The sequence below is a fragment of the Natrix helvetica genome (assembly GCF_964273705.1).
Source record: "Natrix helvetica genome assembly, chromosome: 6".
NCBI classification, from domain to species: domain Eukaryota; kingdom Metazoa; phylum Chordata; class Lepidosauria; order Squamata; family Natricidae; genus Natrix; species Natrix helvetica.
The window spans coordinates 27,119,135-27,191,223 of record NC_138553.1 but is presented as its reverse complement, the minus strand read 5'-3'; the positions used below and the strand labels follow the sequence as shown (position 1 = coordinate 27,191,223).

The 72,089-nt window shown below is 40.2% G+C and overlaps 2 protein-coding genes across 2 annotated transcripts; both read right to left on the bottom strand.

Annotated features, from left to right (window-relative positions):
* Positions 1 to 35,609: 35,609 nt before the first annotated feature.
* On the bottom strand, positions 35,610 to 57,003 carry MCM5 (minichromosome maintenance complex component 5). The gene is made up of 17 exons (XM_081957655.1): positions 56,827 to 57,003; positions 55,367 to 55,542; positions 54,252 to 54,378; positions 53,686 to 53,814; positions 52,099 to 52,271; positions 50,962 to 51,117; positions 50,421 to 50,587; positions 49,276 to 49,447; positions 48,074 to 48,185; positions 46,528 to 46,671; positions 44,908 to 44,973; positions 43,839 to 44,015; positions 42,030 to 42,142; positions 41,279 to 41,407; positions 39,524 to 39,666; positions 38,751 to 38,878; positions 35,610 to 37,283 (listed from the first exon to the last, which is right to left on the bottom strand). Exons 2-17 carry the CDS (start codon positions 55,531 to 55,533, stop codon positions 37,182 to 37,184), a joined length of 2,205 nt encoding a protein of 734 aa, XP_081813781.1. The 5' UTR covers positions 55,534 to 55,542; positions 56,827 to 57,003; the 3' UTR covers positions 35,610 to 37,181.
* Positions 57,004 to 61,087: 4,084 nt separating this feature from the next.
* On the bottom strand, positions 61,088 to 69,558 carry HMOX1 (heme oxygenase 1). Its single transcript, XM_081956656.1, has 5 exons — positions 69,400 to 69,558; positions 68,877 to 68,997; positions 64,113 to 64,604; positions 62,568 to 62,676; positions 61,088 to 61,750 (listed from the first exon to the last, which is right to left on the bottom strand). The coding sequence occupies exons 1-5, from the start codon at positions 69,417 to 69,419 to the stop codon at positions 61,623 to 61,625; spliced, it is 870 nt and encodes a 289-aa protein (XP_081812782.1). The 5' UTR covers positions 69,420 to 69,558; the 3' UTR covers positions 61,088 to 61,622.
* Between the last annotated feature and the right edge of the window lie 2,531 nt (positions 69,559 to 72,089).

Below are 72,089 nucleotides of genomic sequence, written 5' to 3'. Positions count from 1 at the left end.
ATTTATCTGAAATAGTATAGGTTCTCCTGCTTGAGCAGGGGGCTGGACTAGAAGGCCTCCAAGGTTCTTCTCTTCTCTGAATGTAAATCTTTCCATTCCACACCATGCAGTCAGAGCTGAAGAAGCTTCTTGGATGAGAAGCAAAATGTATTCAAAGAAAACCAAGGAAGTCCAGTTGCCTCTTTAAAAAACACCTTTGGGATAATAGAAAGACAGTTTTCAAATCAAGGAAGTATTTTTCTGCTCTATCCTGCCTTGGTTAGATCACATCCTGAGTGCTGTGCCAAGTTCTGAACACATTTTTTAAAAAGGATTCAGAGAATTACAACAAGTTCAAGGAAGAACAACAAAGTTAACAAGAATCTAGAAATCAAGCAGTATGGTGACAGATTGGAGAATATAGATATATTTAGCCTCAAGAAAAGAGAAAGGATGTAATGATTCTTCAAAAACCCAAAACAATATCCCATGGATGAAGATGCAGACTTGTTATCTCTTGTTCCAGAGTACAGAACACAGAATAAAAGATTAAAAGTAAAGGAAGGAAGGAAGATTTCAAAGAAATGTTAGAAAAATAGAACATTTCAGATTGAGACAGGAAGATGATAGGTTCCCGTTTATTCAATGTGTTCAAGTGGAGACTAGGATGCCATTTGTCTGGTCAGTTTTCATTTGGATTTTTGCACTGAGGGTCAGATTTAACAACCCGAGTTGGATTTGACAACTCAAACAGCCCCTATCAACTCTATGATTCTATAGCATCGGCATAAAAAGCCACACTGTAATTTTTGTAACCTCTCATGTCTTTTCAATCACTGCAAACTAGGGCATACAAAACCTTTGCCAGACCAGTTCTCAAATACAGCTCATCTGCCTTGAATCTACACTGTATATCGGACATTAATACAATTGAGCATGTCCAGAGGTATTTCACCAGAAAAGTACTCTACTCCTCTGCTCACAATAGAATCCCTTACACCAGCAGACTCAAAATTTTGGGCTTGGACAACCTGGAACTACGCTACCTACAGTCTGACCTAAGCATAGTACACAAAATTGTCTGCTAAAGTGTCCTACCTGTCAATGACTACTTCAGTTTCAACCTCAACAATACATGGGCAAACAAAGATGCAAACTCAAAGTAAACTACTTCAAACTTGATTGCACAAAATATGACTTCAGCAACAGAATGGTCAAAGCCTGGAATGCTCTACCTGACTCCCTTTTTACTTCCTCAAACCCCTACAGCTTCAACCTTAAACTGTCTACCGTAGACCTCACCCCATTCCTAAGAGGTCCGTAAAGGGAGCGTGCATAAGCGCACCAGCATGCCTATCATCCCTGTCCTACTGTCCCCATTTATTTGTACTCATTTCCTTTGTTCATGCCCATGTTTATACTTATACCTGTTATCTTGTACATGTTTGACAAACTAAATAAATAAATAAAAATAAATAAATTCTGCTAAACACTTTCCAAGACATGTTTAATCACATGCAGTTTTGCTACATTTCCTTTTGTATGAGGCAAAAAAGCTTTCTAATTTTCTAGCATGAGGGTAATCTTTTATTTTATTTAAATAATTTATGTAACTCTCACAATAGTGACTTTGGATGCCAACAAAGATTAAAGCTCAACTGTCAAAACAATAAGGCATGTCAACCCAGGTTAATGATACCCTCCTGTCATTGCTGAGGATTTAGTCTGATTCTGATGAAGTCGCTCCAGCTGAACTTTTGAAATGCCAGCCTCTGGAAGCACCATGACAAGAGTCACCTGAGGTTAATCAAACATAGGTACCACCTAAACAGCTGGAGTAGTCAGATGATGAGGTGAGGCCACCAAGCCCTCAAACTCAGAATGGACGCAGGGCAATGATGTTCAACAAGGTTTCTCGTCAAACAGAAGAGAGACCTCCAGAACTGAGGGCAGCTGGCTGCAGCCAGAATGAAAAGGCAGCTTTGAGTCAGTTTCCTTGATGCAAACAACTGTGTGATCTCTGGCTCTTTCATGACGTTCTTGTTGATTGTGTTCATGAAACTCTAATCTTTGGACTGTCTGACTAACGGCTCTCTGAACTCAGACTGGATTTGGGACTTTTTCCGGGCTGAAAGCAAAACCAGTAAAGCAAGTTTTCTTCCTCAGAGACTTTGTGTTGATTTATGATCCTCCCTGGTGTGTTATCTGTGCAACTTTGAAGTAAATTATTAATTTCATAGCAACTGTGCTTGAGTGTTTAATTGAAACCTAAAGCAGGCATTTTCAGAGAACAACAGGTCTAGCCTGCCCTCTTGGCCCAAATGCTTGGGGAAACAGGCAGGGCTTGTCTGCATTCTATTTATTTGTGAAATGTCAAATCTGCCTGAATCCATGATTCTGGGTAGCTTAGGGATAAAAAGAAACACATAGAAAAAGAGATTATGATTGACTGGAAGAATAAAACATACAGCTATAAAGCAAGCACTATTAATGTGGGCTCCACAACTACATGTCCCATGACCTTAGAGAACAACCAGCTTTGTTGTAGTTTCTTGTATATCAGGAGGGTGGCAGCTGTGCAAATCTCGTGTGAGTGGGGAGTACTATTCCAGATAGCAAGTGTTGCAACAGAATAGATGCACTTTCTGGATCCTATAAGATGGCACTGTTTGATTGACAGGATCTGGAGCATATCTATCTGGTTTGATCAAGTTAAATAAGTTGCATTCCATAAGCAAACTACATCCATATGTTCACATTTTTCCAATTATCCAATTAACATTGCAGCCTTATCATTTTTCAACATCCTCACAATACTTAAGATTTCCTTTCTGTACTATTTATCTTGGATGTTAAATGTATGGAGCATTTATTTCATCTCAACTGTTTGATGTTTCATTATCATTCCCATATAGCTTTCCAAAATAATTCTTCCAGCACTTCATTAGAATTTAATCTCATTTCACATCATTTTTATTCAACTCAGTTCCCTCTGCTGTAAAATCCTTGTTTAATTATTTTCATTTATAGTAGAACCTCAGTTAATGTAGCATTTGTGTGGAGGGGATATTCCTTAGCCTAATTATCCATGAAATCAGAGAGGACATAAACTGCAGTGAAGTCATTATGCAAACAGCATTAAATGAAATAAATACGATTAAAATTTCATCCAGTACATCAAGGCCCACAAAATTAAGGTTTCACTGAACTTGCAAAGCCATGTTTTATTTTCATCAAAATCATTGTAAATTTTCTTTGCTATATTAATTTTAACTGCTCCTAACTGTTTAGAATCTTCCTCAGATCATGTTAATATGCTTTCCTCCAGTCTTTTGAATGACCAACAAAGTATATTGACTTAAATTTATCCTTCTTTACAAACTGTTTCTTCCCTAATATTCACTCTTGACACAATCAGAAATGGGTTAGGGTTAGGGTTAAGTTCATGTCATCTGAACTCAACCAAATCTGGATTCAAAACTCAGCCTAGAGGGTTGCCCTTGCATGGGCCCATGTGAGTCTGACAACCAATCAGAATACATTTTTTATGCAGGAACAGGAAACAGATAGGTGGGGCTGAACAGATTATAAAAAGCCCTGCAAGCCTCTTCTTCAGCCCTTCTTCCCTTTTCTTCTCCATCACCCAACACCTGGAAGCATGTGATCACCTTTTTCCCCAGGACCTCCAGCCATGCGGTCCTGTCCTCCATTAAAACATTAAACTATCTCTGTAAGCAGCCTCCATGCCTCCAGTGTCTTTTTCCCCACTTGGAGGCGAACCCAGAAGTACATTTTTTCCAACACTTCCTTCCTTCCTTTCCTTCCTTCCTTCTCTTAAATTGTCTCCTTTACTCTTTTCCCTCTTACAATCCAAGTCTCATTATTCTATTATTGAATAATCAATAAATCATTAGATGGCCTCCTATAGATACTAACTTTTACCATTAATCACGGCATTCATCAATGAATGCTTTCACATAATGCTTTTTAGTAGCGTTCCATATCGATAATAAGGACAGCACAATCATTTTGGTCAGCCTTCCAGCCTTCTGAGGTCGGTAAAATGAGGACCCATATTGTTGGGGGCAATATGCTGACTCTGCAAACTTCTTAGGGAGGGCTGTAAAGCACTACGAAGCAGTCTATAAGTCTAAGTACTATTGCTATTGCCATTTAACCAGCATGGGCAGCTAAAATCCAGTTTTATCCCTTAAATGCTCAAACCATTCTATGCAAGTTAGGATTTTGGGCAGATGCTATAATGTGTTTTCTCATAACTAAGACACAGTAGGAATTCTAGAAAATGTTTAATGTGGAGGCTCGTTTTCCCAGGATAAGTTTTCACAGTGGTGCCACAGAATTTTAGATCCTGAGAATGAGGAATCTGATCTAAGCAGACCAATTAAACCTAAAAAGAACAAAAGCCCTGATTATTACATGGATCCAGTAACAGCATTACCATCCAAGGAGAACAACAGCAGCTGCTATCCCCTATATAAACAGGAAGCAATACTTATTCTCTAAGGAGCAAGGGGGTTAGGAGTCAGTTATTTAGACTCCCCCATGCAATGTGAGCTTTCTCATCAGTCATGGATCTAAACTAAAGAGAGATGTGTACATTCCTATAACTCCCAAAGAAAAATAGACCTCTTTTTTAAGCAGGAGGAACTATTCCTCATAGAGATATATGGTGCAATCCATGAGAACAAGTTAACTTCTGCGTCATCTGGAGACAACCAGCCCAAGCAAAGGATTTTGGTAGCTGCCTCTTCAAAATATTTAATTCATGAGCTTGGGCTCTATTTCTAAATTTGAGGATGATGTCAGACCTTTAAATACTTAGGATGACCTTTAATTCTACCCCATTAACACTTGCAAATGATTTACCTCTGCTTTTAAAAAAAATTAAAACCTATGATCTTTCTTACATGTATGATTGTATTGTGATCACATGTTTTAAAATGTAAAAAAATCAATGTGTAAATACATTGTTTTGGGTATCTTTAGTACATAAAGTTCTCTAATCCTGACTATTTAATGTTTAATTCTGTTAAGTTAAAGGGAAAGAGTGTTTCCTTCTTATCTTCTCCTGAAGTTCTAGTTTTCATTTAGACTTGAACTTTTTTTCTGTTTGAATTTATAAGGGGAAAGAAATCACATTATACTGTCTAAATCAAATGCTACATTGATTTTCAGTGAGAGTAAATCTTAGAGAGAGAAAAACATTACAAGCAAAATACCTGCTTGGAGAGAATACTCTTTGATATTTTCTGGTGCTGTTTTATTTTGTCTTGGGGATTCCTACAATTGTATTTTGTATATAAGGATAAGGATGAACACGTTTTATATTGCTAAATTATGCCTTTATGAAAAGTACGTCCTGAAGAAAAGCTATAGACATTTGTTACAATATCAGGTTCAGAGCTTGGAAATATTAAGGGCAGGAATGGATTCACTGGAAATTAATAACATGCCCAGTCTACATTAGGAAATATGATGGTTTAAGGTAGTGTTCTAAATTATTTTGCAAAAAGTTTTTTAAACAAATGTGTAGATATATCCATTCAAAAGCAGAAATACCTCCTAAAAATGGAGGACCTTAACTTGCCATTCAGAAAGATGTGAGGAATTTGAGGACATGACCAATACTTGGTTTTCTTTGGATTCCTTAATAGCATAGCACTTAGACTTATATACCGCTTCATAGTGCTTTACAGCCCTCTCTAAGCAGTTTACAGAGTCAGCATATTTTCCCCATCAATCTGGGTCCTCATTTTACCCACCTCGGAAGGATGGAAGGCTGAGTCAATCTTGAACTGGTGAGATTTGAACTGCCGAACTTGCAACTAGCAGTCAGCTGAAGTAGCCTGCAGTACCGCACTCTTACCATTGCGCTACCTTGGTTCTAATGTAAACTTAGGCAATAAGGAAGCAGGTACGTCAATTATTGAATGCAGTTTATCATCAACATGTATAACTCCTTGAACATGAGCTACTATCATAGACCACTGTTTCTCAACCTTGGCAACTTAAAGTTGCTAAGGTTGAGAAATACTATTATAGACTGCAAATGACTGTTGAGATAGAGCTCTTGCTTTCGAAAATCCCGTGAAAATCTAGAATCCGATAGTTATATTGGCTGTTATGGGTGCTCACGAATCTTACTATACGGCCTAGGAAGCTTGCATGAAATTTCAACTATTAATGCGAAAGGGAAAGCTTTTTATTAGAGGACGATGTGAATGGAAACAGAAGGATGCTTTTGATGGAGGATGGTCCTAGAAGGCACTGACTGGACCAAGGTAATTTGCTTCCTACAGAGAATTATCTTTAATGCACAAGAGATGCTCTCAGCTTCTTGACCCACTCAGCCCATTTGGTGCTTTTAATTTTCCTCCCTTAAAGTCTCAAATGCAGATTACTTGATATTGAGATTGAGTATATGCCGTTTACTGTACAAGTATTTTCCTTGTAGAACATTAGGTTACCAGAGGATACCAATCATTGATGTTAATGTTGCTGTGGAAACCTTGAAGTTGGAAGTGGTTGAATTCAGAAATCGCATGCAGGAGAACTCAAGCAAAATTGCCTTTATGGTTTCACAGCAATCTTAACTTTATAACAAATATATGTAGGCTGGGTAAGCTTGCTCTCTAGACCTTGCTTGCAGTTTCAGGGCCAACTTCTGGCAATTTCATCTTTTCCAAGTGTCTTTGTTTTCTCTGTTTTCTTTCCAGCACCTTTGCTGGCTTAAGACCACTCTGGCAACAAAACACAAGACAAAGGAGTCTTACTGCTTTCCCCAGCATGGTGTATTTTAAAATGTCCATTTCTTTTCTCTTCTCTGCTGAAAGTATGTAACTTTGAGATTCAGTTCAGTCTTCATTTGTACATTGCAGGAGGGGCTTTTATGTGCAGTTTCAGAATAAGCTATAATCAAGGCTGCAACCTGAAGCAGAAAAACAATGTGTGGTAAGCAAAGATGAGTTTTAAACTTTTTCCTTTTGGCTGAAAATGAAGCTTTTCAAGCTTTTCTTTCTTCCAAGAAGGACAGAAAATATTTGCTTATTTTTCACCATAAAGGGAAAATGTGAGAATGTACCGTATTTTTTGGAGTATAAGACGCACCAAGATATTGAAGAGGTGATTTTTTTAAGAAAAGGTTTTGCACTCTGCAGACCTCCCAAACCTGCTGCATGCCTCATTTTTTTTTTTTTTGTAAAAAATGGGGCATGCAGGGAGTTTGGGAGGCCTGCGAAGTGCTCCTGGTGGCTGGGAGGCAAAAATGAGCAAAAAACAGCCAATTTGTTTGCAAAAAACGGGCCCGTTTTTGCAAAAAAAAAAAAAAAAAAAGGGCATGCGTAGCCTTTAGGAAGCTTGTAAAGTGCTCCTGAGGGCTGGGGGGGGGGCAGAAATAAGCAAAAATTAGCCCATTTTCTACTCGGTTTTGCCCTCCCCAGCCCCCAGGAGCCCTTTGCAGGCCTCCCAAACCCTCTGGAAGTCCATTTTTGTAAAGGGGCAGGGTTTGGGTAGGCCAAAAATGCTGTATTCAGCTTATAAGACGCACCCAGATTTTCACCCTCTTTTTTTGGGGGGGGGAAAGGTGCGTCTTATATTCTGAAAAATATGGTAATTTTGAAAAGTGAAGTGACTTAAGGAGCTCTCCTCCTTAGCCACAAATCAATGTGGTAGAGTGGTTAGAGTTTCAGGTGAGAGGTACTTTGCCAATATAACACAGGGGAGAAAATGTACGCCATCTTAAGCTTTATGGAAGGAAGATTGAATGGAAATGTAGTATGATCTGCTTCAAGCTACAGTATAAGAGGGAGGGAGGTATTTATGGGATGGAAACTGAAAGTCAAGGTAAGATGGAATGAAATAATATGGGATAATAGGAATCTTAAATATATGTAACTGTCTTTATAATGGAGCATGTTAAGAGTTCTGTAAGAGGAAAACTTTAGTTTGAAGATTAAAGGTTTGCAAGAGGAAGCTTAAATCACACCTAGCCAAACCGCAGGCTTGAAGACAGGAAGCCTAGGCAGGAAACGTAGTCATAAGATGTCAAAAGTATGTATAAAAATACATGTTTTAGAATCCTTCGAAGTTCAGTCTGTGCTTCCTTGTGTTGCAACTGAATCTATTGCGCAATAAACCTTTTCTGTTTGATCCCGGAATTCTGTGTCAGTTCCAATATTCCATAATAAAGGTGTGATTATCCAGGTTGTGGCATGAAAGCAACACAGCCAGAGAACAGGTCTAACTCCCCTTTATTGCTTCAACTTTGCCCCCAAACATCCCCACATTTACTATAAGTCCTGGAACAAAGCTCTCAGACGCACCTTCAGCATCCTCTGGCTGTGAGTAGTCCAGTAAGCCAGGTTAGCCAAACAGTAACCAGAGCAAAAAGTTCAATGAAGCAGGTAGTTCAAGCAAGCCCCGCAAGACAGAGCACAGTAGTCTCCAGGAATCAGCAAGTGCACACAAGCCTCCACAGATTCAACTCTTGTTCCCGACAAATGCCCCTCCCACTGGCACCTCCTTACATCTCAATCCCCAGGTGTGCCTTGTGAAGAGGGGCGGGGCACTCTTCTCCCTCATGGCGAGCTCAGTCTGCGTTGTTCTCACCTTCTATCTTCTCTCTGTGCTCTAGGATCAGGAGGGGATGGTCCTTGCTCTTTGTCTGAGCTCTATCTCTCCTGCCCCTCCCTGTCTGCAAGCCTTTCTAATCCTAAAAAGCCTTGCCCAGACTGACTCTGCCCTTCCCCAGTTTCCTCCAAGGCCAATGGAGCCACCTTCTCGATCTCTCTCAGCTCTTGTTTCAGCTCATCTTCCCCCGCAGATTCAGAAGACTCCAACGGGGGCATGACACAAGGTAGTGGTTGTGATCACATGATTAAAGTCCTGTGTGTGTGTGTGTGTATGTATGTGTTTGTGTGTGTGTGTGTGAGAGAGAGAGAGAGAGAGACAGACAGACAGACAGAGGCTCTTGTGTTGCATCTAAACCACTTTCTATAAGCTGTTATGGACTATTGGGAGCATGAAACTGCTCCAACCTGATGATATCCTCCTGGGTATTGGAAAATTATTTTGGCCAATTTCAAGATTGGTTTTTACCCAGCACGTACCCAGCCAATATCTATATCCACATCAAAGCAAGTATAAATGCCATTCAGTTCAGCTGACAAAAATATAATCGAATGTTTATTTATTAAACATCAGCAACATCAAAAACAGTGAAGTGCCAAAATGGGACAAGAGACAGACAAGGAGACATGAACAACAGACAGATTAAAAGGGCAGAGGTCATGTATCAACAATCTGCATGTTTCAGAAGAGCCCAGAAACTTCTAGGATCACTGGAAAACGATATTGTGGGTAATTAGCATGGAATGGTTTGTGGTTATTCCATTATTTTAATCTTTAACCTTTTAAACATAACAACAGCAAAACAGAGGTGGAAAGTTAGATGTCAGATGCTCTCTCCTCCATTCTGCACCATGAAAGAAACAAGTGGATGTATGGGAATGATGTATCCAGCACAAGGCACCTGAGATCAGTAGCCCACCATTGGCAGAGTAGGAAGAATTTGCAGTATATAATTGTGTCCTCATCCTGTTTTTCAGCTATTGTTGGCTGAAGCAGTCTGGGAGTGTGACCTGGGTTATCCCTTATCTTTTTTTAAAATTAACACTTTTTTGTAATCTGTGGAATTTTTCTTTTCTTTTACTTCTTCCTCCTCTTGACTCCATCACTCTCCCCATCCTCAACAATCAGCAAGAAGCTGGTTGCCACCTAGAAAGGATATGTCTCTCTTACCCGATGTCTGGATTTATTGTTTAAAAAGAACTTTAAACACCACCCACCTCTGAACTAACTCTGTGTAGCCCACAATTTAAAATAAGGCAACAGTTATACAAAATATACAAGATTAGAGTCCATCTTTACAATGCACCATGTACAGAAAAAAACTCACATCTAACAATTGGACTATATTCACCCTACTCCAAGGCTTTGGAGAACAGCCAGTTTTTCAAAGACTTCTAAAACCTCATTAAGGTGAGAATCATCTGACTTGGGGGTTGGTTGTATTCCAGAAGGTAGGGGCCATAACAGAGAAAGTACGCTTCTTGGATCCAGATAGCTGATGTTGTTTAATGAAAGGGATCCCGGTCCAGTGCTTCTAGGTCTCCAGAATGGGTAGAAGGCATAGGAGATTAAGATGAGGACTGCAGTTGGTTTGAAGGTTAGAGATGCTCCCCTCCCCTTCCCTAAAATTAGCAGTTTCTTTCAAGTCCAGGTCTCTTGAATAGGAATTCAAGAGACATGCGTTTAGCTGACTTTTGACAACTCTTTTCATTTAAAAACTAAGCTGATAAAGTAACCCCCATCTTATAGTTGAGCCATTCTGAATACTCAATATTAAGGTGGAAAAAAATTCCTTCCTTCCTTCCTTCCTTCCTTCCTTCCTTCCTGCCTGCCTGCCTGCCTGCCTGCCTGCCTGCCTGCCTTCCTTCCTTCCTTCCTTCCTTCCTTCCTTCCTTCCTTCCTTCCTTCCTTCCTTCCTTCCACTGGCCACAATCTGCTACCTTCATGGGATGGGTATATAAAAACTCTGTTAACTGGGAAACTCAGAATTGTAATTCCAACATATCTGGAAGACAGCTGGTTGAGAAAGCCTAATTTAAGTCATGTTCAGCTTCTGTCTACACTATGATCCAGACTGTGCTAAGTGCTGCTGATGGTATAACAGCAAACTATCTTCAATATTCTTGGTAATCTGAGATCTATAGTGTGAAAATAATGGATTTTCTAGTCCTTGTTTCTAAGACATTTCATTTTTTTTAAGGGTACTGTGCAAGAATTTCTTTGGATGCAGCTCAACTGCATGTTTTAGCTACCAAATAATTGCAAGCCTTGTACACACTTACATAATCTAATAGGTACTGTATAATCAATGTATCCCACAATGCTACAAGCCTGCCCTAATTATCGGGAACGTGTGCCAATATATAGTGGTGTGAAAAATTCTCAACTCTCTGGGGAAACTTTGAGTCTCTCTTCTTGTCACTGCAATGTGTGTCTGAAAAACAAAAGTTGTACTTGCTTCAAATTTTAATAAACTAGCATTATCTCTTCCAGGACAGAAGAAAAAGCCATTTATGGGTGAATGAGTGGCATACAATGAATTGCAAAAAGGGAAGTGTGGAAGGGGGGGTGAAATCATTTAAAAAAATCTCCCCTAAGGATTTGGGATGTTTTTGAAAAAAACAAAAGGTTAATCTAGTCTCAAATATTATATTTGAGAGAAATTAGTTCTTCTGGACACTTGAGAATTGGGAGTGAATCACACATCTTATGTAAGAACTTAAAAAGAAGCAACACTGAATGGGGAGATCTGTTCTACTGGTGTGGTTTCTGCTCCCACTCTTAAAATAATAGGCATGTGAGTGGGGGATGGAACTGAGCAGGATCAAAGTAGCAGCACATAGCAATGGAAGGATTAGTAATTTTACCTTTTTACAATGATCTCTTGCAGCACCATCTATTTTTGGATGCGGATTCTCACTTTCTATATTATCTTTAAAAAGCTCAAACACTTGGGAAAGACAAAGAGTTTCCTAATACTGTGTACTGGGGATAGGCTTGTAGGACACTGAGAAGAGGCGACTATTGTCTCATTGGGTTTGGGACCTTTGGCAATAGAAATGGGAATACTGGCCCTCCAGATGATAACAAGAACTTCTAACATTAGTAAGCATTGGCTGCGCTGGTTGTGGCTGATGGAGATTGAAGACCAGCAAAGTCTATAGAATCTAAGGTTATTCACCTTGATATCAGATTCAATCCATATACCTTACTCTGTTTCCCCCTCCCTCCCTAATCTCCCCCAAATTATGTACAGACAGCAAGGGGTGATCTTTATTTTAATAGCCTAGTCATTACCCAAGGAATGAAGTATGTTGCAATGTAAATCATAAGGGTCTCAAAGTTGGGTGATGCCTGCATTTGAATTTTGAATTCTCCGCATAGGGGAACCTAAAAGTCTGGCTCCTCGTTGCTTTGAATTATGGAGAAAAAAAGTGAAGGTGTTTTTGACATGCAAGAAATGTTTAAAGGAAACCAACCCAGGGAGCAAGATTAGCCCTTTAATTGAATTGCATACTTTTATCTTTTGGGATGAAATAGACGAATCAGAAGGCAATTCATGAATGGATCTCCCAAAATTTAGTTTGAAAGGGGAAATGTAGGCATGCTAGCACTGCCGTCAGGAAAAATAAGGTAGCGAAGAAAGCCTCCATAGGAAGCAGATGCTGAGAAGGCAGAGGGCAATTCATCATCAGCCCCTAGCTGTGAGAGATGGAGTTGGATTCAAAAGGGTCTGAACTTGCAAGATGGAAAGTTTTAATTAACGTTGCAGGGGAGCTTTGCTAAATGGGATGTACTTCTAAGTGAGCATTATGGATCAAATTAAGCATAGGGAAATGGATAGTAAAGCCCTATAATGCATGCCATGCAAAATCACCCGTGTATTTCCACTTTCAGTTAATTATGAGACAAGCAAATGCTTTAGAAGCACTGAAATCCCTAGTAGGGAAGCAACTGCTTTGCAGGGCTTTTTTTTCTTCCATGATTTATTTCTCAGTCGAACGTGAGTTCTCTCCCCCTTCCTTTTCCCCCTTTGGACAGTACTAACGTCACTAGGCATGCCATAAAGGGGATCAGGAGAGAATAGATGCTTGGCTACTTGAGGCAGGATACATTGCGGATCATCATTTAACTTGTTAAAGTAGCACGAAAGCAACACGAACCAGTGTTTCCATTTCTCCCTCCCTATTTTACCTTCACGAATCCCGAGAGCTTTTTCAAGACAGGTGATGCTGTTACTTTCCACAGACCTACGTCAGCATTCACACAGCACGTGGCACGCTCGTCTGCTTTTTCGTGTACTTCCTTTTGCTTCACCACCCTGGTAGCTGCCAGAATCAGCACATCAAAGAAGAAAAGGACATACATTTAACAAGCACATCTAGATTAAAAAGCTTGAGTAGTCATTCTCAGTCTGGTGCCCTCCAGCTGCCTTTGACTCCATTTGAGGCCAGGATGCTGCAACAATAGAAAGGCTAGGATTGGGCAATTTGACTTGAAATTGAGTGGAGAGTAGGGGAGAAAACTGTATTAACATAAATGGTCTGCTGTATGCATTTAATGTAATTGTTCTGTGGCTGAAAATTTGGGTGGGCAGAAAAAGGTTTAAGAAAATTCTTGGGAGACATTTATTCCTTGTTGGAGTCATCGGATGGGGTCAAAACCTTTGATTTCTGGCCATAATCTCTCTGTGTGTTTTCAGTTCCCAGCTAATTTAGAATTTGAAGGATGGATACCAAAGTAAGAGGATGCTAAAAAAGATTGCAGGACCTGAATAAATCAAGTTATGTTTATTAAAATTGTTTCCATTAATTTCTTGCATTGCCAGGGTTCCTTCTCCAAACTTTGGCAGTGAGCCCACAGTGTTGAGGATGGTGCTCCATGGAATTCAACTCACAAAAGGGTTGCTGTCATTAGCCCTTCAATGTCTCTCTCCCCTCCTCCTCCATTCCCCATGGAGTTCCTTTGTTTTAGGCATCAGCAAGGAAAGGTTACATATTCATGAGGATGAAGTGTCTAGCACTAGGATGGTGAACCTATGTGGCACATAGAGCCATTTGTTAGGGCATGCGAGGTGACTTCCGGTTTGTTCATAGGGTCATTTTTTGTCCTCCAGAGCCTTCAGGGAAGCCTCCGGAAGGCCTCTGAAGGCTCCGGAGAGCTTAAACCAGCCCTATGAGCAAACCTGAAGTCTGTTCCCAAACTTCCGGTTTGCCTGTAGGGCCGTTTTTTTGCACTCCGGAGGCTTCAGGGAAGCTCCTGAAGCCTCCGGAGGGCCTTTGGAGGGGGATGGGGGGGCTGTTTTCCCCTTTCTCAGGCTCCTATGAAGCCCCTGGAGCCCAGGGAGGGCGAAAAAAGCATGCAAAAATGGGGGGGGGGAGTGCCTGTTATGCGTGCATGCGCGCTGGAGGGTCGCACATTGCATTATGAATGTGGCACACCCACGCACGACTCCCCTGCACTTCCCCCCCTTATGGCATGCGAGCCAAAAAAGATTCGCCATCTCTAGCATAGATGAAATGCTTCCCATTTACATGTCAATTATATTTCATGTCCTTTTTGCTACATGTCATAATTTTAGAGTTTATTTTATCAACATTTAAAGATTTAAGTTGGTCTTCTCTTAAATTTGCCAATTTATTTCACAAAATGTTTCTGGTTATAGAATCAATAGCTGCACTGAAATCTATAACAATTGTAAACAGTTTCATGCCATTAGTTAGCTGTTTTGTTATGTGTAAAATAAAACAACTGTTTATTGTTGAATGTTCTTGTCTAAATCGAGCTTGTTACTCCATTAAGGGACTTATTTCCATTACCCAGTCTTCTATTTTGCTCAAAATATGTTTTCCATGCATTTTAGCCACAATTCAAATAGCAATAGTAATAGCACTTAGACTTATATGTTACTTCATAGTGCTTTTACAACCCTCTCTAAGTGGTTTACAGAATCAGCATATTACCCCCAACAATCTGGCTCTTCATTTTATCCACCTCACAAGGATGGAATCAGTGGTGGGCTGCAGGTGGTATGCCCCGGTATGGACGTACCGGAGCCAGCCCGGAGCACCGGATACCGTTCCGTTCCGGTGCTCCTGAGGGCCCACCCGCCCTCCCTCATTCCTTACCTGTGCTTTAAACTTTTGGCACTTCCGTGCATGCGCACGGCACGTACAGCACCTGTACAATGCTCCGCCGAGCAGCTGGAACATCGCAGAGGCTTGCGGAAGAGTCACAGGCAAGTACGACACACGTGTGCACAAACCGCCTCATGCATGTGGGTGATGCCGGAATCTGGAACCCACCATTGGATGGAAGGCTGAGTCAACCTTGAGCCGGTGAGATTTGAACTGCTGAACTGCAGCTAGTAGTCAGCTGAAGTAGCCTGCAGTACTGCACTCTAACCACTGTGCCACCTAGGCTTATTGGTCTATAATTTTGGGGGTCAGCTTTGTCTCCCCTTTTTATATATGGGAATCATAACAGCAACTTATTTATATAGACGGGAGAAAAACCCTGCTAACAATGGGGCCCACCAATCAATATGTCTTAAAGAATTTTGGTGGTAGAACTTCTTCTCCAGGTGTTTTATTAGACTTCAGCGATTGACTAATACATATGAGTTCTTTTAATGACACTGGAAGCCAGGTTTTCAAAGGTTAGAGTATCAGTAACTTGCATATATGGGAGGCCCGGGTTAGTAGTAAGCAGATTCATAAAATCTACCCAAACTGAAGCTGGAATAGGAATATTGAATGAGAGTTTATGTTTTTTTCAGTAAATCTGATGCAATATTCCAAAAGAAAATTATATTTGTTTGTTTCCCTGAAAATTCCAGATCTGGTTTTAACTATTCTGAGACAGTTTCCCAGCCACTCCCACAATTCTTTACTCCATCCCACACTCAGCAATACTAACCAGGGCCTCCCATATATGCAAGTTACTTGCCTGCCCAGAAGGGAAGGGAAGGGAAAAGGAAAGTATTTAAATCTCTCTGAATGTTTTCATTCTGGAACAGTTTACATTGGTTAGATTTTATAGTTTACCTTTGATCACCACATTTGTTCAAACTATAATTGATTATTCTAGTTCTCTATGACTGCTGAGAAATGATAGGGTTTTACCTCCATCCTAGGTTGCTATGTGTTTCTTGAGTTGTTGAGAAACAGTGTGTTACATAAATGCTCACTATGGTCTATCCAATATAATACTGTTCTCTGCACAAAGGACAACTGCTGCCATGGAAGCAGGACTGGACTTGTGAGTGAGTTAAATTCTGCACCAGCACCAGATGTTCATGTCAGTCTCAGCTGAATAGTAGCTGTGTATAGAAAGGATATTAAGACTACCTTATATTATTAAAGGCAGTTTGCTTCTGGATTTCTTGTTGTATAATATGGAGATTGGCAGCTGGTTAGTCAATTCTTTGGCACTCCTAAAACATTACGTTATTTTAGGCTATTTTTTTCAGCCCATCTGATAATTTTTGAATAGAGGAAGACCAGAAAGGGATTCTGGCTGGATCACACTTGTCTATGGGACCAGAAGTTTCAGTGTTTCCCCCTTCTGACCTTGAGGAGAGCTGTAGCATTTTATTTGTTTTTAAAATTGGGTTATTCTTGCTTGAAGGTAGTTTTGGAGTTTTTCCTACCTCTAAATTTGGAGGCACAATGTAGACCTGGAACTATTGTTTGTCTAGCTATGATACAAATACTCAAATACTCGTACGTAGGTCTGGAATATATGACCAGCTTGTGTCATTTTGATAGTATTTGTTAGCATTAGAATTATCCATTGACAATTGGCAAAATGTGATCCGAGCAATTCTATAAATAAATAGCTGCAACTTTTAGATAATTATATAAAACATAAAGCTGTTAAGAGTATTAAACTTTCCAGCGGGAGAAGATAGAATAATTAAAATCCTACCCACATACTACTATTCAATTCCAAATCTCCCACTCACCCCCAGTTACTACTTCATCTTTTGATAAAAATAATAAGATATGAAATTCATTCATAAATGTATTACCTCCATTGGGCTGGAGCAGGGGTGGGTTCCGGCAATTGCTCAGGGATGCGCTTGATGCGAGCTATGTGTGTACACTTGATGCATGCCATGCGTGCATGCACAGTATGGGGAAAAGCTTCTGCGCATGCACGGAAGCAAAAAACAAGATGGTGGCACCTATGGAGCTGCCAGGAGCACCGGTTTGGGGGCAGGGCAGGCCAAATTACTACCCACTTAGCCAAACGGGTCCGAACCAGTAGGAACCCACCTCTGGGCTGGAGAGATTTAATGACCTTCCCCTTGCTGTCTTCCAAGGGGTGGTGGAGGTTGTAACACCCCTTGGAATCTGAGTTTGAGGAGGGTTAGAATCAAATAACCCAAATCAGCATGGCTGTTGGCTTTTTCTGTTGGGAATTCTGGGAGTTATACTTCCAATGTATCTTAAAAACATCAGGATTGGGTTATTTATAACATTGTTGTCTGCTGTCTCATGATGATTGAGGGGAAATTTCACATGTTCAATACATTATAAGAAGATCTGGCTGTCTTGAGAATTCTCTGATGCTGGGAAAGAAAAGACGAGTTTTTTTTAAAAAAACCCAGCAGTGAGATGGATGAGCTTACCATAGTGATGGGTGTATTGTTGGAAGACCTAAAGCCGGGATGGCGAACCTATGGCACACGTGCCACAGGTGGCACGCGGAGCCATTTGTCAGGGCACCCAACGCGTTGCCCTGTCAGCTGGCCAGTGCATGCATGCGCTGGCCAGCTGAGTTCAGCCTTTTTTAAAGGCATTTTTTGCCCTCTCCAGGCTCCAGAGGCTTTATAGGAGCCTGGGGAGGGAAAAAACAGCCTCTCCCGCCCTCCCCGGAGGCCCTCCGGAGGCTTCAGGAGCTTCCCTGAAGCCTCCGGAGAGCAAAAAGATGGCCCTTCGGCAAACCGGAAGTTTGAGAACAGACTTCTAGTTTGCTCATAGGGAAGGTTTAAGCCTTCCAGAGCCTTCAGGGGCCTTCCGGAGGCTTTCCTGAAGGCTCCGGAGGATGAAAAATGACCCAACGGACAAACCGGAAGTGACTGAAGCCTCCGGAGGGCCTCCGGGGGAGTGAAGGCTGTTTACACCCTCCCCAGGCTCATATAAAGCCTCTGGAGCCTGGGGAGGGCAAAAAAAGCATGCAAAAAATGAGGGGTTGCACCTGTCATGCATCCATGTGCGCTGGGGGTGTGTCGAGCATTGCACTAGGGGTGCGGCATGCCCACGCACGATCCCCCTGCGCTCCCCCCGCTTATGGCACGTGAGCCAAAAAAGGGTTGCCATCACTGGTCTAGCAGGTATTGGGCACCTGCTGTGACAAAAGAGGGAAATAATTACCTAATTGGGGTTAGAGCAGAACGCTTGTCATCTCACAACTGTAAGAGTAAATAGGAAGAGCTAGCCTATTTAAGCCAGCGGTCACCAACTGGTGGTCCGTGAGAAAATTTTGGTGGTCCACAGAAAAATTATTTGCATTTTTTTAATATTGCACCAAATCAGGGGTCTTCAAACTACGCCCCCTATGTGCAATGAACATTTGTGCTGCTGCAGAGAGTCTCCCCGTCTCTCCTTGCAAAGTCAGAGGGGGGCAGAAATTCCGACTTGGGCTCTATTTCAGCCTCCTGGTGTGGGGCTTTGGCGAAGGCTGGAGGGAAGCACTGCTGGTGGCGAGGAGCCGGAGGACCTTGTTGCAGTGGGACTGCATCATGGCCTGGAACTGGCTGATCATCTGAGCCTGCTGAGCCTCCAGGCACCGATACTTGGCCTTCCCTCTGTTTGGAAAGCTTCTGCTCATAGTCCTCAGTGAGGTGCTTCTAATAAGCCTCCTTCTCGGTGAGATACAATTTGAACTGAGCTGTTTTGCCAACTCTTTCTCGTGGTGCTGCTTAGCTCCAACAACTGCTTCCTGTTGGGGCCCTAAGGAGCCTGGGCAGGGAGGCAAGGAGTGGCTGGAGGGGAGGGGGGAGTAGAGGCCATCGAGGCGTACCTCAATGTGAGTGTCATTGTTGGCCACACCCACCCAGTCACATGGCCATCTAGCCACCCCCACCCAGCTGGCCATTAGGCAGATCATATTAGTGGTCCGTGGGATTTAAAATTATGAATTAAGTGGTGCTTGAGGTCCGAAAGATTGGTGACCCTTGATTTAAGCAGCCTCTCTTCCAGATGTTGATGAAAAAAAAATACAGGTCTATCACAGGACACCCTGCAAACAAACTCTTGAGAAGTTGTTTATAAGGTGTCAAAAGTCAACAACCTTTTGGGGCTTTTGGGGGAAGGAAGGGTGGACTGAGGACATCTCTGCAAAAGTAGAGATGACAATTGCAATGAAGACTGAAGAGCTGGTGAGTAGACCAGCTCTTCATAATTCCTCTTTGGACAAGGAAAAGACTTGAGATCACCCAGCAACGAGGTCACCCTCTCGGGTTGCTTTGTGATAGAATCCAATGATGCTGTTCTGTGTAGAACAAAGGGCAGTTTGCCATTTTGTTATGATCTAATCTTTCCATCTCCTTGCTCTGATAAATACTGTATTCAAACTGCCAGTTTCCCTGGCATTGAAATAATGAGTAGAGCCACACATGAATCTTTGAAAAGAGCAAAAGTTTTGTGAATTCCCCGTGACGGAATAACTGGCTGAGGCAAAGGCTCAAATCAACAACTCTTTAATCGTAAATAACTAGAATGAACAGAACATAACTCTCCAGTTTGACAGCTATTTATACAGCTCCTGTCAAACCGGCAACCAATGAGAACATGAACTTTTCCTGCCTGAACACTTCCATTTCTCAGCCAATAGGAATCATCCACAGTCCTGATTGACACATCAGACACAACATTACTCCCCCCCCCCGATGGCGCACGCGTAGTCTGAGAGGCAGGCTGGCTCGCACAGGCTCCGTTCAGAGCGTCATAGCATTAGGCCTTGTGTCAGTGGAGAAGGCTCTGGGTCAGCCCTCGGAGCTGTCAGATGACGCCTGCCAGAACTTCTCGGAGACTCTGTCCCAGCCTGGGACCTTGGCTCTACAGGTGAGTTGGCCGTCGAGATGTCATTGGGCGGCAGCAGCAGATGAGCAGGAGGCGAAGATAAACTGGGCCGGCAGGCGGCACGCGGTGCTTCATTGGTGCCTTGGTGTTCAGTGGTGCTTGGGACCTCGGGTGCCTGTACGTCGTCGCAACCTCGAGGTTCCTCGGCCATAGACCCATAGGTGCCATGTGGCGATGCAGTTGATCGATGTGTCATCACCATATCCGACCATCAGTCAGTAGGACCCTGTAAGAGCAGGGTCCTGTTATTTCGGTTATTTCTCCTGGCACCCACTTTGGGGAGTCTGCAAAGTTCTGAGCAAAAACCTAGCCCCCTTAGCAAAACCCCTAGTGTTGTACTCCCTATCTGGATTCTGAGTGACAAAGTAATTGGGATGCAGGTGGCTCAGAGTCGTTCGAAGTCTTCTGCCCATCAGAAGCTCAGCTGGACTTTTGTTATTTACAGGACAGGGAGTTGTGTGTTGCAACAGCAGAGAGTGTGATATTTTATCCTGCAACTGACCACTTCCCATTCTGGCTAGTGCTTCTTTTGCAGAGCGGACTGCACATTCCACTTGGCCATTGCTTACGGGATGGAATGGGGAAATCAGTGTCTGTCGCACCCCAAGGGAGGCTAAAAATGTTTGGAACCTCTCTGCCGTCCACTGGGGCCCCGTTGTCTGAGACCACCACATAGGGTAACCCATTACTGGCGAACGGCCTCTGTAGCACCCTTACTGTCGCTTTGGCAGTGGTGGAGGCCATGGGTATGATTTTGACCCATTTGGAGAATGCGTCCACCACTACCAAAATCATCGTTCCTTGGATTGGGCCGGCAAAGTCCACATGTAGTTGTGACCACGGAACAGGCAGGGTTTCCCACTGCCAGGCCTCTGCTATGGGCGGTGCTGGATGGGACATCTGACAAATGCTACATTGGCCCACCCATGCCTGAATGGCATCATTCATCCGTGGCCACCAAATGGCACTGCGGGCCAGGGCCTTCATGTGGACAATGCCCGTGTGGCCCTCATGCAACCTCATTAAAATCTGGGATCGTAGTGCCTCAAGAATAACCACATGGTTGCCCCATAGCAGGCAATCCTTTAGTTCAGATACGTGCGTCTACGATAGAATGGCAGGACTCTTCCATCACCGGACCGGGAGGCCACCCCCTGCGCATCCAGTCTAGGACACGGAGAAACACCCTGTCTGTGCGAGAATGCGCCTCTATGCTGTAAGAGGCACATCCAGGTCCTCCAACGCAAGGACCTGACTTGCCGGAGCCAGGTCCTGACTGGTATGGGCAACCGACGACGACTTAAGGCGTCCGCTTGCCCTAGGTGCTTCCCAGGGCAATGTTCTAACCGGTAGGCTTATACAGCCATAAATTCTACCCAACGTAGCATCTGAGGCGAAATCAAGGGGGTCGGGGTCCTGCCAAAATACCCAGAAGGGGCTTATGGTCCGTAACTAGTAAGAAATGGCAGCCGTACAAGTAGGCGTGGAAACGCTTGATTCCAGCAACGGCTGCCAACGCTACCTTATCGACCTGACTGTAATTTCGTTCAGTCGACGATAAGGTGCACGAGAAATAGGCAATAGGAGCCTCCTGACCATTGGCTAGCCTGTGGGCAAGGACAGCGCCAATGCCATATGGCGAAGCGTCACATGTGAGAGTCAATGGCAGTCGCTCATTGTACTGTATGAGGACCGCTGATGACGTCAGCAGAGCCTTAACAGCCGCAAACGCTTTGGCTTCCTTAGTCCCCCAATGCCACACAGCCAATTTGTCCAAAAGCCTGTAGAGGGGCTCTGCCACAGACACCTTATGGGGAAGAAAAACTGCATAAAAGTTAAGGAGCCCTAAAAATGCCTGCAGTTCACTTTTGGAGGTAGGGGTAGGTGCGTTATGAATAGCCTCTACCTTGGCTGGTGTGGGGTGGATTCCCTTAGCATTTATTAAAAAAACCAGAAATTCTACCGAGAGTACCCCCAAATGACACTTACTCTTCTTAAGGCGCAACCCAGCTTCTCTGAAATGCAGCAAAAAGGCTCACAAGTTGAGGACAAGGTCTGCTTTATCTTTAGCAGCCAGCATTATGCCATCAAAATACGGAACCACCCCGTCAAGCCATTGGAGCAGACGCTCCATTAAACATTGAAATATACCTGGAGCCACGCAAACTCTGAACTGGAGTCTATGGCATCTGAAGGCTCCTTTGTGTGTTACAATTGTTTGGGCATTGGCAATAGACTCATCAACAGGTAACTGTTGATAAGCCTGTGCCATGTCCAATTTAGCAAAAATCCGTCCCTGTCCCAATGAATGCAGTACATGTTGCACTACAGGAACAGGGTAAGGATTAGATTGTAATGCCTTATTCAAAGTTGAGCAGTAATCCGCACAGATTCTGATGGACCCATTGGCCTTCACAGGGGTGACTATAGGAGTCTCCCACTGTGAATGATCAACGGGTTCCAGGATCCCTTGGCTGATCAATTTATTTAATTCTTCCTCCACTTTTTCCCTAAGCACGAAAGGAACTCTGTGAGCTTTCAAGCGAATAGGGGCAACAGTGGGGTCCAAATTCAGCGTAATAGGGGTGCTCTTATAATTACCCAGTGTCCCCTCAAACACATCTGCAAACTCTTTGGAGAGTTTGTCAAAGTCATCATCGACAGTTGCTGCATGAATGCCAGCAATAGTTAGGCCCAGAGGCTCAAATCAGTCAATGCCCAAAAGGCTAGCCAGTGGGTTGGCTACCATGATGAGCAGCAGGTCGCTTCGGAACTCATTCAGCTGCACTGATACCGAGATCTTGCCCAGTACCGGAATCATGTTGCCTTGGTAATTGCGGAGCCAGAGCTGCAAGGCAATAATGAGTCTTTAGTAATAGTCAGCATCAGTTTTTTTAGAGTAGACCAGGAGACGATGGTTTTCGTAGAACCAGTATCGATCTCCATCTTGCATGGAGATCCTTCAATCTGCACTGTAAGGAAATTTTTTATTTATTTCTGCGAGCGCTCTTCCGCGGACAGCATGTCCCACATTTCCTGTGGAATATCGTTATTCACCACGGCGCAGGATGCTCTCGGCCAGCCAGGTTGGCCCACACTCTTCCTTTCCGCATAGGCATCGCATTCTTGTCCTGGCCTCGTCAGGATGGCCTGGCATATATTCGCCAAATGGCCCTTTTTTCTGCAACGGCGGCAGATGGCTGTTTTAAAATGGCAATTCGATCTATTGTGATTGCCGCCGCAACTGAGGCACCCACCAGTAATTTGGTGGGCCATCCATTCCCAGTTGCTCTGGTTTTCAGGTGGGCAATCTCCTCATAGTCATCTAATAACTCCCCCTCAGGGCTTTCTTGCTGGTTGACCAAAGCTGATTGGGGCCCTGAGGTAGCGGCCGCCATGTAATGCTGGATCTGAGCCGTAGATCTCTCAGCCATTTCAGTGGCCCTTGCCTATCTATTGCAATTTGGAGGGTGAGTTCAGATTTAGCCAATAGCCTCCGTTGTAGTTTCAAGTCCCAAATACCACATACAAATTGTTCCACTAGTGCGTCATCTAATTCAGGGAACTGGCAATTGATCACTTCTTTGCGTAGCGAGGCCACATACTGGCTGATCGACTCCCCCTCTCTTTGGATACTGTTTAAAGGCATGCCTTCTCGTGATCTTCAAAGGGGTTGGGGCATAGCGATTCTTTAATTTGGTTAATAGCAGCTCCCAGGGCACTGTACTCACTGACATAGGAGCCGGGAGCGCCTAGCTGTGCCAAATATATCTGGGCCACAAGCACTAAGGAAAAATCACTATTCACTATTTACTTCAGTAAGATCACTAGCGATTATGAAGCATTCAAATCGCTCAATAAATGCGTCCCAGGATTCTCTCTCTGAGCTGAACGGCACAAAAACATGTTGAGGCTGAGACTGATGGAGCTGGTTACGGTGGCTGAGAGAATTAGTATCCCACCTTCGTCGCCAATTTTGTGAATTCCCCACGAAGGAATAACTGGCTGAGGCAAAGGCTCAAATCAACAACTCTTTAATTGTAATCAACTAGAATGAATAGAACAGAACTCTCCGGTTTGACAGCTATTTATTATACAGCTCCTGTCAAACCAGCAACCAATGAGAACACAAACTTTTCCCGCCTGAACACTCCCCATTTCTCAGCCAATAGGAATCATCCGCAGTCCTGATTGACACATCAGACACAACAAAAAGTGTCCTGGGATTCAAGAAAGGCGTCCTTACAGTGAGGGACCATTCTGGTCTCAGCTAGCATTCTCTCTTTTTCTTTCCTTCTTTATTTCACAGTATTTATTAAGTAATGGTTTGGTTTTTTTTAAATCTACACAAGGTTTAAATTACTGCCTATTATACCTTGTGACTTAGATTTTCATGCAGATCTATACATACATATCAGTGTTGAACTGAACATAGGGTATAGATCAGTTGTGAAATTCATTTTTTTTACTACTGGTTCTGTGGGCATGGCTTGGTGGGTGTGACAGGGGAATGATACTGCAAAATCTCCATTCCCACCCCACCCTGGGACCAGCCAGAGGTGGTATTTTCTGGTTCTCCGAACTATTCAAAATTTCCACTACCGGTTCTCCAGAACCTGCTGGATTTCACCCCCGGTACAGATGTAGTTTTCCTTTTTGAAGTGTCTACTTCATTTTAGCTTCATAACAATATGAATGTGCTCAAAATGTCTGAGGTATATTTCTGGACATTTTAATTACTTTTATAGTCCACTTTCTGATGGTATTTTAAGACTGCATGTCATTTTATCCTTTGAGGTACTTGGACTTTGAGGTACTAATTGGATGAATTGCAACCACTGAGGTAGGTGGGGACTTGGTCTCTTTGATCCCATTCCAGCCCCTTAAACCACTATAATCTTTGAGGCAGGTTTGGATTGTTGTGATTTTAACCTGATAAGATTAAGTAGGGATGGCATGCTCCAGGCCCCATCAATGCAACAATGTTATGGCACCCAGGAGGTACACTTTCCTTTTCAGTCATCAAGACTGCCCTGTGGAATTGCCTCCCTACTGAAATTTGGATGGCCCTGATCAGGGGTGGGTTCCTGCCAGTTCTAACCTCTTCTATAGAAGAGGTTCCACAAATCTACAGTGCCGTTTAGAACCGGTTCCAGCTCCCTCCCCCCGCCTGTGAAGAGCGAGAGGAGGAATTCTGGAGTTGAAGTCCACAAGTCTTAAAGCTGTCAAGTTTGAACACCCCTGGAGGTTTTTTTTTCTAAAGGGTTAGGGCTGCAAGGGTCTTGTAACTTGACAGCTTTAAGACTTGCATGCTTCAAATGCCAGTTTCTGAGCCAACATTTTGGTTGCTAAGCAAGAGCGTTGTTAAGTGAGTTTCACCACATTTTACAAGTTGGCCATGCCCACCCAGTCACAGGGCTGGCAAGCCACTCCTACCCAGTCACATGGCCAGCAAGCCACTCCCACAAAGCAGGCCACACCTACAGAAGAGGTTCTAAAAAAAATTGAAACCCACCACTGGTCCCAATATAGCCAGTCCTGAGGAAGGCCTTGAAAGTTTCATCCTTCCCCAAGTCCTAAAGAAACCTGCTTCAGCCCATGGGATATGAATTACTGCCTCTAGTGTATTTTTATTTTATTATTTTATTTTATTATGATTTCAATGGTTTAAGGCAGCATAGTGGCTCAGCAATTAAGATGCTGGTCTTATTGGCTGGGAAGCCAGCAGCCCAGGTTCGAGATCCACGCGGCATGTAATGGAGTGAGCTCCCGTCCTCGCCCCAACTCCTGCCAAGCTAGCAGTTCAAAAGCATGCTAATGCCAGTAGATAAATAAGTACCACTTCAGTGGGAAGGTAACAGCACTCTGTGATGTCATGCTGGCCAAACAATGTCTTCGGACAGCATTGGCTCAGTGACCTTGAAACAGAGCACCACCCCTTAGTTGGCAACAACTAGTGGAGTAAAATCTGCAAATCAATGGTTTTACAACCCACCTTTAATTGCTCAGAATGATTTGGCAAGTGTGTGGCAATACAAATGAATAAATGCATAAATATAAAAGGAGTAAGAGGAGGCCTAATGTACAAACTTGATAATATGCGAAGGAATCACTTATCAAGCCTGCAGTAATGGCAATCAAGGTTTTGTGGAACTGAAAGTTAGAACTGAGCTAAGAATCATAATCTCAGAAAGCCTCTCTTACTTCACTATACAGACATTAGCCATTGTAGGGAAAGAAAGTCAAGATGGTGACCATAACGGAACAATTAATACCCTGGCCTTCTTGTGTATACATTTATGTACATGTAAAAAAAGGGGGGATAGATTTCAAATACATGAAGGTTACGACTGCCTTCTTGTTGTTGTTTTTTAACCCTTCCTGTATTTAGAAACAGACTGGGCCAAATAATGATAGCTAACCAAGTTAACCATCTCAGCAGTGACTAGCTGATTCTAGAGTCATCCCTCATATTTGAAGAGAGTCATCTATTTGGTTGTGTAAGTATGGTTGAAGGATACAGAACTAGAAATATGGAGGATAAGGTTCTTGTTTATTGACATTTTGCATCTGTACAGTAGCTGGATAGCAAGAAAGACAGGAGCCTTGAAACTGAGAAGAACAAAGAAGTTACCAAGGCACAATGAAAGACAGGACATCAACTCATCTAATTCAAGTGCAAGAATGCAATATCATCAATGAGTATTCCTCTGAATTTCTCATGTGTGTTGAAATAAATTACAAGACCAGATTCTTTTTCCCAAATTGGTTGATTAAAAAAAAAGACTAATAACAGGTTTGTAAGAGAATATTCTCTGGAGAACTTTACAGTAACTACTTCTAAAAGTGAATCTTAAATACTAATTGCTATTTAAATATATTTAGCATGTAAAGTTGGCATGAGGATGGGTTCCAGCATGAGTCTGAAAACATGGAAGACTGAACTTCTGGTCCTACTGTTAGTGATCGACCCAGATTGGATACTACATCATTATTCTGGTACACATATATTTCATTCATTCATTTGTATGTACTATACATCTGGTCTCTATTTTGGACATTCAGAAGTGATCCATAGATTTGCTACATCCAGCAACTTCTAATCCATAATTGTGATACTCAATGTCTTTAATGTGACTCCTTCACATATGGATACAATTCACAAAAATATATATTCTCCATCTCTGCCATTCCACTGTATTTAAAAAGGTTAAGATCAGAAGGAGTAAGCTGCTTATTCCCCTTCTATGGATAATGGTCATAATAACTTTATTCATAAGGTATGCAATTTAAACACTTTTTAAACACAAAATCCTTGTTCCCACTGTGAGTGTATCCTTTTGTTAAAAAGACAACACCAGTTGGCTTTCTTAACATAAAAGAATGGTACAGAACAACTGCAGAATTATATACAAGCTGCTCAGAAGACTCAAGCAGTATCAGAATTTCGACAATCGAAAAAGAGAAAGGCAAAAATGAGAGTGCAAAAGGGCTTCTAGATCCCCATGACAACCATCAGCTTGGCAGAGAGCTCTATTGTACTCTCAAACACCCAACCCAGCTGGAAATTCTGCCATATTGGGCTCCCTGGAATGGGCAGTTCACATTCATATTCATGACTTATTCATCTTATCTGGACAAGGAGCAATGTTTATAGTCTGCCCTGCAATATTCATACCATTTGTTGATATTAGAAAGAAGACTGACTCTGAAAAACCCCTTTAAGTTTGGATGGGCAAAGTTTAGGCTGGCAAGAGCCATACTCAACATTTTAGTAACAGAAACCTACAAAGTAGGTATGTGGCCACTTCATACATGAGGAAAGAACTGGTTCTGGTCACTCATTTTTGCCCTGAATTGGGACATGGCGGGCCGGTTGCAGAATACAGATAAGAAATTATAAGGAGAACCTGAAATTGAATGGCAATCATTTTTTATTTCCTTCAACACATCCTTCTTAAACTGAATATGTTTACCTGTAATACTAATGAAGGCCAAAGCAGAGACTACTCCATCAATTCTTCTAAGAACGCAGCTGTATTAGACATTTAGTACTGCATAAATGCTGGCACCTAAAAACTACTTTTGATAAGAATGGTTTTGGAATGAATAGGAAAGGAAAAAAATCACAATGTGACATTTTTGTTCTCTCTCTTTCTGGCTTTTGGTCTTTTGGTTTATACACTTGAGGGAAGGAGCTGTCTTATTTATTACAGAAAACATATAAAGGAAGTAAGTATCAAATAAGTATCAAGTAATTAAAATATTCCACATGTCCAATACATGGCACAGGATACAGAAAGCCTCTTTAAAACAGAATTATCATGTTCTGGTGCAACATCAATTAGGGATTTGGTTGTTAAAGACAACTTGAAACACTTTTAGAGAGCCTGTTGTTTGGGTTCATTAGGCTCTGATCTGTATCTTAAGCTGTGAATCTCTTAAGAGACGAATAGGATGAATGAACGAAGAGAGGATCGTAGCCCATATTCGTCACTTGACCACAATGAACAACTTCTAAATAGTTAAATGGATGCATTTCTTGTACTATTAACAAGTCAGAGTCAGTCTATATGAAAAGACATTGTCCAGCTCCCCCAGGTTAATGCCACTTCAGAATCCATATAGCCAAGCATGTTTATTCCGGGGGGTCCCCAATCCCTCACTACCAAGCCATGGCCTATTCAGAATTGGGCCGCATGAGTGGCTGGCCGAAGTGCGCACCTGTAGAGCTTAACTTCCATGAGCAGCAGGCTGGCACTCTTGTCTGCATGCACACCAGTCCCCTGCTCACACAGCCCCGTTTCCCTCTCCTCTCCCCAGCCGGGCCACCAAGCTACAAAAGTTGAAATTATTATTCCATTCTTAAAAAGGTAAAGGTTCCTGTCACACATATGTGCTAGTCATTACCAACTCTAGGGGGCGGTGCTCATCTCCGTTTCAAAGCCGAAGAGCCAGCGCTGTCCGAAGACGTCTCCGCGGTCATGTGACTGGCATGACTCAATGCCGAAGAAGGTAACACTGTTACCTTCCCACCAAAGGTGGTCCCTATTTTTCTACTTGCATTTTTACATGCTTTCAAACTGCTAGGTTGGCAGAAGCTGGGACAAGTAACGGGAGCTCATTCCGTTACGCGGCACCAGGGATTCGAACCGTTGAACTGCTGACCTTTCTGATCTACAAACGTAGCCACTGAGTCACCACGTCCCTATTCCATTTTTACCATGTGGTTTAAAAAAAAACCAAAATCCTACACTTTTTACACAGAAAATAAGTTCACTAGAGGGAAACACGTCTTGCTATATATGCTATCCTTACAGGGTGGAAAATATGAGTATCCTTGCAATCTTTCCATTTTTAAAAATAAAATGAAAAGAGAGCCTGACCACAGTTCATGTGACTAATTTGAAGCATGCGGTTTGAAGTATGAAACCTATCAGGGTATCAAACCTCTTTCTTTGAGGACCTTCCTGATCGTCACATTCTTAACTCTCCGTGCCTCTGCGGTGCCTGCTCTTTCCTGCCACGTTCTTCAATAAGCATGTTTGAAGTAATCATTTCTCTTGGGAAGCAAGCTGCGTAAGCCAGGCTCAGACTTTGACTACACTTGACCTCCTGTCCCCATGCAGAACAAGAGAAAGGAAGCAATAAGCACTCTTTAATTGCATTAGTTACACACATGCTCCGTGAATGCCAGACCAATTAGTGATGTTACTTTCTCCTTCAAAGAGCCAAAAAGCATAGCCTGTCATTTAGGAAATGTCAGCAGGCTCAAGCGTGTTGGCCTGGATGAAACAGCATGCCTGCCACCACCTAGCCTACCAAGACGGGAGCAGGCAGGTGAATGGATGGAAATATTTGGTGTTCCAGCCGAATAAATATACCACAGTTTGTGCTTAAAGATGTAAGAGAAATCCACAATAAATTTAAGCAGACTGTCAGTTCTACCTCCCATGGATTCTTTTCATAGACGTGAATGACTTTGGATGCTGCTGGATCATCTTCAGTTTGGGAAAAGCATCGATTTGTCAGGGGGAAAAAAACCCTTATGGTTGCTTGGAACATATTTCAGAAAGGGTTGTGTAGGTTTGTGTTGTACATAACAAATAAAGATTTTTTAAAAGGTAGCATAATGCTTCATAATTCACTCACTTTACATATGCAAAGTTCAGGTTCATTTAGCATCATACCCACCCATCGTATGGGCAATGATATATTTTAGAATTAAAAATTGCATGGAGGAGGTGGTGGGGAGGACAGTGAGAAAATTATATTGGGTAGCTTTTTTTTCTCCCTAGGAAAGATCTCAAGATCACAAATTGGTCAGTAGAAGAGTAAAATAAAATGGTGGGTATGTATGTAAATCATCCAAGAAGCAGTTAGTTGTGTCCTCGCTGATCTTGTCTGGTCTAATGATTAATGCTTGGATAAGTCACAAAAAAAGGGCTGTAGGTAAGGCTGAGATTTAAAAAAAATCATGCCAGAAGAGAGAAATGACAAGCCACTTGGGCACTTGTGCCAAGAAAAGATCATGGCAACATCTATGTAATGACTAGATGAGCTTGAAAAATGAGACACATTTTTCAAAACATGCTTAAAGTTTTAATGAAGCATATTCCCAGGTTTGCAAATATGGATTGTCAGGTACCTCTTTTGGCAAGAGTCAGAAAGTACAAAAATTAATTCTGGCTGCATTAAAAGACCAGTAATCTGACAAAACGCAAACAATGCCAACAAAGACCCCCCCACAAGTCCTGCTGTGCTACCTCATTGTGACTGCGGATGGGGGAGATGAACAAATGCTGGAAGGATATGCAGAGAGCTGCCAGGATCTCAGCAGGATCACCCAACCTGCCTACCTGCTAAAGCAAGGTGGCATTAATATTAGGAAAAAGCACTAAGGGAAGATGCTAAAGTCATATTATTTTAAGTGACAACGGCAATTTCAAACCATAGGGGTAGAGAAATCTATGGGCTCACTTACTTGATGGTACATAATCAATCAACCAACCAACCAGCAGCAGAATAATGATCCAAACTTCTGTACCTATAATTGGGTAAGAAAGATCATTCCATGTTTATAGACAACAATTACATTATTTAACCCAGTGGTTCCCAAGCCCCACAGGGGGGCAATTTTATTTTTAATGGGGGCAATTTGAACCTTGTTTAAACCAAGTTAATGGCCTTTTATACTTCCTCTGCGTGAGTAGACTTCACTTTTGAGTAAAGTAAGAATTATATGTTATGGGGGGATCAGGATTTGAGAGATTTTAGGTGGGGCATGGCCAAAAAAAGGTTGGGAGCCACTGATTTAACCCCTTTCTTTCATCCATTTCACAACTGCAGAGCCGTAATGGTGCAGTGGTTAGAATGCAGTACTGCAGGCTACTTCTGCTGACTGCTGGCTGCCAGCAGTTCGAATCTCACCAGCTCAAGGTTGGTGACTCAGCCTTCCATCTCTCCGAGGTCGGTAAAATGAGGACCCATATTGTTGCGGGCAATATGCTTGACTCTGTAAACCACTTAGAGAGGGCTGTAAACCACTGTGAAGTGTTATATAAGTCTAAGGGCTATTGCTATCCACCTACATGCGTTGTTTTAATTGATATTCATAAGTTTTTCTTAACTACATCCAGTAAGAGTGGGGTTTTTCCCCGTTTGAAGTTGATATTGAGATTTACACAAGGCATTTTTTCCATTACCTCATGGATCCTCTTCTTGCCCTATGTGCTTACATATGAAGAAGAACATGCATAGATGAAAATATATCTAACAGAACAGCTCAAGGACAAAAGAATGCAGCAAGAATTCTTGCTGAGTGCTAGGAAAGGTTGAGCTATCTTCCGATTTGCATCTTGCATTTCTATTTAAGGAAAGGTTCGGTGTGGGGACATGGAGGTGTGAATGAAAATCCTGCTGAAACACACTGATGGTGGGCTTTGTATGCAAAGTCCCTGGTTCAGTATAGGAGCTGTGGTGGTTTAGTGTTTAGAATGCAGTACTGCATTCTGCTGACTGCCAGCAGTTTGGCAGTTTGATTCTGACTGGCTCAAGGTTGACTCAGCCTTCCATCCTTCCGAGGTGGGTAAAATGAGGATCCAGATTGTTGGGGGCAATAGGATGACTCTGTAAACTGCTTAAAGCAGGGGTGTCCAAACTTGGGAACTTTAAGACTTGTGGACTTCAACTCCCAAAATTCTGGGAGTTGAAGTCCACAAGTCTTAAAGTTCCCAAGTTTGGACACCCCTGGCTTAGAGAGTGCTATAAAGCACTATGAAGAGATGTATAAGTGCTATTACTGTCCCTTGTCTTTTTATCTCCTTATCTTGACTAATCTCGAGTAAACTAATTTCTATAGCAACTGCATTGTGAAGCAGTATATATACTGTAAGTTTGAGTGCTATTGCTACTCCCTCTCTGTTCCTTCACAAGAACTATAGGTAATCCTTGATTGCAACCATTTTTTTAGTAACCGTTTGAAGTTATAACAATGAAAAGAGTGACTTACGATTGATTTGCACACTTACAAATGTTGCAGAATCCCCCTAGTCACAGGATTCAAAATTCAGATGCTCGGCAACTGGTATGTATTCATGATGATTGCAGTGTCCTGGGCTCATGTGGTCACCTTTTGACCAGGAAAGCCTGACTCACTTAACAACAGTGTTACTAACAACTGCAGTGATTCACTCAACAACTGTGGCAAGAAAAGTAGTAAAATGGAGCAAAACTCACTTAACAACTGTTTTGCTTAGCAATGGATTTGGATTTAGATTTGGATTTATTGGATTTATATGCCGCCCTTCTCCCAAAGGACTCAGGGCAGCGTACAACATTAAAAAAACACATATCACAAAAGTTAAAAGGAAATTAGATAAGTATCCAAAAAAAACACCCCAAACCCAATTAATATAACAATAACATTTTAAAAATTAGATAAAATTAACAGGCCAGGCCCGCTTGCTGGAAAAGCCAACTTTTTAGGGAGTGTCGGAAGGACCGGAGGTCGGGGATTATGCGAAGATCCAGGGGCAGCTCATTCCAGAGGGAGGGCGCTCCCACAGAGAAGGCTCTCCCGCTGGGGGTCGCCAGCGGAACTGTCTGGCCGACAGCACTCTGAGGAGGCCAACCCTGTGGGATCGCACTGGATGGTGGGAGGCTACTGGTGGCAGTAGGTGGTCTCGCAGGTACCCTGGGCCTAAGCCATGGAGCGCTTTAAAGGTCATAATTAGTACCTTGAATCGCACCCGGAAAACAACCGGCAACCAGTGCAGGCCGCCTAAAAGGGGTGTAACATGGGAGCATCTAGGTACCTCTATGATAACCCACGCGGCTGCATTCTGGACCAGCTGAAGCCTCCAGGTGCTCTTGGAAATGTTTGGCTCAATTACCGCCGTAAATTGGGGACTACCTATATGTAGTCAAAAAACCCACAAACCCACTGGGGGAGTTGCTGCTATCCCAAAGTACTGGAATGGATCTGGCTTGTATCAGCTGCGCAATATACCCATGAGATCCATTTGTTTTTGCATAAGCATTTTAAAAAAAAACCAATACCTTGTCACTGCTTTACATATAATATCATATTGGAAATGGGAATGAAGATCAAGGTTTTCCATTTTTATAGCAACTTGCCTCATGCAATATTCTGGAGAACTCTATAATAAAAGTCTATTTTGGTGCCTGCATGGTTGGCTCTAATAAATATACAACTGGATGAAAATACTGCAGGACCGGGTGGTCCAAATGGCCATAGCCACGCAGTGTATCTAGGACAGGGGTGATTTCATTGAGCATCAGGGTTGTGTTTGACCTTGGGGGGCCGGGGGAGTGTGGCCAGATCGATGGTAATCAAGGCTCCATTTTAGGCCACAATAGTCCTCCCCTGCTCTGTTTTCAGCCGCAATGGCCTCCTGTAGCCCTCTGCCAGCAAAATCAGAGCTCAGGGATGCCGCACATGGCCCACCTGAACTCCATTTTTGGCTACAATGGCCTTCTGCAGCTCTATGCCAGCAAAAATGGAGTGCAGGGACACCCCCCTTTCGCTGGCAGAGGCTCCACGGACCGGTCCTTCTCTATTTCTAGGGTGGGTCCGTGAGCTAGATCTCTGCACCCCCCCAGACCGGATCCAGTCCCGGGGCTTCGAGTTTGACACCCCTGGTCTAGGACATAATGGATGAAATGTTTAAAAGGATACAGTATCAACATACATCACTGAACAAATTTTCCCCTTTTACATTTGCTCCAGTTGAACCCTTTTCTTTTTCTTTAGACCATACGCTGGGACCATGCCATCACGCAGGATGTCTTTACACCTGAATGAGGATGCATTTCCCCATTTGGAACTGATAGGCAATTTGGACTTTTTTTTTTCCTGGACTCACACAGCACCCGCTTGAAAAGGCAATAGATGGGAACTAAGGAGAATCATCTTGTGCACCAAAACCTCATTGTTGTTCCTGGACTGGGGCTATTCATGGTCATCTCACATGCAGACTGTTGCAAAGTGTTCTACATGGGGCTGCCCTTGAAGACCGCGGAGAAGCTGCAGCTGGTTCAGTATGCAGCAGCATAGGCAGTAATGGGAATGCTATGATTTCATGAACCAGACTGATTGCTTATTAGCTTCTGGGTACAATCAAGGTGCTGATTATCATCAATAAAGCCCTTCATGGTGTAAGGCCTGGCTAAAGGAGTTTCTGTCCTTCATGTAGAATTGTGTGCTCCAGGTTCCAGTGTCATCAGATGGGACCCAGGAAGTAGGTCTTCTTTGTTGCAGCACTTATGGCCCCTACTTTGTCAAACAGACCTTGAAAGCATGCCCCCCCCCCCCCCAGTTCTGGGCTATGGTGGGCCTCTTATGGAAATATACTAGCTTGTGTATTCTATTGCATGTCAGCACTGTATCCTTTTTATATTACATTTGTTCTATTTTTAGCATTGCACGTTGCTCAGAATCGCTATGGAGTCAGACAACCTTTAGTTTGATTAATAAATATAAAATACATCATACATTTTTAGAACAAGTGCTGGCAACAGAAGAATGGATTTATCCAAAAATCTATCAGGCAATAACAGTTAAGTATAACTGTTCAGAAATTGCCACACCTCTCACACATTAGCCAAACCTTACGCTCCTGTAGCTGCAGTGCTCAGTCAATATCATTTCACTGAGGAGGAAAAAGCACAGGGTAAGCGGTCTCTTCCATCAGCCAGTTATTTTTTTTAATGGTAAAGTAATGAACCTTCACTTTGTTTATGAAGCCAGCAGATTTTGGATTTCTAGCACCCTCTACTGGCTGCTGAAATTAGGGAGAGAGAAAAGATTATAAAAAAGCCTAACAAAAGGCCAGCCTTTCTGGCTTTCTCCCACCAAACAGCATCCCTTTAGAACTATAATTCTATAACACAGACTGTCTCTCTCCTCTCTCTCTCTCCCCCCCTATCTATCATCTATCTATCATCTATCTATCTATCTATCTATCTATCTATCTATCTATCTATCTATCATCTATCTATCTATCATCTATCTATCTATCATCTATCTATCTATCATCTATCTATCTATCTATCATCATCTATCTATCATCTATCATCTATCTATCTATCTATCATCTATCTATCTATCATCTATCTATCTATCTATCTATCATCTATCTATCATCTATCTATCTATCTATCTATCTATCTATCATCTATCTATCTATTTATCTATCATCTATCTATCTATCAGATGAGAGGAGAAAATAAAGGTTCACCTCTGAATTTCCATATGGAAGCCCTGTTGCCCAAGTGACCCATTATTGGAGCACTAATAATTTGCAAACCAAACAAAACTCCAGAGGGCAGTTTCTGGTAGTGATGCACAGAATTCAAAAGACGGGGTAATCCACTGAGATACACCATGGTTTTAATGCATACTTGATTAAGCAACTATGGTTTGGATCACAGACTAAGTCAGAGTAAATCTTTAAAATATGTGCTTTGGAACACTTGAGATTACAAACAAAACTCTCCATTTTGAAGTATTAAATACCTGTGTTTTGTTCCATCCTTGGGACAAAGGCTTTGGAAAGTTTATTGTGTGAACTTTCCAAAACAGCGTCCAAGAGTCCAAGCTGGAAAGTTGAGCCTGCTTGAATGGAAGAGATACTTGGTACGTACTCCAGAGATTCTGAAGTGCTCTTACACTGGCTTTGAGCAGGTATAATAAGCATAACGCTAAACTGTAAGCCAAGATTTACAAGTTGTAACAGCTGGGTGTGTTAGTTCAAAAACAAGAGAAAATATGTGGCTTTGTAGAGTGTCTCATTCAAGAGTGAAATGGATATTTCCTTACTGCAAATCTTCCTAAGGGGTTTCGGGCAGAAATAGCTTGCATCAATTAAGAGAGAACTGTTGGTACAATCAATTTCAAGCCTTCAAATAGTTGTGTCCACTGTCTTTGCACTAGTTTGTTATTTTATTTTTAGAATGCAGTGCTGCTGCTTGAGTTATTTCGTTGTTAAATATTAGCAAACATAAAACGTTTATGCAATTTCTCCAATGAAGTATTTATTGCTTTATGCACTCTTGTGGAAAGTATGATTTAGCATGTAATAAAATCAAATTAAAATGAACCTGGGCTGGGGTTTTTGGGGTCATAACTAAAGGAGGGGCATTTCCACTATACGGTAGGCATGGTCACTGTCTTACCACAAGGAATCGGGCTTGCACTTCAAAAGGCTAAAGGAAGAAAAAAATACAGCTATACTCTTGAGGAAAGATTCCTAACTAACACATTCAAAGAAAGAATGATGGTGGAAATAATTTCTTTCAGTGATAGATCTTTCTGCATATTTGTTTCCTGGTCTCCTCCACTCTTGCTCAGCTAACTTCTATTGAAGTATCGCCACCTAAGCACAAAAAATCAGGTTGTGTAAACATACCTTGGAACTCCAACTTCTCAAGGGAGAGATCTTATTTTTCCCGTATGTTCTTGGTTTTTCTTGGTTATCTATCGCTGACCTCAATGGCAGTCACAAGAGATCACAATATAATTTTACTACACCAAGCAATGAGGCTTCCATCGGAGGGCCCAGTTAGCAGAAACACATTAGAGGAAATTAGCTCAGTACTGCTTAACAGCTTTATCTTACCTCACACTCTTAACAAAACACTTTCTATTTGTTGCAGACATGTTACTTATTAAGTTTTAGTGTGGATAAAAAAAAAGGTTTTAATATTGTAACAAAATATCAAGGTGACACTTTAACAGGGAAATTGCAACAAACAAAAGCAAGAGCTATTATCATGCTGTCTCCATTTTGAACTTCCTGAATAAGGCAATACTCCGGATTATTGTTCTTTGGACTGAAAGATGTGTTGCAGTGGTTAGAGGTAAGAAAACAGTAGTAAAAATTTAGTTCCAATTACACAGAGAACGAATCTATTTTATCATTCCAGGAGAGGTACAGTATTTTACTTGATGCGATAAAGGACTTTGCGTTGCATGCGATGCTGGATCTCACCACGACGCATCATAAGCTGCAGCACCTTGTAGATGGCGTGCTCAGGATATTTCTGAGAGGGAGAGAAAAGGGAAAAAGACATTTTGTGCAAACTAACACACCTAAATGTGACAATGACAACTTGAAGGAGAATGATGGACAAATTATGGTGCTAAATTGGAGAAGCAAATAAGACAGCTTCGTTTTCACCTTCATTTTGAATTAAGCACAGTAGATTTGTTTATTAGGGGATATTCTAGATACATCTCAACTTCTGCCCTTAACTGTAAGTTATGCTGATGACCCAATTTTAACTTTTTGTGGCAGTCATTAAACAATTGTCCGCAGTGGGTGTTTTCTGCTGGAAAGTGGAAGTAAACGCTGTTTTCCAGCAAAAAAAAACATAAATCATGGTCACGTGACTGTGGGATGCCACAAGCAGTTATAAATGTGGGCTTGTTTGCCAAATGCAATCCAAATGCAATCATTTGACTGCAGTGGGGAGAGGGTCCAGCTGTCTGAAGTTTAAATCTGGGTCATGAATACCCTTTTTGCCGGCGGGGGGTAGTGGTGGTGGGGTGTCTGTCCTAACTTCAAATGGCTTCTAAGGAAAGACTAACTGTATCTTTCCCAACATGGAAGCACATCTTCTATGCTAAGGGAGACCTATTTCTCCTTCTATGGTATTAAATCAGCTGTTGGTTTAATACCATATATTTAGGAAGTGAAAATTCTGTGCACTCCACCTATAGCCCTGATCCCTTTGCATCCTTTCCTTCCAAATGCGTGGAAGTCCACTTCTCACAATCCTTGGGTCAAAGGACAGGGAAAGCTGTTCTAGAACAGTGATGAATAAACATTATGGTGGGCTGAAGCACACTTCCTTCTACTAAAACTACTGCATTTTTTGTACTATAAGACGCACTCCCCCCCCCAAAAAAAGTGGGTGAATACCGCTGATCAGCTGTTCTAGGCAGTGGGAATCACCTAGATGGTGAATGGTGGCGACAGGCGGCGGCAGCGATCCCTGCTGCCTAGAATAGCTGACCAGCAGTATTCCAGGAGGCCAATCCAACTGCCAATCAGCTGCTCGGCAGCAAAGGCTCCAGTGTTTCCCAGCAGCAGCAGCAGCTCAGCTCAGTTGACTGATGGTGGGCGCAACGGAGGAGAGCCCTGACAAGCCACGTGCTGGGGCTGCGATGACGTGCTGAAACTGACCAAGCTGTTTGGTGCAAGCCAGAATAATACCGGATGGATGCTGGGAGGCAGATTTCCCCCTCCCTTGTTTTCCTCCTCTAAAGCTAATGTGTGTCTTATGGTCCAGTCTTATAGTGCGAAAAAAAATGGTAATTAGATCTGCACATCTTGCAACTTGGTCAGACAACCAATGCCGCACATTCTAGGGGTTTCTGTATCTTCTTGATAAACTGCACATAAACTTCTTCATTCGTGTTACTTTCACGGACTTCAAGTACAGGTGATTTGTCAACAGGTAAGAGAGCACTTCCAACTGCCCCCCCCTCTCTCTCTGGTAACTTACTTGCTTCACAAAATCCTGGATGATGCTGTGCTCAGATACTTGGGAGCCAATGGCAAAGCGACGCTTGAGCTGCTTCTCAATGCGAGACAGCATCTCTTGGTCTTCCTGAGTAGTGAAGCCTTCTACTCCTGCAGAGAGGGCATATTGCAAATTAACACGGGACACACATTTCTTTATAGAAATAAATTGTTCAAATCTTTGATATCTGATCTAGTCAAAATTTGTAACAGTACATTTTGTATCAGCATGAGTTGTTCTGTTGGATTTCGACAGTTTAAATAAACTGGAATTTAATACAATTGAAGTGGAAGGTTCATACCATTTATTTTTGTGTCTCCTAAGAGTTCCTTTATTAAATTCAATCAGATATAATTATATGTTCAGCATGTTAGTGTCTCTAAACAATTTCATATATATTACTGCAGACTTTTTCCTTACAGCAATGCTTAAGGTAAAGATGATATTGCAGATGGAGATGACAGCCAAGAAATTAAATTTATTTATATCATTACACACTGCCTCAATTGTATTCAGGCTCTTAGCTGCTAACAAAAAATCACAGCGGAAGGAAGATTTGAGGCAAATACTCCAGATCTCATTCTCCTATATACTCCATAATCTTAATTTTTCGAAGTCCAGCTAGCCTGAATGCTGAGGGGGAAAAAAGCAATGTACCATTATCTTTGAGAGTCAGATTATCAACACATGTAATCCCTGGTCAATGAACTCCCTTGTACTGCACAAGCCACATGCATTTCCTTGGTGAAACTCACCTGAGAGGTTGCCTGACAAAGCCGCATCAAGTGTAGACACCTGGAAGAGCCGCAGGGCTTCTTCAATGTCTGCCTCAGTAGCAAAAGGTTGGAGCTTCATCTTACTCAGGGATTCTGCTATTCGCACAATGGCCTCCAGCTGCCTGCATGGAATGAATGAAAAAGCTCCATTAAAATAATATAAAATAAATGGAAGAAATAACCAGAAGTCTTTAAAAGCATAAAACAAAAAAGAAAGAGGGTGAAGCATTAAATCAATAGAAATATTAACTGGAAATTAAATTTGGACAAGGATCATTTCAGCCTGTCTATTCAAACTCAAGTTCTTTCTCTAGTCTTTTTCTTCATTTTAGGAAATAATTCCAACTTCCTGAATCAAGGCAAACACCTTCTATTTAATCTGGATTTTATATGCACTTCTATTAACAAGACATCAGTGCAATGCAGGTCTCAAAAGTGCTGAAACAAGAAGATATATAGTTTTTGGAAAAACATTACAACTCATAATGTAAGTTCAAATGCTCATTGTATTCAAATTTCCAGTGGTAATATGTGAAACCAGACATTGCAGGATGCATCAGATAGGAAGACCTCAAGTTCATAAAACTTTATGCCTTTTAATAACATTTGTTAGTCTGAAAAGTTGCCCCCAGACTTTCTGATTTACGTGTATCTAGCAGGGTGCACGAAATGGCAAAAATGTTTTGAACCTGGAACAAACTGTCGTATTCTTATGGTTTTGCATTATCTGCTGTGATTCCAGATGAAACAGAATTGAAATAAGTAGAGCAAGGTTATTATGTGCATCCCCATCTTCTCATCTCAGCAGATTTTAATGTGACCTATCCCCGCTGATCTATTCACCCCGATATTCTCAATTCAAAATTCTAATGTAGTATATAGTCCATCATGCTTCCCCTCCATCTTCCTAGTATCTTTCCATCATCCTCCCAGCTGCCAACATTCTTCACTTCCTCTGCTCTCCAAATACCAAAACCACTCACGTACAGATCAAAACACTCCGAGTGTCAGGCCGGCAATTATATTCCTTTTATGATCTTTGGCCTGCCACTCTCTCTCTCTCTCTCTCTCTCTCTCTCTCTCTCTCTCTCTCTCTCTTTCTTTACTATGCCCTTTCATTAGTGGGGAATTGGACGGGGGGATAGTAAGGAGTAGAATGTGTTGTTGTTAAAATAAAACATTCCTTTCTAGAAGCCTAAGGTCATTCTTTGTTTCCACACCTCTGCACCTGACCGGAACTAGATGGGTGGAAATGCCAGCGTGGCAGAGGAAGATTGGACCATGTGATGGACTTGTGGGTGTGGGGACAGGATCATGAACTTTCAACTGGGTGGAAACCCAGGACGCTTTCAGATTCGGGTTTCCACAGTTTGTACCAACATGTCTTTGATTAAATTGGAACTTCAATGAAAGCTATGCCTTGAATTCTGATTGACATTTAGTTTATTATCATGGCAGGACAATTTCCCCCTCTATCCCTAGACATGCAGGTTTCGGTTCAGTCATTGGCCAAACCAGTTTTTTGTGCATGGGACAGTTTGTGCACAGAAGGCTTTGCACATCCTTATGTATGCTTACCGGCTAGAAAACTGTCCTGAAAAATAACATGAACCTTCTTGCCTAATGACACGAGATAATCAGAAACTGTACAGAGGGACTGTTCTGTACAGTTTCTGTACTAAATAACCATTATTTAGTTCCTCACTTGAAACCCATATAAATATTTCCCCTTACCTTACTGTAATGGGAATGTTGGAGCGATGGTCGCTTTCTCTTTCATGTTCGCGGGCACCACTGCGCATAAGGATATAGCGGTTCTTCAATTTCTCTGCAGCTTCTGCAGAGAGGCGAGGACCACATTTCCTATGGGAACAAATAAAAATCTTACCACACACACACACACACAAATACACACACGTACACATACACCACATGAATACGAGATCATTTCGTCTTACCAAATTTTTAATTCTTATGGCACAGTCACAAACCAAATTTGTTAACACAAGTTATAATGTAGGTCAGGATGTTGTGTGAATACATTCACTGTGGCTTATTAAACAAACCACTGGTAGAGCACCTTAATATAATATATGAACTTAGCCTCCAGGCTGCTCAATTTATGAAATGAAAATGGATGTTCTAAAGTGATTTCCTAATGATATGCCTTTTCTTCTCTAGCATCTTTTGGAAGCTTATAGCATCATGAAACTTATTAAGAATAGTTTAGTGGGCTTCTCTCCTACACTCCTTAATGTGGAACACTACATTAGAGGCACTTGAGGGATGGCATTTTTTGCTGCTGAAATGTCACAATGGCCCTCAAGTCAGAGTGAAGGAAATGTTGATTTTGCTTCAGCACTGAGCTGAAGACCTTTTGAATCTCTAGAACCAAAGCAAAGCCTAGCTTTTATTAATCTGAAGCATGCTTGAAAGGTTTCCACCTCTCTTTCCAAGTAATTATTGCTATAGTCATCTTACTCACGCTCTGCAGTAGGCAATCATCTTCTTCAGTTTATGAAGCTCAATCTCACCCTCAACTGCCTGTGTCTGGGTTAAGGCACTTACATGTAGTGACATCACATGCTTGGCCAGGGTCTAGGAAACAACAAATAACAAATTAACCAGAAGGGGAAAAAAACCCACTGAAACGTCCTTCTGCAAGGCTCTGTTTTAGGCCCAGTACTCTTCAACATCTTCATCAATGATTTGGATGAGGGAATAAATGGGGAACTCATCAAATTTGCAGATGATACCAAGCTGGCAGGAATAGCCAACACTCCAGAAGATAGGCTTAAGATACAGAAGGATCTTGACAAACTTGAACATTGGGCACTATCTAATAAAATGAAATTCAATGGTGAAAAGAGTAAGGTTCTACATTTAGGCAACAAAAACGGAATGCACAGGTACAGTATAGGTGATACCTTACTCAGTAGTAGTAACTGTGAAAGGGATCTTGGAGTCCTAGTGGACAACCATTTAAATATGAGCCAGCAGTGTGCAGCAGCTGCCAAAAAAGCCAACACAGTTCTAGGCTGCATCAACAGAGGGATAGAATCAAGATCACGTGAAGTGTTAATACCACTTTATAATGCCTTGGTAAGGCCACACTTGGAATACTGCATTCAGTTCTGGTCGCCACGATGTAAAAAAGATGTGGAGACTCTAGAAAGAGTGCAGAGAAGAGCAACAAAGATGATTAGGGGACTGGAGACTAAAACATATGAAGAACGGTTGCAGGAACTGGGTATGTTTAGCTTAAGAGAAAGAAGGACTAGGGGAGACATGATAGCATTATTCCAATATCTCAGAGGTTGCCACAAAGAAGAGGGAGTCAAACTATTCTCCAAAGCACCTGAGGGTAGAACAAGAAGCAATGGGTGGAAACTAATCAAGGAGAGAAGCAACTTAGAACTGAGGAGAAATTTCCTGACAGTGAGAACAATTAATCAGTGGAACAGCTTGCCTCCAGAAGTTGTGAATGCCCCAACACTGGAAGTCTTTAAGAAGATGTTGGATAGCTATTTGTCTGAAACGGTATAGGGTTTCCTGCCTAGGCAGGGGGTTGGACTAGAAGACCTCCAAGGTCCCTTCCAACTCTACTATTGTATTGTATTGTATTGCACTTACTATTAGTGCAATGGCTTTATCACTTTGGCATGCTGTTTTGAAGTCTGCAAGAGATCTGCCATTATCATTCCTTTAAAAAAGCACTGACTGCTCTTTTTACAGTAGTAAAGGGTTATTATATCTTATTCCACCCTTTATATAATCTTTAAAGGGCAATTTAGGGTATGTTTATACAACAGAGTCACAAGCTAGGCAATCAAAGTTTATTGGACTCATTCATATGTAGTTAGGAACTATATCATGTGAACATAGAAAAATTGATTAAATGGATTACGGTTATGCTAATCTTGAGTAAGTATAATTATGAAAGCACAGTCTATAATCTTTTAGAATTTATAAACAGTTTTACAATACTTTCCAGGGCAGATAATATTTGAATACAATAGGATCTAAATTTGCAAAATACTTTCTACCTTCTGAATGCTAGCTTTGTTTTATAAGGAAGTGTAAAATATTGGCTAAATTTTCTAGAATGGTTACATAGAGTATAGAATTGCACTCCTTATCTAACCCTTCTTTTGGAAGTATTCTGTTATATAAAAGAAATAGAATATAGGCTTTCACAAAATCAAGCCTTTGTACCATTGTTTGTAGAGTTTTAAAAAAAAGAGTTTCCCACACACCCTCTCCCACGTTATACTGGGCTATTTGAACAACCCACCATGTCTCTTTCCTCATTGTGCTCATCTTTGACAATGAAGATCATATCAAATCGGGACAGAATGGTGGGCATGAAGTCTATGTTTTCGTCTCCTTTAGTTTCATCCCAGCGTCCAAACACGGAGTTTGCAGCCGCTAACACAGAGCAGCGTGAATTTAGAGTAGTGGTGATACCAGCCTATATGATTGTACAAAGGAAAAACCTGTATTAACCAGCATGTAGTACAGTCAAAATGATGGGACTTATGCAGATTCTTACAGTACTGGGCCTAAGGTTTAGAAAACTGAAAGTTAAAGTAAGATGCAATCAATTTCCTCATCATGTTCTATAAAAAACATGTAATAATTTATAATCAATGACCCACAGCGAGACACTCTATACAAAAGCTGAACCTATTTAATTATTGTCAGTGTTAGGGACCAAATGGGAACCTTAAGCCTCTGTAAAACGTTAAAAATACTCACTTCCTACTTTAAACTTTACAACACAAGAAAGAATAAACATTTTTTTTTCTCTGCCCACTGTTACAATTGCATAATGTTACAGTTATGCTCACTGTGGTCCTGAACAGGATGAACAAATGAAGCATTTAGGAAGAACAAACACAATCTCATTTGATATTTTAAGGCTGGCTTGAACAGCCCCCAGCCTATTTGCTAAATAAAGCCTTTGGACTCACCGGCTTCTCTCCTAACCCTTATCTTTTGTGATAAACAACTTTTGATCTTCAGTTCCTTCGAGTTATTTCTCACTGTAAAGTTTTACAGTTATTTTCAGGTAAGATCAACTGAGAATCTAATTGCTCTGCAATGGATTTCCAGAAGCTTGTACGAATGCATAAAAGGCTTCAGGCAAGTAAGTCAGCAGAATGGTCCATTTCATGCTTTGGAGTCACCTACTTGCTACTGTGCATTCCCCCACCCCCTTTGCAATTTACCCAATGTCATCCTTGGTCAGAAATCAATAGTTCCTGGTTTAAAGCCATACTCATTTGTAAATGAACAAAAGAAAATGCACTGGAAGAAAAATAACTGTGAGGATTTCTCAGAAGCTGGTACGCTAAGTTCACCTTGGCAATGGAGATGGTCTGCTGCTCCATAGCTTCATGGATGGCCACTCTATCATCTTCACGCATCTTTTTCAAAGAAGAGGGGAAAACAGCAGGTCAAATTTCCATATATATAGAAGAAAATAATATCATTTTGTTAAAAGTTTCAAAAATAACATTCAAAGCAATAGTCAATAGTGTGTTGTTTTATGAAAGTTGGTATCCACAGTTAAGTCGGTAGCTCACTTTCAGCACAAATTAAATGAATACATTTTTGAGGTTAAGCTGGTTTGGGGTTTCTTGAATTACAGGAGTTTTACTATTCTCCATTTTTTTTAAAAATGAATGCCTATGTTTATATAAAGCTGTCTTCTTAATATGATGTAAACTTACCATGCACAGTCCTAGACCAGGGGTGTCCAAACTTGGGAACTTTAAGACTTGTGGACTTCAACTCCCAGAATTCCCCAGCCAGCATGGCTGGCTGGGGAATTCTGGGAGTTGAAGTCCACAAGTCTTAAAGTTCCCAAGTTTGGACACCCCTGGTCCTAGACTGATCACCATAATTGTGAGCTCAAATACAATCATAGGTCATAGTGATTGTTCAATGGGTCACCATGTAACTACATCTGATTTTATGACCATTTTTCGGCAGTTGTTAAAACAAACATCATGGTCATTAACAAACCTATTATACACTTTTTGCTGAAAACCAAAGTAAATGCCAGAAACTGGCATAGGATGTTCCAAATGCCTGTAAATGTGAGTCAACTACCAAGCACCATGGGTGTGCAGGTGTGCATGACTGTTGGTACTTCAAAACTGAGTTATAAATAGCGTTGGGGAGATCCATTGTAACTTTGAACTGTTGCTAAGCGAATGTCCCAAGGTACTTTTTTTCCCCCAAGAGACAACTGGACTTTGTGGTTTTTCTTTGAAGATGTTTCACTTTTCATCCAAGCTTCTTCAGCTCCAATTGGATAAAAGTCTTCAAAGAAAACTAAAGAAGTCCAGTTGTCTCTTGAGAAAAAAAAAAGCACCTTTGGGACAACCATGACCTGGTGTTCTGACCTAGGCTTCCCCCAAACCACAAAGCTGACTCCTTATCCCGACAAAAAGTCCAATTTTATTAAGTTACCATGAATTCCTCTCATTCATATCCAGCAAAGTCTTTTGAGGGAGAATTTACAGTCACAGACCTTATCTGGCTTGGAGAGTTGCCAGGCTGATATCTTCAAAACTTGGCAAGGAGTCTCGGAGAGTCATGAACCAATTAAGCAAAGAGAATTGTCTCTTGCAAACTCCCCTCCCCTTTCATTCCTCTCTTATTCCCTATGAGAGGGGCCATTCACTGTCCACGTGTGGCCTTACTCCCAAGTCGACCCTGGTTCCTTAGCTGTTCCATTCATCTGGCAACTCTGTGCATGCGCACAGGGAACAGGCTCCAGCTGTTTGTCTGCTGGCAGGCGACAACACCTGGATGACTGAGAATCTCCAGAAGACATTTGCTAAGTGACTGATTGTTAAGCAAGAACCAACTGTATTCCAATCTTAAAGCCCCATCAAAAGACATACACACACCTCACACACATTTCTTGGCAGTATTACAACAGAGGTTTTTGCTAACCCTTCCATCTGTACCTTGTCAAACTCGTCAATGCAAACCACTCCTCCATCAGCCAAGACCATGGCTCCACCTTCTACAAAGAAGCTCCGTGTAGCTGCGTCTCTGATCACTGAGGCAGTCAGACCAGCTGCACTGCTGCCTTTCCCTGAAGTATAGACCTGAAAAATGGGGGGGGGGGGGGGGGGAAAGGAGACCATGTAATGCTACTCAAATATTCTACAAGCCAGAACTTCTGCTTGATAGCGAAAGGAGAAAAAAAAGCTGCTAATTCTGAAATGATTTCCCATTTAAATTTCTCCATTAATGTGGAATGTGCCTTTCTAGAACTTAAATTTATATTATGAAACATAATTCGGACCTTGACTTTCTTTTAAGGGACAAATTGTAGATTTGTAGATTCAAGCTGCCTTTTTATGCATAACTCAAGATGATAAGCATAACTAATACACTGTGTCATACTTTTCCCACAATAACCCTATGAGGAAGGCTGGGCTGAGTGTGATAGACCCCAAATCACCCAGCCAATTTTTAAGACCTAACAGAAGACTGGAACTGAGTCTCCTGGTTTCTTGGTCAGTCCCTTTTAACACTACATCAAACTAGCTCACTATGTAACATCCATGTCTTCACTTTTACCATTTAAGGCACTACAATTACAAAGGCCTGGAGCTTCCACATTAGCCAAATATAAATTCTTGACTTAAACATAAAATTTACCATATTTTTCGGTGTATAAGACACACTTCCTCCCACCCTCCCAAAAGGGTGAAAATCTGGATGCATCTTATACACTGAAACAGCATTTTTGGCCAACTGAAATCGCGCCTCCTTTGCAAAAATGGACATGCAGAGGGTTTGGGAGGCTTGCAAGGTGATCTGGGGGCTGGGGAGGGCAAAAATGAGCAAAATAAAAAAGGCTCCCCCCCCAGGAGCATTCTACCAGCCTCCCAAAGCCTCTGCATGCCCTTTTTTTTGCCTCGTTTTTGCCCCCCCCCAGCAGCACTCTACAAGCCTCTCAAAGCTCTGCATGCCCCCCCCCCCTTTTTTTTTTTTTTTTTGCAAAAAACGAGATGTGCAGAGGGTTTGGGAAGCCTGCGGAGTGCAAAAACTTTTTTTAAAATTTACCTCTTCAAAATTATGGTGCATCTTATACTCTGGTGTGTCTTATAGTCCGAAAAAAACCGGTATTAAGGATTCTACCTTCAACTCTTCATTCCTCTTGTATTTGACATACATTATTATTAGTCTTTGATTATTCAGCTATAAGTAACTCAGTCAGGATTGTTATCAATCTTAGAAAGGCACCATGCAATCAGCAGTTTTTCCCAAGTTTATCTTTTCATCCCTCACATCATACCACCCAATTTTCCATGGACAAGTCAACAAGCAGACTTCTGAAACAAGACAAACTCCAATATCGGCATTATTTAGAGTTTATGTGACAAAATCAGAAAACAAGATGAATGAGCTTTTAAATTCGTGGAATGACAACGTATAATTTTAATAATTAAAATGATGTGCCTATGGATCAGGTACATAACTGCCCTACAAGTTACTTACTCCTATGGGTGAACATCTTTCTACAAACTTTAAGAGCTGAGACTTGGCAGTTCCGGGGTCTCCCATCATGAGCAAATTAATATCCCCTCTACGTGTTAACCCATCTGGAAGTCTGTAAATTGAGAGCAAGAGATCAGAGACTGAATATGAACTGTTTGTTAGAAAGCCCCTCCCTATGAAATTAAAATATCACCGAAGTGACTAGGAAACAGCTGGGGTAATTGCTTGGAGCTTTGCAAACAGGCATTCTGCACTCCTTATTAACATTTCATTAATCCCCAAATATCAAACAAGCCTCATCATGAATTGAACCTGCTGAGATTTTTCTAACAGAACTTCTCCTATCTGATTCCAGCCAGGTATGCTTTCTTCCAGCATTCTACAAGTTGTAACAGCAGAGGTGGGAAAACTTGAATCTTCAAATGTTGCTGATTCTAACATCTCATGGCAAGAGCAGCAGGGGATTCACTTCAGAAACATTTAGGTCACAGAATTACCTGTCCATTAGGGAATAATGTTTATCATTCTATCCAACAAGCTTTCATTGTCTAGCTCAGTGATTCTCAAAGGATGGTCTGGGAACTCCAGGAAGTGCAGAGACCCTTCATGTGGTTTGCAAAACCAACTAAAATTTCAAAATTGTTCTGTTTAAATTTCTCATGCAGAAAATACTGATTGTTCTAACCTACAGAAACCAACGTTCGTTTTGAAAAATTAGTTTTAAGAAAGTTAAGGGACCCTGAGACCAAAATCTTAGAGAAACGGTAGTTAAAAACATAAACAAAAATTCTGGTGCTCATTCAACCATGCTGATGCACCTTTCTCTGAAAGACTGTTTTGGGTCCATTTGCCAACAATAATCACTCAAATTTGCTATTTTGAGATATTTTTCCCTTTAGAGGCTGCCTAAAAGTAGTTATTAAGAACATCAAAGCCCAAAGGGAATTGGAAATGGAGCAGAGGTAGAAATACTTTTCCCCTTCCATTCTAGCTCAATTAAAAAAAAATGTAAACAGATAGCTGCTCTTTCCTTTTCATGTGCTGCTGGGTAAACAGCACTATTTTCTTTCCCAGGAATAGTTATGATAAAGTAAGGAAAATCTTAAGTATATGAAAAGGCTGCATCACAGTAAGATAAAACAAGCACAAGCCTGTATGACTTCCTTTCTTAATGATACCCCTTTACCTCTCTTGCCAATTACCTCTTTCGAGAACCTCCAAAAAGCATGCATGCAATTGCCTTCTTGATATCATTACTACCATAGATGGAAGGAGCAATGCTTTTGGCAATCATATCATAAATATTGGGCATGGAAGCCAAATGCCGAAACTCCTCCTCTTCCTGAGGTGTCACGGAGCCAGTGACAGTGCGCCCTAGAGAAAAACAGACAAATATTGAAAGGTTAGGGGAATTCTCTCATCACTAGCATAAGCACGCAAACTCGTTTGCAGGGTTGTTCTTGTGGCCCACCAATGGACAGTGGAGCTGGCAACAGATTCGGACAGTGAGGAGGTTGGGGATGAACATGGGCCAGTCTCGGAGTCTGGGGAAGGCTGCGATAAGTGCTCTGCGTCGGAGGTAGAAATGGGGCCAAGGCCGTCTGACAGTTATCAGCTGCCTTCGGAGTCAGACATCAGTGAGGCAGACAAACAGCTGGAGCCTGTTCCTAGTGTGCGCATGCGCAGAGTTGCCAGATAAAGGGAACAGCTAAGAAACAAGGGTCGACTTGGGAATAAAGCCACAGGTGGATGGTGAATGGTCCCTCCCATAGGGAATAAAAAAGGAGCGAAAGGGTGTTTGCAGGAGACAATTAGTTCATTCCTGCATTCTTGCCAAGTATTGAGGCGTCTGAAAGATATGGGCCTGGCCACTCTCCAAGCGTGATAAAGGTTGGTAATTGTGAACTATCTTGAAAGATTGTGGGCTGGGACTTTGCTGGAGAGGAATTCACTGTAAATTAAATAAAAAGGGTTTATCGAGACTAGGACTCGGCTTCGTGCTGCTAGTTCTGATATAATTCTAACAAAAAAAAAAACTTATGTAATACCTTATCAGCCATACTAATAAAGTACTGTTGACATGCGATATGACTATTTTGAGAAATGCCACCAATCATTTGTATTAAAAAGTCTTTTAAGTCCCTGGATTAATATTGGTTTCAATATGATATGGACTACATCAGAAAGGCAGAATAGATAAGAGTCAGAGTCCGTAATTCTCAGGTCAAAATAACACAAGTTCTCTTTTGACCAGCATGTTCCCTAGTCAAATGAAAAGGAGTGCAAAAAAAGTATGGCATGACTCAAAATCTCATATAAGACCCAGGCTTCCAAATTAAAGCTTCACCTGAGCCTTCGGTGTCTACTTGGATTCCCACCACTCGGATGTAGGAGCTCCGGATGCCAACTCCAACGTTGTTCCGGCTCTTGATCTTTGTGAGGCCTGCTTTTTTGATTGAGTAAACGCCTATGATTGTAGCTCTGTTCCCAGGGACAACTTTGTCACACAGATATCTGGAAAATTAAGAGTAAGGAAGGAAGAAAAAGCAATTTAAAATGGAACAAAAAGGGTAACTCTTGAACGCTGTCTATGATTATTGCTAATAGCAGGTGCTGTCTGCTTACAAAGGCCTTGAGGACCACATAACATGCATAAGTGCCACTAACAACTGTATTTATGCCCATGTATATTTTTAGCTAATTCGGTTTTCCATTTCCATGTATTGAAACAACCAAATTCTGTCTTAAGCATGAACATGAACGGTCACACCAGCATCTAAAGGTTATAACCATGGATACAACATATTGTGTTTGGGTTTTTCTACTTGTTTGAGTCTCTTGTTGCACCACAACAAGTCTTATCCTGCTGAAGAATCCAGAGGCATCACCTGTCACAATAGAGCTGCATGTGCCGAGGCAACTCTCCATGAGGAACAGCATCAGGAGACTCTTGAAGCTTCAATGTCTGGAAATCCACACATTTACACTTGTCCGGAACAATGAAATATGGATCCAAAGGACATTTTGCTAGGTTAGTCTGTTCCCTGAAGTGAAAAGAAAACAGTGCAGGTAAAATGGGAATAGTTTTACTATTTTATAATGTCTGTCTCAATCATTCTCTTCAGTGTTACAAATTTTGGAAATACCAATACTATGGGTATCAAATTTGTCCATGGTTTTCTAAAATAAACCTTGAATCTGTGTAGCTTAGATGCAAATGGAACACATAGTCTCTAAACTTTAACCCAAATTCCTGCAGTTGTATTAAGATTTAGCTAATTAAACAATACCAGCCACTTCACTGCCAGTGTTGTAGTGTTCAATCTCATATTTCATCACTACACTGCATTAAGACCGAACGAAGTTGCTTCCTTGCTCTTAATTTTCTTTTGGATATCACCTTGTTTGGAAATTCAGAGTTCTTTTTTTTTTTAATGAACTCAGTTCAGGTATTAGATACATTTTAATCTTTCCGGGGTACAGAAAAACACTGTTTTTAACTGATCTGTGCAGACTTCAAATCAAATTACAGGTTTTATCCAAGATTTTTTTTCCCCCTCAAAGCTCTGTATAATCTTAACCAAGCAAGCATCTTCTAAATGTTTTTGCACTAGAACTCTCCCAAACTTTTACTAAGTTGTTTGTGGCTAATAGGAATTAATCCAAATATCTGAATGGCATGGAGACAAATATAACAAAGGCTATATAATCTTAGGCCAGGGGTGTCCAAAGTTGGCAACTTTAAGACTTGTGGACTTCAACTCCCAGAATTCCCCAGCCAGCAGAGCTGGCTGGGGAATTCTGGGAGTTGAAGTCCACAAGTCTTAAAGTTGCCAACTTTGGACACTCCTGTCTTAGGCAAATTATTTGAGAATAATTCCAATGAAGCTTAATAGGGCATGCAATTGAGAAAGTACATATAGGAATCCTTGGTAAACAAATGCAAAGCAATATAATCACATGTGTCATAATTATGTGTGTCTTACTCAAATAAATTTCACTAAGATTTGAACCCGTTCCCTTACGTGTTGCACTTCCGAGGGAGAGCATATCCTTCCAGGCCTGGACGTAAAGCTATGTTAGGTATTACATTCCGGCAAGTGCGGCATTGGATAGTGATCTTGGTTGCTTTTGCTCTCACAGGAGTTGCAGCAATAATGATTCCTGGGATCTTCACCAAATGTGACATCTGTTCAGACTTCAAAACAAAGGAGGAGAAATTACAACCGTCATGACATACATACACACAGAGCATTCAAAGATCCACAAATCCAGATCTCTTTTGCACAGTCATTACAAGGTGTTCATAATATAATATTCCAATTTGTAGGAGATACAGAAATACAGAATGAGGCATGTAAAAACATGTTATACATATATTATTTATTGCAACCCAAGAACAAAGGGCTCCTAGGATCTACATTTAAATGAACTTCGGAATGAAATGTTCCTTTGAATCTCCTTTCTGAAGCCACAAGTTCCTTGTTTCCCACTGTAAAATATCTGCAATGCTTTGTATTTCACTATGGTTTCATCTGCAGCCACCTCCTCCAACATCTGGAATAGCCAGAAGATTCTGTGTGTGCATAAAGGCCTCTTCCATAATGTCCAATTACTTTGACGTCTTCTGATTTTTTCAAAGGATTGAGAGGTACCTGGAGGCAATTAAGTTGCCCTCACAAGAAATATGTGTGCGTACTTTATTGCAATTAATGGCTAGGTACAACAAAGAAAATAAATATTATTTTTGTGGTACAAAGCATCTGATGAGATAAAAGTTGGTGTTGAACTAGTTTTTAAGATTTTTATTCTGCTTTTAAAAGAAATTCAAGGCAGCAAACATTCTCAATCTTCCTTCTCTTTTTTCACACAGCTCTGTGAAATGGGTTGGGCTGAGAGAATGTCTGGTCTAAAGTCATCCAGCTGGTTTTTATGTCTAAAGCTGGACTAGAACTCAGACTTTATAAGACAGCATTGTAACCACTATATCAAACTGTCTCTCCACAAAAATAAAGGGTAGTTTTGATATAACTTTTCTTTAAACTGTAAACAGATCACAGCTACAAAGATTCCTTAAGGCAGCCATCAATATAAAGAAATTCTAAACAATAAACGGGAAAGACAAATCATTTTATCTTATTGGCAAAATTAAGCTAATAGATATTTTTATTAGAATTCTACAGCAATGTTGGCAAATGCAGAGGGAACCTTCATTAATTCGACAAGACTATAGCTCCAACCTCAATTTAAAATAACCTATTTTAAATTGAGCTTCTTCACAACTTTTCTTAGAAACAGAATGGAAATGGTTTGCCATTTGGTTCTTCCAGGGTTTTCTTTATCTCTCAAAGTAAACTACAAACAGGGGTTTCGGCAGAGTGTAGTAAAAAAAATTAAAGATGGTGGTCTTAAGAGAAATGCACATAAAAATTGGGTTTTTGATTTGATTATATCTATGTGGGTGCCATATTTCTGATTTACCATACCCTGTGATATCCCTGGCTACAGATCTGCAATTTCCTGGGACCTTTCTCTTCAAACACTAAGCAGGTCTGACTCTGTTTAGCTTTATGAAATCAGCCATAGCTCATAAGGCTGAGGGTCAAACTCACCTTGAGATTTCGGATGTTGGATGGATTTGCATCTGATCTGAGCATAACTTGAATATCCTGAAGAGTCTCTTCTCCTGCTGGCCGAGGACGTGTTACTTCATCAGCTACCTCTTTTGCAGCTTCTTCCAGCTAAGAAAGAAATGAAATTGCTTAAAATATAGGAAGAAAGGCATTTGCCCTTTCTTAAAGAAGAAAAGAAGAATGCCCAATTGGATAGAAATAGATGAAAAGTAGTCTAATCATAGAACATTAAGTTTCAGTTAGGAAAGTAACAATTGGAGTAAGAAGAATAGGGCATAGCTAGTTAATAATACTGCTGAATACTTATACATAAAAAAGGTAGAAAGGGGATAGTTCAGTTACATAACAGTCTTTACAGGCAGAAAACCTCAGGGAGAGTAGTCCACATTTCTAACTGAGCAATAAAAGATTCCAGTTTGAAACCCAGAAGAGTTGCTGTCATCGATATTAAGCTAGATGGACCAGCAGTCTGAATCTCTACAGGGCATCATTCCATACTCTAACTGCAACCTCCCACATAATTCTCCCATGCTGCATATAGGTACCAGCTGAAGATGCTCCACAGGCTGCTTGTATATGTAGTTTGCCAGATCTTCATCAAAGCTTGCCAAATCTTCTATCTCCACCTCAATCCAATATTGTCCAACATTATAATGACGTTTGAGCTCATCTCTTTCAATATAGTGGGAGGGAAAAAAAAGAGACCCATGAATATATTTATTGGAATAACATTCACAACTATGTACAAAGCTACAGAACTCTAGGGCCGTGATGATGAAACTATGGCACGCGTGCCACAGGTGGTACCTGGAGCCATATTTGCTGGCAAAGCAGCCCTCAGCTCCGCCCCACATGCGCGCACCAGTCAGCTGGTTTTCGGCCTTCTGGAAGGCTGGAGGAACCTGTTTTCGCCCTCACCAGACTCCGAAAATCTCCCCCCTACGTGCAGGGGGCCACACGGACATACTCAGGTGGATGGGCACGAGGAGCCATATTTGCCCGCACAGCAGCCCTCAGCTCCACCGCACATGTGCGTGCCAACCAGCTGATTTTCAACCTTCCAGAGGGCTGGGGGAGGCCGTTTTCACCCTCCCCGAGCTTCAGGAAAGCCTCTGGAGCCTAGAGGGGATGAAAAACAGGCCCAATGGGCCAACCAGAAGTTCATCCGAACTTCTGCTTGGCCTGTTGGGCCATTTTTGGCCTTCCCCAGGCTCCGGAGGCTTTCCTGAAGCCTGTGGAGGGCAAAAAAACCAGCCCAACAAGCAAACTAAAAGTTGATTCCTGAACTTCTGGTTAGCCTGTTGTGCCTGTTTTTTGCCTTCCTCAGGTTCCGGAGGCTTTCCTAAAGCCTAGGGAGGGCGAAAACAGCCTCCCCCTGCTCCCTGAAGGAGGCTGTTTTCGCACTCCCCAGGCTTCAAGAAAGGCTCTGGGAAGGGCGACCCCCCCTCGCAGGGGGCTGCATGCGCATGTGCAGGTGGGTGGGCACGTGCGTGCGATGGCATGCACACAGACACACTTTTGGCACACCTTTAGAAAAAGGTTAGCCATCAGTGCTCTAGGGCAAGTGATCTTATTTTGATATACTTGCCAACACTTCAAAGATATTTCAATTTAAAATGCTATAAACAGCTGTTTAAGTTTTCCAAAAGAGAAAGGGCACCTGTATTTGAAAGAGAAGCCAGTCCGGTCTGTTCCAATGCGATACTGCCTCAAAAATTCTTTGAAGCGTTTCTGCAGCTGGGACTTTCGAACTTGCCCTTCATCTGTAACTGGGTCTCCACCAAAGCTATCACTATAGAAAATGCCAGGGTCATCAAAACCAGACATGCTGATTCTCTGGAGTGGGAAAAAGGAGAATGGAGCTGAAAGATACTAATAAGATGCATTACAAATATAGATTTCATAACTTAAGTCTAGAGCAGCTGGAAGTTGGCAGCATTCAATTTAATAAGTACAATTAAGCTAGAGATCCAATTTAAAATATCAGGAAAAATACTTCTGAGCATGTACAAAATGTCTACCCTACAGGTTTTACAGAAGACAGAATCTTCTTTTGCATCATTTCCCCCTTTCTCTCTGGCAGAGGTGGGTTATGATTTTCTGTTGCAAAGCAATAACTCCCAATAATTATAATTAGAGCCACATGAGTCACCTTGCAGATGGATGGATAGGCAGGCGATGTAAATCAGCAACAGGACCAGAGCCTCAAGTTCCCTATAACTGATAACGGGAGATCTGTGTTTTTAAGCTGAAAAATATAAAGCCTATCATCTCATTTCCGGGACATCCCATGAACTATGGAGAATACCTATTATTAGTAACCATCACTATCCCGTTCCAAGTGTTGTCCCATGATCTAGTCCTGCCCGTGAAATCCTCTATCCTTCCACCTTAAATACACAGTCCTGCGTTTCACATCCATATAGAGTAACTCCTCCCAACTTGCCTTTTAAGAGGCCACTGGTTACACCTTCAAGATCATCTCAACGGCCCGGAACCATCCCCCCCCTCCACTTGCTTTTTCTGCAGGCAGGAATTGTCCTTTAACAGATTAACAGAGTTGGAAGGGACCGTAAAGGTCATCTAGTCCAACCCTCGATTCAAGCAGGAGACCCTACACCATTTCTGACAGATGGTAGTCCAATCTCTTCTTGAAAGTCTCAAGTGATGAAGCCCCCACAACTTCCGAAGGCAACTTCTATTCCATTGGTTGATTGTTCTCACTGTCAGAAATTCCCTCCTTATTTCTAGGCTGAATCTCTCCTTGCTCAGTTTCCATCCATTATTCCTTGTCTGGCCTTCGGGTGCTTTGGAAAAATAGCCTGATCCTCCCTCCTCTCTATGGCAGCCCCTCAAATATTGAAGGCCACATTATAACCAGCCAACTTTGATTCAATCGACCCCGCCATCTGTGATACTTCTACAAATTACCATCACAGTTGGGAAAGGATGGGAGTTGTGCGAAAGTTGACTTTGGGATATACAAGAAATGCTTGGAGAAACGTAGTTTCAGAAATGACGGGTCACTCATGAACATCGCTTCTCCTGAACTCTGGTTAAGCAGCAGCCCAAGATCGACCCAAAGGCATACAAACAGCCCCTGACCCCAGCGCCTCTCACCTGCCTCTGCAGCTGTAGAGAGAGAGAGAAAAACCCCTCGCAGAACGACTCGGTCGCTCGCTAGAACTCTGGGAGGCGTTTTCGCGGCAAAAAGGAATAAAAAAAAATTCTCCTGGATTCGCCGGCAGTTACGCGATGCGCTTTGCGCGCTGCCATTGGCTCAAGGGCAGCAGGACATGTGACGATTGGCTAAAAACTCTGTCCTTTAAAGCTCACTCTTTAAGGGCGCGAGAGAGCGGCGGCGGCAAGCGCCGAAAGCGATTGGAGGCGACCTAAATCAGGGCCCGCCTCTTTACCAACTTTTCCTGTACCGAATTGGTCAGCCGTCCGCTAGAGGAACTTCTTTTTTTGGCGCCAAAACTTTTTGCTTGCAGCGAAAACAAGGAAGGGAGGTTTAAAATGGAGGCTGCGGCTCGAAATGGGAGAGATTCGGCACTTTTTGCGAAATTCGCCATCGCGTTCGTGTGTAGGTTTATTGTCCTTGATAACTATGGAAGAAAGTAGTCCTGCAAATAAAACTTGCCTTTTCCAAGCCAGAAAGTATGAGAAGATGTTTCTGTTGATTTTGTTTTGCCACTACCCTAAATCAAAACATGCTGGCTGGCTGTGTGTGTGTGTAAAAGATTGAAAGCAGAATTGGAGAGATGTACCGTATCTTTCCATTACACATATCTTTGGCCAACGTTATTTAGAATCATAAAAACAATGCAAAATGAACAAAAAAGAAATATCAAAGTAAGCTAAAAGTGCAGGACATTTTTTTGTTTTTTGTTTTATTTTAATAAAAAAAAAAGGTTTTTAGTAATAAACCAGTGCATTGGGGATTTAAGTATTATGTAAGATCAAATATTGATATTAAATTAGTAATGTTTAATATTAATAAATTAATATTTATTAAACCTTTAATGCCAATTTTAAATAGTATTTGTAACTTGATTTCAAGCCTTTCTGGCTATAAATAAAATTGATTAATTAAAAGTGTAAGAAAGGGAAAAAATAGAAAAATAAGCAAAAAGATACAAAGTGGCTTCTGATCTTTACAGCACAATTCTGATCTTATAAGTACAATTATTAATTCACCGATTTGTCTAAAGTCACAACTGATGTCTCTATAATCTTTGTCTAGTAATCAAAACCATAAATCATAAGTTATTTACTAAGGTGACCAACCGTCCTCCTTTAGGGAGGACAGTCCTTCTTTTGTAAATTCTGTCCTCCCTCGAAAAGTGTCCTCCTACATGTCCTCCTTTTCGATATTTGAAGACTAATCTGTTGCACATTATGTGACATATTTATATTTGACATGACAATTCGTCAAGGCTCGGTATAGTGCAGTATAAGATGCAATTATGAGACGCATGCGCTCCGCAGGGGAGACCTTGAGAGAGCGCACCGCGTGCAAGTGGCTTTGTTTACTTCTTACCGAAACACTACACAGCACATACACCCGCAGTAGACTCGCGGCACGTCGGCAATTGAATGACTCACGGTAATTATTTCTTTCTCAGTGAATATTCAATTATACAGAGGTAAGTACAATTCATGTTTTATTAATTCATTATCTATTTAATAATTTCCAAATACGTATAATTTTATTTACAAGTTTATACAACCTTGTTGTCAACAGAAGTGTAAAATAATTTAAATTTAAATTTTAGTGAAGTTTATTCGCTTATGTTATTAAAGTTTCAGTTGTAATAATTAATTTTATTTATTCATAATGTGCTTAAATCGTTCGTGTAGCTTTATATTTTATTTTAAATTTTAAATTTCATTTAGGGATGGAAAAATCAAAAAAGAGGAAATGCCATTACATTCCTCATTTCAAAGAAAGATGCCATTGTTTTCTGCAATATTTGCAGAGGAGAATTTTGTATTGCAGTAGGGGGCAATTCAATGGAAAAATACTTATTTAAATAATAATTAACAGGCATGTAAGCATAATTACAATATAAAATGTTACAAATGTTTTTATTATGCATATATCATATTTTAGTGTATTATTGTTGCAATGAATAAAATATTTTTTTTATTTACGATATTTTTTTCCAATTTATTTGTCCTCCTTTTCATTGTAAAAAAGTTGGTCACCTTATATTTACTCAAGTCTATTTTTCTGTTTTATGCAATTAGACAAAAACAAACTTTCCAGCTGTCTTTCCATAACTTTTCAGGATTTCCACTTCATCATTTGTTCTAAATTTACAGATGCTTTTTTTTACAGAGCTTCCCATTTTATTGACTTATTATTTAACCTTTTTTTTAAAACTTTCCAAGTCTTTGATTCATTTTTCAGAATTGTTAATTTAGTAGGCAGTGATTTAATCAACTTAGCATCATTTTGGTTAACTTATTGTCCAATTTCTTAAAACATTTTCTGAAATAAATCTGGTATAAGTCATCTCTCCAAGGTTGCTGTATGGATCCAGCTTTTCTGGTGATTGTCATTGTAATATTGTAATCCAAAAGTGAAAGTGTCTCTATTTCAAGGGAAAAAGTAAAAGCAAAGCTCTCCCATCCCTCCTTTTGTCTTTCTGTGGCCTTAATATACTTTCCTCTCAAATGTCACTCCTTATTTACAGTTAGCATCACTCTGTCTCCTATTTTTGTCTATTGTTCTGTAAATCCCACCTGTTAATTGCATAATAATAATAATAAATCCATGAAAGTTCAATTTGTTTGTCTAGTTTAATTCCAATTTATTCAACAACTTTCATCAGAAAACAATATTAAAAACCTTTCTCCATTTTAAACTTTCTTACATCCACTCCTTCTTAAGCTCTTTGCCGAAAGTATTTAAATCTTTAACCCCTTTCCCTCCCCTTCTAAATCCAAAAAGAATGTTGACTCATCAAGTGGAATTCTCTTATCCTTCCATTCAGCAAATATCTCTTTAACTATAAATTAATTACATCCCAAAGTGTTTATGTGAAGCTTGTACAAACCTTGTGTCCAAAAGGCTGTGAGCTTGGTTGAGATCCCTCAACATCTATTTGCTCAACCCACAAGTAAATATCTCTTTAACTATAAATTACATCCCAAAGTGTTTATGTGAGGCTTGAATAAACCTTGTGTCCAAAACGCTGTGAGGTTGATTGAGATCAACATCTATTTGCTCAATCCACAAGTCAACTGCAAAAACCAGTAGTCTTCTCACAAGCAGCAAGTATGTGGAATGCAAATGGGCAATCTCACACACACTAAGTTGGAAGACAGTGCCAGCCAGAATTCACCATCTGGCTATTGATCACCACAATGCCATTTAGGAATGTCTAGTCTGGCATAGTTCTTCATACAACAGTGTCAATTTGAATTTTTTATGTGGTAAATATTGATAAACCTTACAAATAAAATCTTTTGGAGGCTGCTCTATAATTTTTAAAAGTGTTGATCACATGATATCTCACTTAATGGCATGTGGTGACTCATTTAACAAGTGATGTGAATCATTGCAAGTCAAATTTAGTGAAAAAGTTCAATATAAATATAATAAATAATACAATTGAATTAGTTTTTGAAGGATGGGAATTAAAGTTAGCATTTGATATTGAAATATATTATTTTAAAAATATAAATTCACTGAAATCAACAATGTACTGAATGGCTAAAGGGGCTAGAATGAAAGAATTGTATTCTATGTGTGTATACTCCTTGTTTGTGCCCAAGGGAATTATTATTATTATATTTAATGGATGTATGAACTGGATGCTAATTTGTAATTAATCTAGCTCAAGATCAGTATGAGATTTTAGTCATGTCAGTATTCTTTTTAGGAAATAACATTTTTCCTGTTTTTAACTACATATACTACTAATATATTTATTGCTACCTGAGCAAGTGCTCCTACCTCATATGTTTTAAGCTTTATTATAATTTTAGTAAATATATTCTAGATTTAAAACAAGCCTTAACAAAATGCATTTTTCCTCAATCTGTCTAAAATATGATCAAGTAACCCTTTCTAAGTTAGCCAATAATATTAAGGTAATAAACCTTTGATATGCTTGGACTGCTGGACTCTAAAACATAAACAGCTGTTATAGAGATCACATGTTAGGTCCTTCCAATAAACGCCTTTTCAATATTGACTTTTAAAAGATTTTATAATAACTGTGGTACTGAATGATTTAATTATCTCCCCAAATACAGGGATGCATTAGCTTTGTCAGAGTACTGATTAGTCCATTTCTATCAGTTATATTACTCAGGTGGAAAGGCAAACATTCTTCAAACAATCTGATAAACACATAAAAGTACATAGTTGAGTTAACTTACAAGAGTTTTAATGAAAGTACATATAACTTAAAAGTACAAGGTACAAATACAATAATATTTTGTTCTGTTCCTGAAAGGTCATTGCTAAGGCACATCTGCTTTAAAGTTGTAGAAGTGTGTCACATAATGTCATAGTTAAGCAATCTAGTCCATTTTAGGACAAAGAAAAGCAAGCCATGCAACATATACTGTATAGAAAATATTGTACATAAACTCTGGACAAAATATCACAGCTTGATTTATTCCTCACATAGTTATCATTCTTTTCTCATCTTGGCTTCTTATTGGTTTAATGGCATGTCATAAAATGGCATTTCCGGTTCTTTAGAGAAATGTATTTGACACCAACTTCTTTTAAAAAGCTATTGTTAACAAAAATACCTAGACCTGGAGAAATAGTCAAACTCAGTGCTTCCATTATGCGAGATAATCTAAATATGTAACCCTCATTTTTTCTTTTAAAAAATGCATTAGTTCAGGAATAGGCAAGTAGTAGTAAAAGTGCTTAAGTTCTTTTCAGTTCATAGAGCATACAAGCCCACAACAACTGTTGCTGCTAATAAGAAAAGAGCGAGAGTCCAACGCAAGAGTGAGGTGCTGGGCAGCACATCTGTATGCTTCATCTGTGCTTGGCCACTTTCCGTTGGCACTGTATTAAGAAAACAAATATTGTTCAGAATAAAAAACAGCTGGAAAGGTTGTATTAATAAATCATTAAGCATAGCAATGTTTTAGTTACAGTCCTAGCATCACTAAATACCTAGTACCTAGTAGCTCTGCAAATAAAGCATACTGCAGCAACACTGCAAAGTTTATGAGACCATATATTACAATTGTGTGGACTTCAGTTGTGTGATAGACAACCATTTGGTGGTTGTAGCTTTCAAATGAATTAACTGTGGGGAGGAAAATGAGGGAATGCACAACTTGTAAGCAAGAACAACCATGAAAAGTTAACTATAGTCTTATAGTTATACAATCGAATATATGATCATAAATCTTTAAGCCATAACAAGCCATGGAGATATCAACATGGTAAATATGTGCATCGTGATATCACAAAAATGATGAAATTATTCAATATATGTGACAAGATGCCCCTGTCATTCTCCCCTCTGTGGATTATTGTATGAAATATTTGGATATGCATTCTTTGGTAGAATTGTAACTTATAGTGTAGCTGTAAATTAGTTTTCCATCTGTTTTTCATATCACTAATTGAAAAAGTTCCATGTTTAACATATGGCCTATACCAAACTTAAGATATTCTAGATGCACAGGGGCAGGTAGATGACAAAGGGAGGTGTGAAAAAAATTCTAAGCGGGCATATTTTATAATATATACTGATTTTTCAATTATCCAGGATAAAAATCAATAAGAAAATAAATTACAATAGTGAATATTAATGAATCATTTTTTTTATTGCGGTTGCAAAAATAATCTGAAAGCTAAAATAATTTCTTACGCTGTGTTCTGTTGTTTCCTGTTGTGTGAAAATTTAATTTGGATTTCCCAAGATGATTGTTCTGTGGAGGCTTGCTTTGATCCACCAACTTCTGCAGCTCCTGAAACACCTGAGAAAAATGAATCATAGAGTAGTTTAATTGCATTTAATTGCATTCTTCATTCCTGAATTTAGAATTTGTGAGATCCATTTTAAGGAATTTAGAAAGTCTCCTTATCTTCCAGTCTTCCTACTTCAGTATAACTTTTGGTATGGAAAGCAAGACAGAAAATGGATGTTTAATATGTTTAATGATGGCAAAGTAGATCTTTGCAATAATGGATATCAATAATGAATATAATTTGAATATGAAATGCTATAAATCTAGTGCATAGATAAATATGAAAATTTGGTTCTTCCTGTAGGTATGTTTCTATCTATCTGCAGGTAAAGAAAATGTATTTGCAATACCAGTAACTTGGGAGGAGAAAAAGAAAGATTCATATTTTCTAATCAAGTACATAATACTTCATTTGTATTGATGGAATTTGAACTTTTCTCAGTATGGAAAGTATTGGTCATGAGATCATCAGTCAATTACATATATATTTAATTTTGAATTCTATACTGCTAAGTGCTTCTATTGTTGGAAATAATGCATAATTATAATGAATAATCTAATTCTCTTTTTAAAATGTCCATGCTAATGACCATGACCACATCTTATAAAAATGAAATTCAACAGTTAACAATACATAATATGGGGATATATTTTTTAAAATGTGTCTTGAATCATCCCAATTTCACCTTCATTGGCTGACTTAAGTTACTGGTATTATGAAACAGTTTTATAATATTACTGCACTATGGTTTTCTCTATTCAATTTTTCTTTTGAGATAAAGAGGCTCTTATACTGTAGCTTTTACTCAATAGAGCTGCTATAACTCCTTTGTCCTTTCCCACAATGTTCTTTGAGATATAACAGCCTAATAGTATCTTAATAATATTCAATTGATATGAAATGCTACAAAAATATAGTGAAAGAACCCAGGCTAAAATGCTGAGATAAGCTAATTGTCTATAAACAGATGTCAGGAAGCAAGGATTTTTGATAGATTTGAATACTTCCATGTATATTTTGAAAGGATCCCCCCCCCCCGCCAGAAACACGTGCTCCTTTGTAAAAATTAACCAAATCAATTTGTAGGGTCCTGCTTGAAGCATTTTAAGAATATGGTAATATGTTAATTAGTTATTATTGTTTACACTGGTTGATTCTAATAGAGCAGGTTGTTTTATTTGAGAGGGTCATCTTAAGCTTTTAAAATGCAGCACAATTATTTCTACTACACCCAAACTCCAGGATCATAATAATCTTTATGATTAGCCAGAGGAAAAGTTCTATGAAAACCACCCCAATTGTTATTGATTGTTTTTAATAAAGAAGGAGATATTTCAGTATACCAGATAAAACAGCAATCTATGTTTAAGTAGGAGAATTGTACTTCTTAAATTACTTATTTCTTTGCTTTGCAAAAATTAAATATACGTGACTAATTACTCACTTCAATATTCAAAAGAAAAGATTTTCTAGCCTCTTCAACAATTCTTTCAATAGTAGAAGAATCCATGGGGATGCTGTTCATCCGAGCTCTATAAAGCTGTTTGAATTTGCTGATGTTGGTGATGCCAGGGAAATTGAAGAAAGACAGCCCTTTTCCAGTATTGGGCAAATTGAGAGATTTCTGGGCAATCTTCTTCAGAATTTGGCCACCAGACAGATCTCCCAGGTATCGAGTGTAAGCATGGGCCACTAAAAGTTCAGGTTCATGCTGGCCCACGTGATGTATCCTATCCACATATTTTTGAGTTGCTTCCTGACACTGGATTTCTTTCTTCCATGTGGGACCATAGAAATACTCCAGGTCATCTTCCAGTGCAGCTGTGCGATTCAGTTCATTGGGGAAATAAACAGGCGCATATACTGGGTTGTCCTTGTTCCTTTCAGACTCTTCCTCCAGAGCCACATAGATGCAATACAGAGAACCCAAATAAAGCTAAAACAAGGACAGGGAGGAAAAGAAAAACAGTTACAAAATCTCCCTTTAGTCGTAAATGTTTCTTATTTATTTGATTTGATATTTAGATTCACCTTCCTATTAAAAAGCCATAGTGTTCATGAATTCCAATTTTAGGTGGAAAAGGCTCCTAAGAACCAATTCCGTTTTGGTAGCATTTGATGTCTGGGCAATTTTATTTGATCGTCTACAAATTGTGTTCAACCCTTTCATGTCATTTGGAATGGTTACGATGTGACATTTTATATTGGCATTCAATTATCTAACATTATGTAGGTTTCAAATTCTTCATTAAACGCAGTAGGTTGAATGCAGTAGTATTGCCTCACTGATGTGAGAAAAAGGTGTGGGACACCATATGTATTAAATTTGATTGGTCTTCACTTGTTGATCATTTGAATCCCAATTGTAGACATTCTACAGGAAATATAATTGATTTCCTAAAACTGCATGTATACTAACAGATTTCAACACTGGAAAAGACTCAACCTACACTGGCAATATTCCTGATAAAATCAGTGGGTTGTAAGTAGTGGAAAAAAGTTTCGAGTGATTTTCCTTATCTATCATGACTTTCCATGTAAGAGTTCTACTGTTACAAATGCTCCTCCACCCCCATGTGGAGAAGTTTGAGATGATGCAGTGGCTAAGACAAATTAGAGACAAATTAGGCCCTCATTCCAGCATTATTTTCCTACAGTGCAACATCACCGCTAGATACAACCAAACTTTTAAAATTTACAGAAACAATTTTAAGAAAAAAGACTTCAGGTGTTATTTTTCCACTGCCATTTTTTAAAATGTTTTTTTAAATCAAATACTTTGTGTAATATTGGGTCTAAATACATTTGATCAGAAAAACAAAACTAGATATATTTTAAATATTAACCAAATTCCATGAAACATTTGCTTAGATTCAATAAAAGAGCTAGTTTCACAACAATTTGAGGAAAATACTGTGTTTGGAGATTGAAAGAAAAAATAGGACTACTAGAAAATGGCTTAAATATGCAAATAAGAGAGGGAAGTTGGCTGCAAGATTGTCATGAGTCATATAGACCCTGATGTTAGTAGGATGGCCACATAGCAATTCCCTAGGGTCTTAGATTGACCTCTAAACTTGCTAAATTTTTAGCACTGTTTAGTTGTTTCCATTTTTCATCCCACGTTTTGGACAGGTGGGCTTCAAAACTTTTAGCAAGCGGTTCTCTGCCCAGTTGCTTGGTGGATGTGGCCATGGTGGGTGTGGCCTAGTTGGCCTCCTTCACGGGGGGGGGGGATTTTTGCCCGCCCTGGATTCTGGAGGCTTTTCTCGAGCCTCCAGGAGGGCGAAAACCTCCTCCCCAGGCTCCTGAACTTCCCCTATGCTAGTTTTTCGCCTTCCCTGAGACTCCGTGCACATCCTGCACTTACCTGCATTCAAAACAGGCTGTGTGAGGACTCCTGGGAGGGACGAGGTGGGAGAAGCCAACCAGGAGTGGGATTTGGGGGTTCTCTGAACTGCACAGAATCTTAGCTAGAGAGTCTCCCGAACCTCTGCAAACCCCCAGAAGCCCACCCCTGGTTTTGGACCCTTGTGTGACTTGAGAGTATGGGAGAAGCATGAGTAGAACAAAGTCATTAGAGAATGTAGATTGAGTTTGCTGATCATAGTTGTTGTATTTAGTGATCTACAATTCTACCCTCAGCTAGCAGTATAATAGGATACTCTCAGACTGCATCAAAATACATACTTAGAATATAATGTGTTAGAGCATTGTTCAACACATTTTAGAAGCATCTATTTTCTCTTATTCTCCTGAGAACTTAATGTGATAGAAATTATTTTATATATTTATATTATTAAATTTATATGAAAAACTCACTTTCTTAATTTAGCTATTAGAATCCTTTTTATATCCAAAGGTTGGTGCCCCTTGCACTAGCATTTTCCATTTGGCTCCACCTTGATGCCACTATTTCACACTTGGCAGATCATGCAGTATTATGCAGATTAATGGATGAAACCTTTAATCAGGTGTCTGAAATACGATGTATTTGTCTTGAGGTTAGTATATAAATTTCTAATCTGTAATTTGGTCTGTTGCACTTTTTTTTTTTTTTACTGTGCCTTCTTTTTATATTGTGAGTTGTCTACTTGTCAAAAGCAGCATGAAATGCTGATCATCCTAAACAATAAAACAGCCCTAGCCAGTTGGGATGACTCCTCAAAGGATTCAGATCCTATAATTCCCAACCTGCATAATTGCTATAGCTGGATGAAGATGAAAATTAATAGTCTGATACAACTTGAAGATTCTCCTTTGAGAAATGTTGCAGTAGATACTAGGTGAGAATTAGGGAAAGTAAGAACTGAGAGACATAATACAATACAATACAATAGTAGAGTTGGAAGAGACCTTGGAGGTCTTCTAGTCCAACCCCCTGCCTAGGCAGGAAACCCTATACATGGTTGATGTTGCTGCTTAATCAGTAGTTTTAGAAAGGGAAGTAAATGTTTGTCAGCTTCAGGAGATTATTCTTAGAGAATGAAATGTATTACTACTGTAGTGAATCACTTAAACTTCCCTAACCCATTAGCTGGTAATCAGCAACTTTGGGCAAAAATTCATTTGAAGAAAATGGAATGTACTGTCTTGATTCTGTTTGTTTTCTCATTATTTGTTCTTACATCTAAAAATAACAACAGAGCCAATCATAATAAACTTGCATTGTATTTAATTTAGATCTAATGTTACACAACCATACACACATATCAAAACATGTTTACATTTTCTCTAGGTAATAATGGAGTTTTGAATAATTAAATTACTTATAATGTTTCTTGTTTGTACTTGCCTCTCACTCAATCTAGTTTACTAGAGACTAGCCAATCAACAAAGAAAAGGAATCTGAGGAAGTTCTAACATTCCATTTGCAAGAAGTATTTTGGTCAATTGAGGTTAATTTTATTTGTAGTGCCATCACTTCCATTTTACTTTAGTAAAAATGTTCTACCTTATTTTTCTCTCTGTTGTTTTTATTAATTGTGTCCCTGCTTCCTAGCCTCCATTATCCATTCAGCACTTCTATCTAATGACTATTTCTAGTGGAAATAGTCTAACAGTTATACTGGAAAAAGAATATTAAGGTATTTGCGCATCTCTTTGGTCATCTATATTGACATTGCAAAAATGCATAATATGTTCCAAAAATGAATCAGGGGATTGTGTCTTCCCATCTTCTATACTGTAATTCCAACATAAAATTGTATACTATGATTTACACTATAAGTTTTCTTTCTTTTTTATTTTAAGAGTTCCTCAATTCACTTTAAATATATTATGCAAATATAACAAACATATAATGTGTGATTTCTTGTTGAATATACATTCTAGGTGTATATGGTAATGTTGCTATGGTGTAATGTTTTTGTTTCAGAACAACAATATTTACCGGCACAGTAGACTTGTCTGTCAGGTTTATCGTGGGGTAATTTGTTTTCCTTGCTTGTTTTCTTTTTGTTAACATGTAACACATGTGTTAATTAGTCTACTTACAGAATTCTATATTTTCAATCTTTTATAAAGTTGTGCATTCTGATGAAGTTCCTCTTCTCAAGCAAAATCTATATACATCTCAAGAATATCTTGAATTAAGTATTCGGATTATGGCTTAACTTTAACAAACATTATATTCCCACGTGTACTGAGGAATAAGTTCTAGGGAAAATTATTTCTGAATAAACATATTTAAGATTGGTATAGCAGTGGAGTCAAGCACAAAATTGCTTACACCAATTGTAATTAAGGAGAAGAGGGTCAAAATCAGAAGAAGGGTGACTAGGCTTCTGTCTCTTATTTTATTTTTAATATTTTATTAAAATACTAAGATCCATAAATTCAAACCAGATCAAATGTAGTTATTGGCAGAAGTTGCTGTACCATTGAAGTTAACAAGTAGTAGAAATTTAAAAATACATAATTATCCTGGGAATTTATTTTCAGCTCCAAAACTGAATTTGGGGGAGGGGGTTTCCCTCACACAATTCCTCCCACTCTTTTTTTCTACCTGGTACTTTGTCTTCCATGGGAAGGCTGGAGCCTTGAAGGATCTATGGTTCTAATGTAATCTGAGTTGTCCAATTTCCTGTGCCCAGGATAATAAGCTGGTTCAATTTTCTTTTACATCAACTTACATTATACTGCATCTACAGCTTAATTTACAATTTATCCATAAACCATTGCTCCTCCAAAACCACAAGACATGTACCTTAAATTCATGAAGTGACACCTGTCCCTTTTGGAAAATCTTCATGAAGTCTGTGTTTTCTGCCTCTTCATGAACATCTTTGGTGTTTTCCTTCAGGGCTTCTGAAAGGTCCTGAAACTTCCTATTGAAGATATGAAAGAAAGGGAGTGGTTTAGGATATAATTGGTATTAATGAATTTCTCATTAGTCCTTTAACAAAGAAGTTAAACTGACAATCTTAGGAAACCAGAAAAAAAGATGAACATCCTTTCTAGACAATAGTGGAAGGACCTCCATTCTTCAAGGATAAGATATGTTCAAACAAAAAGTTACATTTCTTTGGACAAAAAAAAGAGTTTGGGAAAAATTACAGATATCAGACTAAAAGATCACATATCAGGCTGACATTTAGAATGAAATCAGATTGGTGGGATTACAATCTATTTATTCATACGAACTTTTCTAGACTCACAGAGATTTCTGTTAGGGAAAGAAATACCAAGAATTCTAATATATATATTAATGTCTTAAAACCAACACTCACCCTTCAGTGTGCTGAGCCATTCTTCCCTTTTTCTGTTGTTCGCTATCCTTTCTTTCGTCTTTCTGTTGGCCTTTTGCTTTGTTCTTTCCAGAGGCTGAGAGGTTTCTGAATGAAGCAGTCCTCCTCCTTCATCATTCTCTTTATACGTTTACTGTGTGATCACGTGCTCAGCCAGGAAACATCTGACCTCAGAAAACATAAAGTTCTCTTGCAACATGTACACTTTTTTCGCCACACCCCCTCACTAGAGAAGTTCAGCCCTTTCCTTTTTTCTTTCTTTCTTCTCTGAGTAGGGAGGGAGGAAGCGAAGTCATCTGATGCGGCTTTATTGACAACTAAGCACAACAGGATGTCAAGAGACTTCTCTTAAAGAATGCTGGGCATTAACCATTTCATTCCACAGAGCCAACCAATTTCTTTTTTTCAAATACTAGGGTCTCTTGATAGCATTTGTTTTTTATACATATTGGATATTCAGTACAAGCAATTTAAAAGAGGCAGACAATGTACTGTACATCATATCTTTGTTCCTTGATCTAGGGGATAATCTTATTGGAAGCTTTGATATACATGTGGCAGTGGGAAATTTATGTTGCTGAAGTTTCTCTCAGCCTACTGGCACAAAGTTCCTGCAGTGTAGATCTGTTGGTAGGATTTGATCAGATGTACAGGGGAAATCCAGGGATGCTTGTTGGTGGCTGAATGTGAATCCACTAGAACCAAATCCATCTTGTCCCCCCTCTATGTGGTCTCCAACTGGGTAAGCTTATTGTAGGGTACATTTCTCCCCTCTGTAGTCAACAAGAGGGGGAAATGATGCTCTTCCCTTGATTATAGTGCATCTGTAATCCTTTTTGCATTATATTGGGAATACACTCTTATCTTTGTGGCAGTTTCATTGGAATACTCTGGGTGGGTAACTTGCCAGACTGAAATCAATAGTTCTATTAATGGTGTACTAAAATAAACCTGTTTATCTGTGGGAGAGCTAGGCTATCTACAATCCTCAAATCCTTTGTGAGTGACCTTTTTATCTTTTGTCAACTCTCTGGATGGGGAAAAAAGAAAAGGACAATCTCATAAAGAAAAAGGTCTAGAAACATTAAATAATGGGCGACTGTCAGGTTTTGGTTTTGTCTCCCATCCTGGAAGGTGGCATCTGACAATTACCCATAAAGAAAGAAAAATGTTTTTGTGATTGATTTACTGCAGCAATTCTTTGGGTGCTGAACGGTAGGAAATGATCAGTGTAGAAAGAATCAATTTTCATTTGTTTTAGCTTGGGAGGCAGACACATGGAATCCAGGAAAGAGGACCTACTTGTGCTGACATTTCTGACAGCTTAACTTCTCAAAAATACCACTTTTCTTCAACTAGCCAGATTATTCCAGAGCATGGTGACAAATGGCTGCCACTCCCCCCCTCCACCCTAATCTGGCTACATCATCATTGAATTTATTCTCACATGTATATAAAACAATTATATAACAATACAGAGACAGCTCACATTATCTACCGCACTGGTGAGTCTCCCTGTGAGATGATATCATGAGATGTTACAAAGGGTGATTAACTGTTAATTAACTGTCCCTTGTGATGTGTGCTATTTGGACCTTGTAGCAGGGATTCTGAAGAAAGTCCAGTCTAAGAAAGGTAAAAAACCAGAAATATGTAAATGATAATTCTTCCCACAGGCCATCAGAATCATCCAGTAGGCAGTTTTAAGCACCAATGTTGCTTCATAGAAAGCATCCTGCTACTGAAGTAACCTGTTGCTAATGTGTATTTAATCATCATTTTCTCAAAATTCTTTGATATCATAGTGGGTGCACTAGTTCAGTGCATATATTATAGAACTATAGAACAGTGCATATATAATAGTTCAGTGCACCCACTATGAAAAGCAGCATTATAGGAAACTGTTGTGTAAGCCTATACTGTCATAAGACTCCACATATATAAACCAATAAAACCACTTTATTACCATCAAGATGATCTTTGGGCAGGGATAGAATTTTTTGGATCATGGGACTTAACCTATCTACAAAATGGCTACTGTAGGCCAAGACACAAAATAATTTTATCAGAAATCCATTTTTGGACCTTATTTAATTAAATAAAGGAAAGAAAAAGAAAAAAAAAACAAGGGAAGGAAAAAACCATTCTCCTCCAACCCATCTAGTTCTACATAGTTCTATTATATATGTCTTTTTTTTCTTCTTTCAGTTGGATGGAATATTTCCAGTTAGATACTGGATGCAGGGACCTCCTATGGTGGTTGTACTTAATTTTTAAAAAAATTGTTTGAGAGATCTTTTGGTAAATTAAGGTGATTCCAGATGCTCAAGGAAAAAAAAAACACCACACATTTTCGCACTAATGTTACCAATATTTATAAAATAGTGCTTTGGTCAACATACTAAACCTCCATTTAATGTTTTAGAAAATACTTGCATTTGGAACTATCGGGACACCTCACAACTGATGAAACCTCTCTTGTATATGTGGGTCATGCCATTTTGGCAGTATCAGCAAGGACAAACACTTTTGCAGATTGAAAAAAGGGAGAGACAACTTTCCTTCCTTAGAGTTATTGGCACAGAAGCCGAGACAACCCTCATTCCTGCCAATTGATTTGCTGTCTGCACCTCACAACGGGATTCTTTGTTATTGCTACAGGGCACTTTTAT

What these genes read in the sequence shown, in the direction of transcription:
- MCM5 (XM_081957655.1), bottom strand. Translation starts at nt 55,533, where the DNA reads ATGTCTGGTTTTGATGACCCTGGCATTTTCTATAGTGATAGCTTTGGT. An exon ending in CTGTGGAGCATCTTCAGCTG is followed by an intron (nt 53,815 to 54,251) that starts GTACCTATATGC and finishes TTTCTTTCTTAG; the next exon opens with CTGGAAGAAGCTGCAAAAGA. An exon ending in AGTAGACACCGAAGGCTCAG is followed by an intron (nt 49,448 to 50,420) that starts GTGAAGCTTTAA and finishes GTTTTTCTCTAG; the next exon opens with GGCGCACTGTCACTGGCTCC.
- HMOX1 (XM_081956656.1), bottom strand. Translation starts at nt 69,419, where the DNA reads ATGGCTCAGCACACTGAAGG. An exon ending in TGTCACTTCATGAATTTAAG is followed by an intron (nt 64,605 to 68,876) that starts GTACATGTCTTG and finishes TCCTTGTTTTAG; the next exon opens with CTTTATTTGGGTTCTCTGTA. An exon ending in CTTTTCTTTTGAATATTGAA is followed by an intron (nt 62,677 to 64,112) that starts GTGAGTAATTAG and finishes CATTTTTCTCAG; the next exon opens with GTGTTTCAGGAGCTGCAGAA.